Here is a 63122-nt window from a genome sequence, read left to right on the forward strand (position 1 = left end):
CGATTGAGCATGCATTTCACTTGCTGAAGACAAAACTGAAGGGAAAATGCCCCAAGAACAAGCAGGAACTGAAGACAGTTGCAGTAGAGGCCTGGCAGACTAGACTTCAGGCTGTAATTGACTGCAAAGGATTTGCAACCAAGTATTAAAAAGTGAAAGTTTGATGGATGATTGTTAATCTGTCCCACTTTTGGTCCCTTAAAAAGTGGGAGGCAATTATACAAACTGTTGTAATTCCTTAACCTCATTTGGATGTACATACCCTCAAATTAAAGCTCCAAGTCTGCAGTTATAGCACATCTTGTTTCATTTCAAATCCATAGTGGTGGTGTATAGAGCCAAAAAGATTAGAATTGTGTCGATGTCCCAATATTTATGGACCTGACTGTATACTATGGCTGTCCACAGATAGGTGCAACAATCGCAAGCTTTGAGAAATTTGTACACAATCAAGAACAGAAATACTCTTCCCCAAGCACAAAGACGTACACAATGATTTTATCCCTAGGCTGGCATCTTTATCAAGAACTAGGATGCCGAGTCAAGATTCTACCAGTGCAAAGAAGGTACAAGCCTGAAGAAAGCTGAAGACAAAGCGGGAGGGGTAATACTTTGCTACAAGGCACAAAGCGAGGTGAGGTGACCCATTTCAGTAAAACTGTCAAAGGCATGTTTTCCACTCACTTTGAGGAAATTCCCTCCCACTACCTGTTGTATCCTTTGGACAGGAAGTGAGGCGAAAACTCCCAAATGGTGGCACAGGCAGCCATAAAAAGCCAGAATAACCCAACAATATGGACCGGTCTGTTTACAGCATTCCTTATAGTACTGTGTGAAGGAACTGTTTTGGGGATTTTTTTACAGGATACCCGATATTTAAAATGCCCAAGGCACACAAAGTCATTCAGTTTTTCTAAATCTATACAAAAACTATAAAGTTCACGTCTGAGTGCTTGCTCTGAGTTGCAAATGGTTTTACTGTGAACCTCGATGAGGCACCTCATCTAACTTTAACCACCTCAATACAGTGCACTTACACCCCCTTCCTGACCAGACCAATTTTCAGCTTTCAGCGCTCTCACAGTTTGAATGACAATTACTCAGTGATGCAACACTGTACCCATATGAAACTTGCCTCCTTTTTTCCACACAAATAGAGCTTTCTTTTAGTGGTATTTAATCACTAGTGGGTTTCTTATTTTTTGTGCTATAAATAAAATAAAACGTAAATTTTGTGAAAAAAATGCCTTTTTCTTTGTTTCTGTCATAAATTTTTGCTAATTAGTAATTTTTCTTCATACATTTTGGCCAAAATTTATACTGCTACATATCTTTGGTAAAAATAACCCACATTAGTGTATATTATTTGGTCTTTGTGAAAGTTATAGAGTCTACAAGCTGTGCTGCCAATCACTGAAAATTGATCACATCTGATCAGGCATTCAGTACATCAGGTATATCTAATTTCTTGAGACACTAACAAGTCAGGAAAGTACAAATACCCCCCAAATGACCCCTTTTTACAAAGTAGACATTCCAAGGTATTAAGTAGCATGGTGAGTTTTTTTAAGTTGTCATTTTTTCCCATAATTCTTTGCAAAATGAAGATTTTTTTTATTATTATTTTTTTTTTTTACAAAATTGTCATATTATCAGGTTATTTCTCACACACAGCATATGCATACAACAAATTACTTCCCAAAATACATTCTGCTACTCTTCCCGAGTACGGCGATACAACATGTGTGAGACTTTTACACAGCCTGGCCACATACAGAGCACCAACATTGATGTAGTACCTTCAGACGTTCTACGAGCAAAAATGACGCATCTCATTTCTCAACCACCTATTACACTTTTGAAGGCCCTGGAGTACCAGGGCAATGGAATTTCCCATAAAATTACACCATTTTGGAAAGCAAACACCCCAACGTATAATCTGTGAGGCATAATGAGTCTTTTGAACGGTTAATTTTTTTTCCAGAAGTTTTTGGAATATGTGGAAAAAAATTAAAACACATTTTTTTACACAAAGTTGTCAATTTATAAGATATTTCTAAACACATAGCATGTATACAGGTCCTTCTCAAAAAATTAGCATATTGTGATAAAGTTCATTATTTTCTGTAATGTACTGATAAACATTAGACTTTCATATATTTTAGATTCATTACACACAACTGAAGTAGTTCAAGCCTTTTCTTGTTTTAATATTGATGATTTTGGCATACAGCTCCTGAAAACCCAAAAATCCTATCTCAAAAAATTAGCATATTTCATCCGACCAATAAAAGAAAAGTGTTTTTAATACGAAAAAAGTCAACCTTCAAATAATTATGTTCAGATATGCACTCAATACTTGGTCGGGAATCCTTTTGCAGAAATGACTGCTTCAATGCGGCGTGGCATGGAGGCAACCAGCCTGTGGCACTGCTGAGGTGTTATGGAGGCCCAGGATGCTTCGATAGCGGCCTTAAGCTCATCCAGAGTGTTGGGCCTTGCGTCTCTCAACTTTCTCTTCCCAATATCCCACAGATTCTCTATGGGGTTCAGGTCAGGAGAGTTGGCAGGCCAATTGAGCACAGTAATACCATGGTCAGTAAACCATTTACCAGTGGTTTTGGCACTGTGAGCAGGTGCCAGGTCGTGCTGAAAAATGAAATCTTCATCTCCATAAAGCTTTTCAGCAGATGAAAGCATGAAGTGCTCCAAAATCTCCTGATAGCTAGCTGCATTGACCCTGCCCTTGATAAAACACAGAGGACCAACACCAGCAGCTGACATGGCACCCCAGACCATCACTGACTGTGGGTACTTGACACTGGACCTCAGGCATTTTGGCATTTCCCTCTCCCCAGTCTTCCTCCAGACTCTGGCACCTTGATTTCCGAATGACATGCAAAATTTGCTTTCATCCGAAAAAAGTACTTTGGACCACTGAGCAACAGTCCAGTGCTGCTTCTCTGTAGCCCAGGTCAGGCGCTTCTGCTGCTGTTTCTGGTTCAAAAGTGGCTTGACCTGGGGAATGCGGCACCTGTAGCCCATTTTCTGCACACGCCTGTTCACGGTGGCTCTGGATGTTTCTACTCCAGACTCAGTCCACTGCTTCCGCAGGTCCTCCAAGGTCTGGAATCGGTCCTTCTCCACAATCTTCTTTAGGGTCCAGTCACCTCTTCTCGTTGTGCAGCGTTTTCTGCCACACTTTTTCCTTCCCACAGGCTTCCCACTGAGGTGCCTTGATACAGCACTCTGGGAACAGCCTATTCGTTCAGAAATTTCTTTCTGTGTCTTACCCTCTTGCTTGAGGGTGTCAATGATGGCCTTCTGGACAGCAGTCAGGTCGGCAGTCTTACCCATGATTGCGGTTTTGAGTAATGAACCAGGCTGGGAGTTTTTAAAAGCCTCAGGAATCTTTTGCAGGTGTTTAGAGTTAATTAGTTGATTCAGATGATTAGGTTAATAGCTTGTTTAGAGAACCTTTTCATTATATGCTAATTTTTTGAGATAGGAATTTTGGGTTTTCATGAGCTGTATGCCAAAATCATCAATATTAAAACAAGAAAAGGCTTGAACTACTTCAGTTGTGTGTAATGAATCTAAAATATATGAAAGTCTAATGTTTATCAGTACATTACAGAAAATAATGAACTTTATCACAATATGCTAATTTTTTGAGAAGGACCTGTATAGCAAAAATTACACCCCAAAACACATTCTGCTACTCCTCCCGAGTATGGCGATACCACATGTGTAGGACTTTTACACAGCCTGGCCACATAGAGAGGCCGAACATTGAAGTAGTACCTTCAGGCGTTCTAGGAGCATAAATGACACATCTCATTTCATTCCTACCCATCACACTTTTGAAGGTCCTGGAGCACCAGGACAGTGGAATTACCCACAAAATGACCCCATTTTGGAAAGCAAACACCCCAACGTATATTCTATGAGACATGGGCTGCAGATAGGTACTCGGGTACTCTGATGGCCTGGTGACAGGTACTCGGGTACTCTGATGGCCTGGTGACAGGTACTCAGGTACTCTGATGGCCTGGTGACAGGTACTCTGATGGCTTGGTGACTGGTATTTGGGTACTCTGAAGGGCAGTGACAGGTACTCATATGGACTGTGACAGGTACTAGGGTACTAAGATGAACTGTGACAGGTACTCAGATGAACTGTGACAGGTACTCAGATGAACCCTAACGGGTACTCAGATGGACTGGGACAGGTACTCAGATGGACTGGGACAGGTACTCGGGTACTCAGATGGGCTGTGACAGGTACTCGAGTACTCTGATAGACTGTGACAGGTACCCGGGTACTCGGATGAACCGCGACAGGTACTCGTGTACTTTGATGGGCTGTGACAGCTACTCAGATGAACCCTGACAGGTACTCGGGTACTTTGATAGGCTGTGACAGGTACTCGGGTACTCTGATGGAACGTGACAGATACTCGGGTACCATGATGGACCGTGAGCTCCTTGGGTACTCTGATGGACCGTGACAGGTACTCGGGTACTCTGATGTGCCGTGACAGGTACTTGGGTACTCTGATGGACTGTGACAGGTACTCGGGTCTTCTGATGGACCGTGACAGGTACTCGGGTACTCTGATGGACCGTGACAGGTACTCGGGTACTCTGATGGGCCGTGACAAGTACTCGGGTACTCTGATGTGCCGTGACAGGTACTCGGTTACTCTGATGGGCTGGGACAGGTACTCAGATGAACTGTGACAGGTACTTGGGTACTCAGATGGACTGGGACAGGTACTCAGATGGGCTTTGACAGGTACTCAAATACTCTGATGGACTGTGACAGGTACTCTGATGGACTGTGATTGACAGGTACTATGAGGGGTGGTGACAGGTCCTCTTTATTGGGGGGGGCAATCAGTGTGATTGGTGTACACTGTGGGCGATAACGAGATGTTACCGCAATCTCCTCCTTACACACGATCGGTGCGTGAGGAGGAGAACTCGGTAACATCTCGTTACCGCGGTTTGTTTACATTTTAGTGAGTGGGTAAACACCACCGACGCGCTCGCGCGCATGCGCCGTGCACAGTGGGGGTGTGACCATCTGTGATCGGCCGTGACTTCATCACGGCCGATCATGTGGTAAACAGCCATAACCAATGGCTGTTCGCCCGCTTCGGTGGCGAGCGGTGTCTCCGTGACACGCCGCCACCGAAGAAACAGGGATGCGCGCGCACGATCGCATGCATTCCCTGTTTAAACGGGAGGCCGTCATATGACGGCCTCCCGCCACAATAGATGCGCCGGCCATCATTTGACTGCCGGTGGTCAGCAAGTAGTTAAAGAAGACGTTCTTTCATAAGCCAGAATGGTGAAAACAGTGTTATTACCTGTTAACTACTTTTTCCAGGAATCTTCCAGGATGGCTTACAGAGACATAGGCTCCTCCCACCTAGCACAAGAAATACTTGATCCACACCATAAAAGCAGTGCACATGTATTAGCCCCTCAGTATTAACAAATAACCGAAGGCTTCAGAATAAGCAATCCTTAACCTTCATTAGCGTAGCGTTATCTTTACTCTATGTTTTACATTGCTAGTCACCAACAAAGAAGGGAGGGAACGGACGCCATCCTGGAAGATTCCTGGAAAAAGTAGTTAACAGGTAACAACACTGTTTTTCCAAGTTATCTCCCAGGATGGCTTACAGAGAGGACAAAATAGGACTACCTGATCAGGGCGGGGCCACAGCCTGCAGCACTTTCCTGCCAAAAGACTGGTCCTGGCTGGCAAGCAGATACAGTCTGTAATGCTTTCCGAACATCCTAAACCTGGACCAGGTTGCGGCCTTGCAAATCTGGAGGGGAGATGCTCCTGCCCTTTCAGCCCAAGAAGTAGAAACCACTCTTGTGTAATGAGCATTTATTCCTAACCGAGGTGACTGGGATGCTGCTTTGTATGCCTCCGTGATGGCCGACGCCATCCACCTTGCAATGGTATTTTTAGATGCCCTTTTACCCCTGTTTGAACCTGCAAACAACACAAACAGGCTGGTGGAATCATATAGCCTTTAATAGTTCCTCTGCAAGAAAAAGGGATCTTTGTAATTTGCTGAGTCTTTCCTCATTACAGTCCCCCTCCTCAGGTTCTTAGGCTGACTCTGAGCTCTCCTCCAATACTCCTTGCTGGTGGGCTGCCCCTGCCTGGGTCAGGATCATTGGCCTAACACTAGTACTGGTGCCGGAAGTACAGGGGATAGTTTCAGCAAGAGCCTCCTGCTCTCTGGGTGTAAAGTTTGTTTCATCCCTTTCTTCACTGAGTCCATAAAACCTTTGAGGATAGGGCCCGTTTCTCCTTTGCTGAGCTTATCTACACAGTCCTGAGATACACTTTTCTTCCACACATAAGGCATTTTCTTGGTGCACATCAGGCACCTTTTTCTGGGTGTCTCTGTTTTGCTATCTATGGGCTTGTGGGCTTTGTCCTGAAATGAGTCAAATGACAACCGCCAGCACATTACTTCCACTGAAGACCAGTTACAAAAACACCCTGTGGATAACAAAAATTCTAATCTAAGAACCTTTTTAAAAGTACCCAGCACCAGAGCCTATGCTGGTATGTGCGACACCTGCCCACACTAAGCATAACAATAAATAGGCTCTGGAAGAAAACACAACGCCTCCTGTGCCCCCCCCCCCCCCCCCCCAAAGTAGGATAAGAAAAGGGAAGGAGCAATCTGCCCCATATTTTCTTACCTTAGGGCCTGAATCAACGTATGGCGCCTTCCTTCTTCCTTCCTGCTTCTGGAAGATTTCGGCGCCAGCTTGCTATTCAGGCCCATATAGGAGGTGTGGAGAATCTGGGGCGGTGCTGTGGATCAGACGCCACCCTCCGGCACAGCCCTGTTATCCCCAGTTAGGCTTCACCTGGATGTACCAAGATGGCCGCCACTGTACTTCTTGCCTTGTCACTTCCTGTCACCAGCCCTGGAAGTTACCTCATCACTCTCCGCCGCCAGCACAATCCGCATGCTGGGGATAGAGAAGCCCTGCACAAGGAGACCTCTGTAAACAGCAGTGAGGAGAAAAAAAAAAATTTGAAAAAAAAGATTAAAGAAAAGGTACCCGGACCATGCGGCAGCCTGCGCTTCCACTAGGAGAACACCCTGCTGTGCCATTTCGGATGGACCCATTGGATCAACGCTTCCACTCCTCACAGTTACCAATGCAATCGGGAGAGGGGGTCCCTTACTTTCACCCCAGACCGCTCTATCAGGTCTCTGGGTGGCCCAAAATTGACTCATACCCCAGGAGTACTACCCCTGTTTGCCCTGGGTATGGAAGTCGGGAGGCCACTGCCACCTAGCACGAAGGCCGGAAAAATAACAAACATCTGTTTGGCGTTCCTGACTGGCCAGAGGAAACGCAACTACTGAGGGGCTAATACATGTGTGCTGCTTTTATGATGTAGATAATGCGTTTCCAGTGCTAGTTGGGAGGAGCCTATCTTTCTGTAAGCCGTGCTGGAAGATGACTTGGAAAAATGCATTGAATACTGTAATAAGACAAACACCAGCTTTGCACATCTAGTAACATTTTTACCCACTCTTCCTTGAAAAATAGCTCAAGCTCTATCAGATTGGATGAAGAGCATCTCTGAACAGCAATTTTCAAGTATTACCACAGATTCTCAATTGGGTTTAGGTCTAGATTTTGACTGGGACATTCTAACACATGAATATGATTTTAACTAAACCATTCCATTGTAGCTCTGTATGTTTAGGGTCTTTGTCCTGCTGGAAGGTGAACCTCCGCCCCAGTTTCAAGACAGGTTTTCTTCTAAGATTGCCCTGTATTTGGCCCCATCCATCTTCCTTTCAACTCTGACCAGCTTCCCTGTCCCTGCTGAAGAAAAGCATTCCCATAACATGATGCTGCCACCACCATTTTTCACAGTGGGTATGTGCAGGGTGATGTGCAGTGTTCCTTTTCCGCCACCCATAACATTTTGCTTTTGGGCCAAAAAGTTAAATTTTGGTTTCATCTGACCAGAGCACCTTCTACCCCATTTGCTGTGTCTCCCACATGGCTTCTCACAAACTGAAAACAGGCCAGCTCATGGCTTTCTTTCAACAATGGCTTTCTTCTTGCTACTCTTCCATAAAAGGCACTAATAGTTGTCCTGTAGACAGATTCTCCCACCTGAGCTGTGAATCTCTGCAGCTCCTCCAGAGTTACCATCGGCCTCTGGACTGCTTCTCTGTTTAATGCTCTCCTTGCCTGGCCTCTCAGTTTAGGTGGACGGCCATGTCTTGATAGGTTTGCAGTTGTGCCATACTATTTACATTTTCAGTTGATGGATTGAATAGTACTTTGAGATGTTCAAAGCTTGGGATATTTTTTTAGAACTTTATCCCTGACCTGTCTGGTGTGTTCCTTGGCCTTCATGATGCTGTTTGCTCACTAAGGTTCTCAAACAAACATCTGAGGGCTTCACAGAACAGCTGTATTTACACTGAGAGTAAATGACACATAGGTGGACTCCATTTACTAATTAGGTGACTTCTGAAGGCAACTGGTTCCACTAGATTTTAGTAAGACCCCTTTCACACTGGAGGAGTTTTTCAAGCGTTAAAAATAGCGCCTGTAAAGCGCCTGAAAAAAAGCCTCATCTGCAATCCCAGTGTGAAAACCCGAGTGTTTTCACACTGGCGCGCTGCGCTAGCAGGGCGTCCAAAAAAGGTCCTGCAAGCAGCTTTGAGGCGCTTCAGGATCGGTGTAACACCACTCATAGTCCCTGCCCAATTAAATAAATGGGCAGTGCTGCCGAAGTGCCTCAGCAGTGGCGCTTTTAACTCTTTATTCAGCTGCTAAAAGCACCCAAAAAGTGCTGCAAAGACAACGGTAATGCGCCGCTAGTTTACTGCCCATGACCGGGTACTGATAGTGTGAAAGGGCTCTTAGGAGTAGCAGAAAAAAGGGGGGCTGAATACAAATGCATGCCACACTTTTCACATATTTGTAAAAAAAAAATTGAAAATCATTTATTATTTTTCTTCCATTTCACAATTATGTGCCATTTTGTGTTGGTCTATAACAAAATCCCAATTAAATACATTTACGTTTTTGGTTGTAACATGACAAAATGTGTAAAATTTCAAGGGGTATGAATACTTTTTTAAAAGGCACTGTATAAAGATACAAAATAACACTGACTTTGGTATCTATTTTGTTTTATTCATTTGCGGATCAAAGGAATGAACTTCAATCTGCAGATGATATCAGTTAATCACTTAAGCCCCAAACCATTTTCCAGCTAAATGACCAAGCCCTTTTTTGCGATTCAGCACTGCGTCATTTTAACTGACAATTGCACGGTAGAGGGATGTGGCTCCCAAACAAAATTGGCGTCCTTTTTTTCCCACAAATAGAGCTTTCTTATGGTGGTATTTGATTACCTCTGCGTTTATTTTTTGCGCTACAAACAAAAATAGAGCGACAATTTTGAAAAAAAAATCAATATTTTTTACTTTTGCTATAATAAATATCCCCCATTTCCTCAGTTTAAGCCGATACATATTCTTCTACATATTTTGGGTAAAAAAAAAAAAAAAAACGCAATAAGCGTTTATTGATTGGTTTGCGCAAACGTTATAGCGTCTACAAAATAGGGGATAGTTTTATGGCAATTTTTATTATTTTTTTTTACTAGTAATGGCGGCAATCAGAGATTTTTATTGTGATTGCGACATTATGGTGGACACGTCGGACCATTTTGACACATTTTTGGGACCATTGGCATTAATACAGCACTCACTGTAAAAATGTGAAGGGGTTAACCACTAGGGGCAGTGTAGGGGTTAAGTGTGTGTGTATTTTTTTTAACTAAGGGGGCGTGGCTTGGCATCTGACATCACCGATTGTCTTTCCCTATAACAGGGAACAGACGATCAGTGACAGCCTCAGTAGGAAGCATGAGGAGAGGTTTGTTTACACTTACCTCTCCTCGTTCTTCAGCTCCGATCGCGGGACACCGGCGGTGATCGGGTCCGCGGGTCCCACGGCCACAAAGCTCAGGACCGGGTCGCAAGTACGGCGTACGCGTGACCCACGGCTGGGCACTTAAATGGATCATACAGGTACACGATTGCGCCCAGCTGTGCCATTCTACCGATGTATATCGTGTGAGGCGGTCCTTAGGTGGTTAAAGCAACCTGACAAGATTTTTTTTTTTTTTTTATAAAAAATAATCCTCTGTTTAACCTCAACACCTAATTATCCCTTTTAACTATTTTCCGCCAGATTATTTTTTTTTGTTTTCATTTTTACTTTATTAACCATTAATATATTTTTAAAAAATTGTTTTGTTTTGTCTATTTACATTTTTATACATTTATCATAAATGTACACATTCCACATTTAAAAAAGTGCAAAACTGGAGGAAAAAAAAAAGGACATTTCGTGATTGTAGAAGTGACTTAATGCCCAATGAGGTTTGCCACTTCTGTGTTAGAGCAGTGGTCTATCGCAGTCCAACAAGCCCCCCAAGTTGGGCTTTTAAATTCTGTTTATAACCAATTTATGACAAAGAGAGGAGATTACTATTTACTCTCCATTACACATGGCTGCTGCCTATCCTATTCATAAAAATTGGGCTGTAAGGTGTAGCCAGTAAATCCCACAGACTCCCCTCTGCTAAACAGATTTGTTTCAGTTGATCAGTTAGAGTTGGTTCACACAGGGGTGACTCAGATGCGACTTCAGGTCGCCCCTAGTCGCGCTACATGTAAAAATCAATGTAAGTGAATGAGAGCCGTCTTAATGCACACTACTGAAGTAACTCCGACTTCAGAAAAGGTTCCTGTACTACTTCAATCCGACTTGTAGGCGACTGGTACCCATTGATTTCACTGGAGGTCGCCTCCAAGTCGGATCTCCGTATATACGGAGGCGACTCTCACAGAATTATCAGCGCTCAAGAGGGAACTCCACGCCAAATTTATAAAAAAAAATTGGCGTGGGTTCCCCCTCCGAGAGCATACCAGGCCCTTAGGTCTGGTATGGCTTTTAATGGGAACCCCCCTACGCTGAAAAAATGGCGTGGGTCCCCCCCAGATCCATAGCAGACCCTTATCCGAGCATGCTACCCGGGTGGCCAGGAAAGGGGGGGGGGGGCACCCAAGCCGTACCACCTCAAAGCACCTTGTCCCCATGTTGATGAGGACAAGGGCCTCTTCCCGACAACCCTGGCCGTTGGTTGTCTGGGTCTGTGGGCGAGGGGCTTATCAGAATCTGGGAGCCCCTGGATCCCGCCCCCCCCTATGTGAATGAGTATGGGGTACAATGTACCCCTACCCATTCCCCCATGGAAAAAAAATGTAAAAAAAAACACAACACACAAGGGTTAAAATAGTTTATTGCACAGCTCCGGGGGTCTTCTCGCCAGACTCCTCCGATATCTTCTGCTAGCTCTTTTACTAGAGGAGCCCGGCTTTCTTCTTTGCCACTGCCCTCTTCTTCCGATTTCGGGGGTGTTGTCTCCCCTCTTCGGTTCTTCTTGCTGGGCCACCGCGCCTTCTTCTGACTCTTTTTTTTTTTTTTTTTTTCCAAACAAATTTTATTGAAAATATAATAGTGCAAAATTACAAATATTCGTTTCCATCATACAAACATTCAAAAATCATGGAACAGTCAGTACATACCAGTATATCAAAGGTTAGGGATTGACAAACGTCGCAAGTGTAAAGGGAACAGTGCGCACATGGTGTCTCGTTGCTCCATCAGGTGGAGAAGAGAATAAAACCTGAACTTTGAAGTGTCCGTTTATGAAGCTCAATGTTGATAAGTATGCTCCTGATCTGGCTCGTGGAGCTGCTGTTGAAAAGGGAGTCCCAGGTGGTAGGTAAATGTTGTGGTATGTTTGCATGGGAAATCAGTAATTACGCGGTCAGATGATACTGACTGTGCCCTCTTTTATGAGGGCTCCAGCAGTAACCGGTTTGCAGGCGGGTCCTTAATAGGTACTGAAAAAAAAGGAAAAAAAAAAAAGGGAGGGTGAGGTGGGGGGTTATACAGGGGTGGAAGAAGGGGGGATTGAGGGGGTGAGTATGAGTTGAGTCGGGGGAAGATGTTTATCTCCTCAGTCTCCGCTGAGAGTCATGTGAGTGTGGGGTGGGAATGCGTTAGGGTGGGTCGGATTAGGTGCGGGCGGCGTTGAATGTCCGGGAGAGACGCAGCTATATCAATGACATGTGGTCTCCCAATCACTGCCCCTGGTCAGGGTTGGGAGATCCATGTCCTTAGAGGTGGGGGGGAGGGAAAAAGAAAGAGCAGCGGGGGGGGGGGGGGGGGGGGACGTTTGGGAAGAAAATGTGGTGTAGATCGCTTGAAATCAGCGTGAGTGTAGAAGTCAGGAAGGGGTCATCAGCGTGAGATACCTATCAGTTGTACGGAAGTGCGTCCAACATGCCCATGTTTTCGAGAATTTGGCGGGAGAGTCCCGGGAGATGTGGATAAGTTCCTCCATTTCAGCTATTTTGTTAATTTGCCTGAACCATTCTGGGATGGTTGGTTCTTCTGACTCTTTTACAAGTGGTGGCCCAGTCTTCTATCGCCGTCTTCTGTTCTTCTCTTCAGGACCTGTTGCCTCGTCGCTGTCTCTGCTCACAATGACAGGGACGCAGCGACTTATATAGGGACATCACCGGGTGATGTCCCAGCCCATTATGATGTCACAGTCCCAGCATCCTCTGGGACTGACCTAATGGGCTGGGACATCATCCGGTGATGTCCCTTTATAAGTCGCCGCGTCCCTGTCATTGTGAGCAGAGACAGCGACGAGGCAACAGCTCCTGAAGAGCAGAACAGAAGACGGCGGCAGCGGCGACAGAAGACCGGGCCACTGCTTGTAAAAGAGCTATAAGGCGGCGCGGTGGCCCGGCAAGAAGAACCAAAGAGGGGGGGACAAGACCCCGAATTCGTAAGAAGAGGGCGGCGAAGAAGAAAGCCGGGCTCCTCTGCTAATAAAAGAGCTAGTAGAAGATAGCGGAGGAGTCCGACGAGAAGACCCCCGGAGCTGTGCAATAAACTATTTTAACCCTTGTGTGTTGTGTTTTTTTTTACTTTTTTTTTCCACAGGTGAATGGGTAGGGGTACATTGTACCCCATACTCATTCACATAGGGTGGAGGGGCCGGGGTCCCGGTTATTAAAGGGGGCTCACGAATTCTGATAAGCCCCCCGCCCGCAGACCCCGACAACCAACGGCCAGGGTTGTCGGGAAGAGCCCCTTGTCCTCATCAACATGGGGACAAGGTGCTTTGGGGGTGGGGGGGGCGCGGCCCCCCCTTCCCCAAGGCATCTCCCATGTTGAGGGCACGCGGCCTGGTACGGCTCAGGAGGGGGGGGGGGGCGCTCGCACGTCCCCACCCCCCTTTCCTGGCAGCCGCGTAGCATGCTCGGATAAGGGCCTGGTATGGATCTGGGGGGGACCCCCACACCATTTTTTCGGCATAGGGGGATCCCCTTAAAGTCCATACCAAATCTAAGGGATTGGTATGCTCTCGGAGGGGGGACCCATGCAGTTTTTTTTTTATTTGGCGTGGAGTTCCCCCTTGAGAGCTCATTCTCTGATTGGCCACGGCAAAAGCCGCCTGGCCTGGGGCAGCTTAAAGTCGTGTCCAAGTTGCCTCCAAAAGTCGTGTTGAAAGTCGTGTTGCCCCTGTGTGAACCGACCCTTAGAATGCCAGCGCCTCAGAGAGGAGGGGGGAGAGGAGTGAGGCTTCCTGCGCCGCATCGCTAGACAGTGGGACAGATGAGTGTCCAATTATTAAAAGTCAGCAGCTACACTTTTTGTAGCTGCTGACTTTTAAATGGGTGAAACTCCGCTTTAAACATTTATGTCTATTGTGCTCCTCAGGATTCAGAATAATGTAAACAGCAGTTGCTGCCCTCAACAGCCAACCAAATATCAGTCAATTTTCAAAAGCAGAAGACATTATTGGTTGCCATGGGTAGTACCTTCCAATGTTTCCTTTCTTTCAGGCATTTAACAAACTATGTTGTTCAATCTCAAAGTGATTGTAAAAGGTCACCTTGTAAAACAACCCAGTTTAAAATAGAAATGAAAGGCAAAACGTTTGTGTATAGATTAAAAAATACTTTGTGTATAGATACTTTTTTTTTTCTTTTTTTTTTTTTATATATATCTATACACAAAGTATTTTTTAATCTATACACAAACGTTTTGCCTTTCATTTCCATTTTAAACTGGGTTGTTTTACAAGGTGACCTTTTACAATCACTTTAAGTTGAGATTGAATAAAACAAATAGATACCAAAGTCAATGTTATTTTGTATCTTTTATACAGTGCCTTGAAAAAGTATTCCTACCCCTTGAAATTTTCCACATTTTGTCATGTTACAACCAAAAACGTAAATGTATTTAATTGGGAATTTGTTATACAACAACACAAAATGGCACATAATTGTGTAGTGGAAGAAAAATAATAAAAGGGTTTAAATTTTGCAGCTGAGAACTGTGGGAAGATGATCCACTTAAATAACAAATACTAAAAAAAAAAGAAAAGAAAAAAAGTGGATCATCTTCCCACAGTTCTCAGCTGCAAAATTGAAACCCTTTTATTATTTTTCTTCCACTACACAATTATGTGCCATTTTGTGTTCTATAACAAAATCCCAATAAAATACATTTACGTTTTTGGTTGTAGCATGACAAAATGTGGAAAATTTCAAGGGGTAGGAATACTTTTTAAAGGCACTGTATAAAAGATACAAAATAACATTGACTTTGGTATCTATTTGTTTTATTCAATCTCAACTTAAAGTCAATGTTATTTTGTATCTTTTATACAGTGCCTTTAAAAAGTATTCCTACCCCTTGAAATTTTCCACATTTTGTCATGTTACAACCAAAAACGTAAATGTATTTTATTGGGATTTTGTTATAGAACACAAAATGGCACATAATTGTGTAGTGGAAGAAAAATAATAAAAGGGTTTCAATTTTGCAGCTGAGAACTGTGGGAAGATGATCCACTTTTTTTCTTTTCTTTTTTTTTAGTATTTGTTATTTAAGTGGATCATCTTCCCACAGTTCTCAGCTGCAAAATTTAAACCCTTTTATTATTTTTCTTCCACTACACAATTATGTGCCATTTTGTGTTGTTGTATAACAAATTCCCAATTAAATACATTTACGTTTTTGGTTGTAACATGACAAAATGTGGAAAATTTCAAGGGGTAGGAATACTTTTTTCAAGGCACTGTATAAAAGATACAAAATAACATTGACTTTGGTATCTATTTTGTTTTATTCAATCTCAACTTAAAGCGATTGTAAAAGGTCACCTTGTAAAACAACCCAGTTTAAAATAGAAATGAAAGGCAAAATGTTTGTGTATAGATAAAAAAATACTTTTTTTTTTTTTTAAATAAGTGGATCATCTTCCCACAGTTCTCAGCTGCATAAGAGCTGGGAGGAAAAGCAGCAGCACACTGAGCTTCCCAGTGAAAAACAGAGTAGCGTGGGTGTGTTAGGACAAGTCTGATCATTGAAAGAGAGCACATCGCATTCCCAGCACAGGTAGAGAACTGACCACAATGTGTTCTGCTTAGTGTAGTCAGTTTTTAATAGGAAAACACAAGAACTAGTGATTTCGCACAAAGGAAGCAATACAAAGAACTGGATACTTTTTCATGCAAATACATGCTACAACAGGAACATGTCAGGAATATGAAGTGTTCGGGTAACAAATACTTTAAGCTTATTAACAACTTTTACAAAAAAAAAAAACAAAAAAAAAACAACAACAACAACAACAACACAACTCTCAAAAATTAGACAAACAGTTTGGAGGCAGCAAAATATTATATTTAAGAAACTTTCTTTACAGGTTATACCGTATTACATCAAAGTTTGCTCAGTTCATAATAAAAAGTGGCCCTTTCACAGGGATTAAAGCGCTGAATTTTGCAAAGACTCATTATGCTGGTTACATTACATATTATACAAAATAAGTTCCCACCATGGGCATTACGTCAAGAAAGGCCCATATGGGCCATAGACTTTTTTTACATTTAAAATACACTGTTACTAGCGCAAAGCTCAGCTACTTCATCAGTCGTTTCCTTTTCTTCAGAAGAGCATCACGCAGAGCGATCTGTACAACAGTAAGCAAAGAAAGTACAAGTAGTTAAATTCAAACTACAGTTATACATGAAACTTCACTATAAAAAGGAAAAGTTCCTTGTTCAGGCACTTCCTGTTAGGTAAAGCCAATAATAAAGTTGTCCGTTTTTTCTTTTTAATATATGTAAAAACAAATCAACTTAAAGTAAATAAAATAGCACATTTAATAACCTTGTTCATATGTCTGTAGTTCTATATGAACAAGGGGGGCAGCCAAACATGCTTATTACAAACAGAAAATGTTTCGGTCTAATAAAAGCGGTCGTTTCAAATCAGAGAGAAAAGGAGTATCAAACCAAACAGATACTGCAGTGCCCTCACAAAAAATAAAATACATTTAATGTTAGGATTCATTTAAGGGTTTGGGGTGAGCAGGCAGGGATCACTTTTCTTCAACTTATCTTTTTCAGTGCCAACATCCCTACACCAATCTCTTGCCACCTATATCTAACGCGCCTTGCTCTGCCTTTAGGTTTGATAGTTACATTTACCTGCTTATCTCTGAAAGATCGTTTGTTTTTAGATCGGATATTTTGGCTGTATCTCATCATCATAAAGCTTTTATTCTTCTTCTTCTCCTTGTTAGTGGTGCTGGCATGGGGATTCATTTTTGTCCTTTTCCTCACAAATTCTTTTCTGTCTGTTCTTCCGGCCTATCAAAGGTAAGTAGCAAAAGAAAGAAAAAAAATCTTAAACAGAGATGTCTTTACAGGATTAAACAACAATTTAAAACCGAGTCTATTTAGCTAGTAGACATATTCAGTTTTAAAGAAATCGTATGAATACATTTTTAAAGCAGCATATCCATGTAAAATCTCTCCCTGTAGATATAAAGTGTTTGTGCCATGGTTTAAAATACACCTTAAAGCGGTTGTATACCCAATATGATGACATTTCTTCCTGTGAACAAGTGCAGGTTTTAAAATTATTTGCTTTAGAAGAAAATCTCTTCACCTGCTTGCCTTGTGAGTTACAGGTATATTTGTGGCTAATGACATAGCCCACGCATGCGCCGTATGTCCAGATTTTCCGGCAAGCAGAGACCCTGCTGGAAAAATGCAGTGTCTATGCCGGGGGCTGCGGCATTTCCAATTGTCGACGTCAGCCGACATCCCGCGATGCTTCTAAGTAAGCCAGCAACAGGATAGACTGACTCGCTCGAGATTCGTTGCCATAGTAACCGGAAACGAAGCAGAGGCTTGGATACGGCTTTTTGTGTGCATGCGCAGGATTACGGAGAGGAAAATTTAGTGCGGGCGGAAGACCACAGTTGATATGGCAATGGCTATTACAGAGCAGCAGCATTTGGAATATAACGTGTTTTTACAGTAAGAATGATTTTTGGGCTTATTCTTAGTGCCCATTCTATTCTAAATAAATATTTAGATGGCTAAATTGTATTTCTTTTGGCGAGTTTACTACCGCTTTAAACCCCCACTTTTTAAACTGGGAAATCCAGATTTCTGTTACAATGGCCAAACAACCCCAATCTGTTTTAAATATTTACTGTTTCAGATAGTAAAACATTGATTGTATTCAACACCAACTATTAGGGCCCACTCACACCAAGCCATTTCCAAAATACATCAATGAAACACACCACACAAGTATTGCAGGCCATTCAATTTAATTTGGATCCTCAAAAGTGCAACAACCTGCGATGTAAAATGTGCTCTCTGGTGGAGCAAGCCTTATTTTTTTTTATTACTGCATTTAGAATTTTTTATTTATTTTTTTTAAACAACATCTAATGCAGTTTACCACAACATGCTTTAAAGTGGATGTAAACCCCAATTTTTTTTTTTTTTTGTCTGGCACAATATAGAGTATGGGATTTCAGATCATCTGTGCCCAGTCTTGCCACAAAGAGTAAATCCAGCTCTGAGCAATCCACATATCTTTTTTCAGTAAAATAAAACAGACAAACTTGGAAAACTTTGTCCGTTCTTCCCCCTTGCTGTGAGTGACAGGTGATTTACATATCTCGTGCACTAGCCTAAGACATGCATTATTTTTTAATTCCCTCCCACTCCTTTCTTCTGCTGCTCTGCAAGGATTGGCTCAGGGACTGTGTGGGCATGATACTAGAGTTGGATCAGGGACTGTGTGGGCATGATATTGGAGTTGTCAAAAAGAAGTACAGGCAATTGGTGATTTACAGACAGAATAACAGCAATTGTGAACAAGATACAAAAAAAAAAAAAAAAAAAAAAAAAGGGAAATAGAGCCTCACCATTTTCTCGCTTCTTCTCTCAGTACAACCCTCTTGCTTCGTGTTCTGTACATGAGCAGGAGTGACATGAGTGCGCTCTGCTTCTTCACAGAACATTCTCTGTCACTCCTGCTCATGCACGCCAGTCTTACCAGGTGCGAGGCTCGTCCTCGCAACGCTGGCTGGCCGCGGGAGTGTAGTGGTGGGCGGAGGAGTCCTCTGACGTCATGACTCCGCCCACCGAGCACCGGAAAAAATAAAAAAGATGCCCACAGATTCGGGGATATTGCAGGGCCCCTGGCAGGTGAGGGGGTGACTTTTAGAATATAAGGATACATGCAGGAGGCATGTATAGCATTATAGATTTTAACTGTGTTAATGTTTTAAATTTGATGACAGTGAGTTTACATCCACTTTAAAGCACAAAAACACATGCACTGCGGCACAGGGTGTTAGACTGGATTCACACCTAGGCAATTTTAGTGCTTTTTGCAGATTTGCACTACAGTCCATTTAACACGGTTTCCTATGGAACACATTCTGTAGTGCAAATCTGCAAAATGCAAAAAGCAAATGTTACAATGGCCAAACAACCCCAATCTGTTTTAAATATTTACCGTTTCAGATAGTAAAACATTGATTGTATTCAACACCAACTACATAAGATAACAGGAGCTAAAATTTGTTAGGGAGAGAGATACGTTCCTTCATTCCTCTGCCTACGTGGAAGGGTGGCGAGTCCCTTTCCTCCAGTCGGCTCTCACACCTTGTCTCAGAGCTGTAACAGCAGTTCTCCACTTCCTTCTATGTACTACTCACAGATGCATAAGGCTTTTATCACGTTGAAGGATTGTAGACAAGAGAAGACTGCAGTTAAACAAGTAAAACCTAGTATTTGTTTAATCTCTGTATTATCTAAGGGTATTCACTACACTGGGTATATGTGAGGGCTTACATCCACTTTAAAAGGGGGCACAGTAAGCAATATAATAACTGTTCTAATCGCGCTTTCTCCTCACTCTATCTAAAGCTAAAACAAAAAAAAAAAAAAAAAATGCTAGGACACTGAGCCCTAATTATTATATAGTACTGTAATACAGGCTGCAAAGTAATGAATGACATAGTTAAATGCTGAGAAAGTAAATTATAGTATTTAAACTCACCAGAACCGTGGCTAGCCTGCTCTCTTTGTCAGACTTGGGCTTCTTATGCAGACGTTCAATATCTCTAAGTGAAAGTAACTCCCCTCTAGAAGAAACAAGAATATCATTAGCTACTGTTCACACTTAAAATGGTTCTAAAGCCTGGACATTTTTTTTTTTTTTACTTTAATGCAGTCTCTGCATTAAGGTAAAAAATGTCCAAGTGCTTGTATTACCCCGTTACACCTACTCTCCCTGCTCAGGGGCAGCAGCCATTGGCGCCTAGTACTGTCAATCAAATCCCCTGAGAAGAGAGCAGTGGCAGGGGAAGTGCTGTGTGTGTTAAAAGATGAGTACAGCCCAGCTCAGGGTCAAGCCCACAGGTGTACCCCTATAGACTCTGCCCTGTCCTTTCAGCCCCCAATTCAATCACAGTCAAAAGCTTGTAGACTTCCCCTCTCTAAAATGTGCCCCTTTTTAACTAATGAAACCACCAAGCTACACATTCATTGCCTTGTTATCTCTCTCCTTGACAATCATAACTGACTTCTATTTGGCCTACCTCTACACAAGCTAATCCCCCCTTCAGTCCATCATGAATTCTCTTGCCAGACTCATCTACCTTACCAACCACTCAGCATCTGCCCCCCCCCCCCCCTCTGTCAATCCCTCCACTGGCAAATTCAACTCAAGATGCTAAAAACATCATACAAAGCCACTCAACTCTTCTTCAAGCTACATCACCGATCTTGTCTCACATAACACCCAAACCATCCTCTGCACTCCTCCCAAGACCTCCTGCTCTCGAGCTCCCCTGTCTCCTCCTCCAATGCACATATCCTGGACTCCTCCAGAGCATTTCCCATCCTCTGGAACTCTCTACATCAACCTGTTCAGCTAGCTCATACTTCGTCCACTTTTAGTTAATCCCTGAAAATGCATCTCTTCCAGAAAGCCTATCCCATCTCCACTTAACTGAACTTGTAATGCTTTCATCAGCTCATCCCTCACAGTTATTACCTTTTTACCACTTGCCCCTCCCTAGTAGATTGTAAGCATTTATGAGTAGAGCCCTCTTAACCCTCTTGTATATTATTGTCTCCCTTTATATTGTAAACTGCTGCGCAAACTGTTGTCACTATATAAATCCTGTATAATAATAATAATAATAATAATCTTGAACATAGTAAAGGGTTTCAGTCATTTCTAATCAATAATGTGAATCAAAACAGACATAGGCTAACATCAGTATCATACTGACTAAACAGATTTAAGATGTGCATTTACTTTTCAGAAAAACGAAAAAGTGAACACCATACAAACCCCCAGTGCCCAGGCAGCCCGTGTAACAGTCTGGGGATTTAAAATCTCTCTTCACGTAGCGAATCAAGAGAAGGAGCAGAGCGATTCTGTTTGGTCAACGCCAGAACAGAGCATTGCTCTGATCCATCCTGGAAGCATTGAACAGAGACGGGGGGGGAGAATAGTAATGATTCCAAATCCCTGTACCGCTGCATGGGTGCTGACAACTCACCACCAACAGAGCTAGCAAGTACAGCGGCGACCGCGTGAGGAGTGTGTATAGTTTCGTTCATCTTTTCTAGCGAACGTTAAATTTACTAAATTGAATACACGTAGAAAGGGCTTTTGCGCCAGAATAAAAACCATGCAAACCTGCTCTCCTCTTCATCGCTGTCTATTTCCACATTCTTCCTCTTCTCAGATTTTCCTGGAGCAGCATTGATCTCTTTGGATACCTGTGCAATGCGGATTTTCTTGAACTCCTCTTGAGTGAGAAGCCTGCTGCCACTGACTGCTGCAGCCTTGGACTTTCGCTCACCTTCTGGCATCGCCTGGAGCTTTTCTGCCTAAAAATATTGCAGAAATGATAAAATTTCTTACAAAGAAGCTGTGGTCAAGGTAATTTATTTATTTCAGTTACTTATATAGCACCAACAATTTACGCAGTGCTTTACATATACATTCACATCAGTTCCTACCCTGAAGGAGCTTACACTCCAAGGTCCCTAACTCACATTCATACTTGCTAGGGACAATTTAGACAGCATCCAATTAACCTACCAGCATGTCTGTGGAGTGTGGGAGGAAACCGGAGTACCCGGAGGAAACCCACGCAGGCACAGGGAGAACATGCAAACTCCAGGCAGGTAGTGTCGTGGTTGGGATTCGAACCAGCGACCCTTCTTACTGCTAGCCGAGAGTGCTTTTTTCTCGTTTATAAATTATTGGCAAGCAGATTTATGAACAAAGCTCAAGGATAGCTAATCAACTTAATGGTAAACTCTGAATATATGTAAGATATTGGCTTCTAACATCTTAATTTTTACTAAAGGGAGGTTATATTAGACTATGTTACCAGTTTAAACCTTACCAGGGCAAATGATGTATACCCATAGCGATCAATTTCAGAACTATGAGCAAAACCATTTCTTTTGAAGTCTTTTTATTAAATAAAATGAAGGTTGCTCTGCATGGAGAAACCATTCTTCTGCTTTGGTAAGGTCATTAAGTTGGCATATTATATGATTTAGTACAAGTACAACCTTGCTTTTACAAATCATAAAATGTCACTGGATGTATTGTTAATAATGAAATATATTTTATAGCCTTGTTTGAAATACTCATTTATAAAAGCGGTTCAAACATTTTGGTGGCAAAGTTAATAGAAGACAGCATGCAAATTTGGCACCATAAAAAAGAAGAAAACATGAATGTGGCCTATCAAATTAGTGTAGAAACTTGAGACAAACACTGATTGGGCCAAATGGATCGAAAAAAACATTGCCCTTTGCTTTTAGTATTAAGCGAAGTTCTTTAAAAGGAGTCTTTGCATTGTCCTATTACCTGATATATAGGAGACCTCTGCTATTATAAATATTAAGGAGCCACTTTTGCCTTTCCCCCCTGAAAATACAAAATGCATGGCTGCCTCTGGCTTCAATATGAACCACTGACCCATAAGATGCATGCAGTCATTAAAAGTTGTAACTCATCTCAATAAGTACAAAAGCCTTAAAAAAAAAATAATAATAGAGACAGCCAACAGCTTTCCTTAGTATAGGTAAAAGAAAAGCCAAATTCAGCACATGTGTGCATTCCTACACACTGGTATCAACAACAATTACCAGCATTGCAAGAATAGTTGTCTAGACTTAACAGGGTAGTGGAAATACATACATATATATATACCCTATGGACTAAGACCGGGAAGCCATTAAAGTTCATATGCGTGTAAAGGTAAGTGCCACAATACTTTTGGTAATATAGTGCATCTCAAGATAGACTTGTAAAATAATGTAAAACCCAAACATGCTGGTGCTTTTCCAATATAAAAACAATCATGCGGAATATGAGTTGAGTAACAGAGAGAGCACACAATGGATGTCTGGGTCTTTCTTACAAACAGGACAACTGAAAAAGCTATGGATTTGCCGTGGGTCCCCTGGTTGAGCGCTACCTGTACTTGGATCAAAGCCAGTGCTAGACCATTTTGCGCCCTAGACTAGCTACTTGGGAAAAAAAAAACTGCAACATTTTTAAAGACAGTAGAAAATATTAAAACAAAGCATGAAACTGCTAAATTTCTCCAGCTTACTTCATTCAATCCTGCAGTGCGCAGCAGAATGGCAAGGTGTGTGGGGAACATCGGTGGCCGGGAGATCAACTTGGAGAAGCAGGACCTGGATGGGAGGGGTGGCATATAGAGAAACTGATCCCCTGCTGCTGAATGCCTGAGGGAGGGAGCGGAAAAGCTTGCATTCAGCAGCTGCAGGGGATAAGTTCCTCCACATGCCACCATCTTGGACATGCTGTGGCTGCACCTTAGACTGCTGCCTAGTTCACCTAGAGTTAGTGCCGGCCCTGACTTGGATTGGACAAACCCCTTCTTTAGTTCAATCACTCCTACAAAGTAGCAACCCTCTCGTTCCACTCTACTTCTTCTTCCATTCCTGAATACACTGCCCCGATTCCTTCCTGCGCCATGCCTTCCCCCAGTTACACTTATTATTATTGTTGTTGTTTTCATCACTTACAACTTCCTTCTGCTCTTCATCAGAGGAGTGGTAAACGTCAATCCATTCTCCATCTTCTTCATCATCACTAAGACTAGCACTTTCCCAGCCATCTGAAGAGACATGTGGATATATTAATACTTGCAAGTAGATAAAAGTCTAGGCAAAAAGTGAAAACAGCACAAAATCTCACCACTTACCATCATCCTCCCCTTCTTTTGGTTCTTTTTCGACTTCTAGCACCTCTGCACCAGGAATGTAATCTTTAGCAACCAATTCTCCATAAGCATGAATTTTTGCCTCTGTGGATGCCTCTGTGGGTTTGCCCTGTTAAAAATGAATAAGTTATAATGTAGATTTAGCTTTAGATACAGTTATTTTTGACAATCCAATATAATCCTACTTGAAAATTTTCCTTTCAAGTTGTAAGTTCTGCCTGTCTGCTGGCCATCTCTTTCCACAGCTTCCTGTATTCCCTGCATGCTTTGCAGCTTCTGCTCTTTACTTTACATTTTTAGGACTACATCTCCCATGGAACCTTTCTGCCTACAAGCAGCGATTCCAGTACTGACCTCACCTCTCAGAACCTCTGTAGTTCAGAAGCCAGGCTCAGAATTGTGTGGCACAGGCATAATGGATATGTGCCTTAGAATTCAAGTAAACATGTGGGGATTCGTCACAAAGGAGTATACAAACTTAAAAATCACTCTGAATTATAAGAGCAGGCTACATATAATTCAAACTCAATTTGTAAAATAATATTTGATTGTAAAATTCTTATGATATATACACTTTAAACATTATAAAGACAAATTACCTGATTTCTGGGGGACTATGGGATTTTAAACCTGTCCTGGGGCTAAAGCTAACTACACACTTTATAGATTTTTTTTTTTGTTTAACCAGCGGGTTATACAAAACAACTGACAGATCCCTGCATCAACACAACACATGTTGATGCAGTAAGCACTCTCTCAAAACCATTGTATCCTCCAGTGTTTTTCTGTGTCCTTAATTTATTGAACTGAAATGGAAACAAAAGCTGACATTTTGAGCTGTCACTGGGTCAATAATCTCCCAGAGGGGACACTTTTCCAGTGACAATTGTCGCAAAGGATTACCTATATGTTTGAGAAATCTTTTGCATATACTTTAGGAATGCTCATAAATGGCTTAATTATAGCAAGTTATGCTCCCAATTTCAACTATTGCTAGACACATTCGGGCCATTTCTGTATTTTCAAGGTGCAACGAGGATCTCTAGTGGATCAAAGAGCTCATTTTGCTGTCCTAAAATGGTTTGTGCAGCTTGTAAGTAGATCCAGCTGCATTCTATTCCTGGTCATTTTTAAGGGATACCATTAATCGGAGAGCTCAGAAGACTGCAAATGCAAGTTTTTCAAAAAAAATTCTGGTTTTGGCACAAATGAGTTAAATTCTTCCTAATAAAAATAAAATCTAGGGAATTACCTAAGCTTCCTGCAGCATTATAATGGCACAGGAAGCTGTCAGAAGCAGCATGCGCCACATTAACAGAGCAGATAGACCCGTTTTCATCTATCTGTGCCAAAAGAGTGAAAAACTAGTGCAGCAGATTCCTGCCATGTGTGACCTTGTCATAGGGGATGTGAGCTGCCAGAAGAAAGCTCACATACTTTTTTTCCCCATGCAGTAATTACACAGCATGAGCAGAAACTGCAAAGTGTTGACACCCTCCTCCCTCCACTCTGAGCTGAGGTTGTGGGGTGAGTGGGGATAACAGATTAGAGATTGCAGCTCAATCTCTCATTTTCTCTGTGCTGTACCAGTCATAGCCAGAACAGAGAACTGATTGCTCCTTGCGCCCCTTTTGTTAATTAGGAGCAGCCTCTGCTCCATAGTCTAAATTAAAGGAGTTGTGAAAGCTTGCGTGACTCTTCAATTCCCCCTCAATGTGATAAAAAGAAAAAAAAAAAAATCATGACTTACCCGAAATTTTTTCTGCAACATCTTGGGGTCTAATGTGCGGAATAGCTGTATCAAAGCTCTAGCTGACATGCAGACATCTAAAAGAAAATAAAACATGTTTCGCACCTTATAAAGAATGCTTAAAATGCAATGATCCTTTATCTCAGGATAATGCACGCTACAATAAGTGAGCATGGATCCAAATAATTTATCATGCAGTACTATGTCCAGAGACAAAACTTCTCTGCTCATATGTTTCTGGCCAGGAATGTAAAAGCGTAACAAAATGTCAAACAATGAGAACACAACTTTCAAACAGTTGCAATATATGTTAACATATCTAAATATGTCAAGAATTTCTGATGTAAAAAGCCCGAGATGACCTTCTGAAGCTTCACGATTGTTTATTCTGTAACCTATATAATCGAGTACTGCATACAGGTTAGTCTCACAAATTATAGGTCAATTGGCTTTACAAGACATAATTATAGGTCAATTGGATTTTTTCATCCTATCAGTTCTATGTTTAAATGGCGACTCACTTTTATCCTTGTGTGTTTTGTATTGTGCAAGATCCTGTAAAAGTTCTTCCGTCATTGCCAATGGACATCGAGAAGTTAATTCCTTGATTGCATTTATTCTGCAAAATCAAACAAATAAATGATGAACACACACCAATGGAGGAAGACAGGCCTACGCAGAGCAATATATTTCATTTTACTTTTAAATCGTAATAGCAGCTTTAAAGGCTGCATAGCAAAAGGCCAGTCTTGTTACAGAACCAAACTGACTGGATTTTGAAAATCTAATTGATAAAAAAGACTATGTAGCATCCAAAAAATGTTTTCTTACAGTAGGGATTGGTTAAATCACCTTTCTTACTTTGTCATAGTGGAGAGAATTCCCTTCACTTTGTCCCAAGGACATAACAGAATGAGATGACATCTCTCCCAAGTCTTCCCTTTTAGGCTGTTGTCATTGGGACAGGTATAGGAGTCACTAGAGGAAAATTTCCCCTCCACCCACTCTGGTGACAACTGTAAAATTTACATTTACCATCACTTTCAGTCTTGGTGGCAGTACTCGCAAGGACAAGTAAAGAGGTTAACTCTCCAAAGTGAGGACACTGACCGCAAGAAAAACCAAGCTGGTCAGGCTTTCATTGTCTTTTTCATAGATTAGTCTTCCACTGTTCTTAGAACTAGGTTATACTCTATGTTTTACAGATGGGGTTTGTTTTCCATCTATTCTTTCATGTGTGCATGGTGATTGTCCCATTATTAGTCAGATTTATATATTCATCTGTATTCTGGAGCCAAACTCAGTCCATGCACAGGCACATGTTTCAGAGTAAAAACAAACATTTTTGGAGTTTACTATAATGTTACAATGCTCCAAAGAGGCACAGGGAATTTTACGTAACATCAATGGCATTTCATTCAACTAGGATTATTTTTTTATTTTACAGATGACATTCCTAGGAGAAATAAATGCACTATATTTATATTCACCGAAGAAAACACATAAAAATAGGGCATGTGGTTGACACAAAAAATCTCTTCTAAACATCGCTAGCCCAATAGGGTCAGGGACACTCTGGTCAAATATATAGCATATCTATCAAAAAAAAAAAGAGCCTGGTATGTTCCCGTCAAAGCTGGCAGGAACCAGAAAACCAAATGAGTGTCCCAACATGCAATGTGAAGATAAATAATGACATTTTATTATAAATTTACAAAAAAATACAAAAAACACTCCACATATATTTTTATTGCATCATCTTTAGCTTAAGGGTCTTTTTAGTCCTGGGTCACACTAATTTGATGCCATTTAGAGGCAATTTCAGGTGAAATTATGTAGCGAGAGTTGTTTTCGATTTTCAATGCGAGTTGTGGGCATTTTTGACACGTATTTGAGGTGATATTCGACTACTACTAGCAGTGTAAAGTTAACTAAAACAAACATTGCTTGCCACATTACATCAAAATTGCATCTACAAGCATTTTTGATGCGCCTCCATACAAAAGTTTATGGGCAAGAAAATCATGCTGCATTGCTCAAAGTAGCACAGGACCCATTTCCAAAATCACACCCTGATGTGCTGCATTGATGTTAACGGGCACCATTGAAAACAATGAGATTACCATAGTCATGTGATTCTCTGGGGCTCAAGTAAACTCAGAAAATTGCACTAATGTAAACCAGGTCTAAGTGTGTTTTTTTTTTTTCTTTAAACGGGCGCACTGACACTGCAAAAGTACATGCATAGACATGAATGTGCCCCTAAAATCCCTTCTCTCCTGACCCTGAACCAAAATAAGATGCCCTACATCTTTACACAACAAACTAAAGCTGAGCGCTCTATTGCACTGCCCATAGGTAAAGCCCACAGCAGCAGAGAATATCTTATTTTTTTGTTCCTATGGCAAAGATCTGCCGTGATCACCAACATTTGAAAAAAAATTAGTTTACTTGAGCTGGTTCTCCGGCAGCAAGATTAAATAAAATATCACATAAAAAAAATTAAAAACAAATATCCAACAACAAAAAGAGAACTACAAAGTCAAGGCTACACGTTGTACTTACCCAACAGTCATTACTTCTCCCGAGTTTCTCTCTGTAACAAAGTTATTGGCGACGGTCATCAACAGTGACTGAGCAATCTGGAAGTGTTTAAAAGTCAGGTAGTAAGTTAGCCATAGCATTACATTGTTAATTCTGTCTAGTTTTCTGGATAATTATAAATGGCAAAATATGTAGGAATTAAAATAGAATTGATAATATATACAAGATATGCACTGCTTTAACATAAAGAGGAAGTAAACCCTAATGGGTTTACTTCCTCTTTCATTCCCTGCAAAGGTAAAGCATAATGGACTACTAGTCATCACATAGTAGCCCATTATGTGTCACTTACCTGACACAGGAGCATGCGCCGTAGACAGCGGTGCCCGTTTTCGGGCAAATATCTCTTAAACCATATAGGTTTAGGAGATATTGCTTGGACCTACAGGTAAGCCTTAATCCAGACTTACCTGTAGGTCAAAGTGGTTTGTAAGGGTTTACAACCACTATAATACATATATAGAACTACTGTATATAGGGCTGAAACAACTAATCGATTATGAAATCAATTACTATTTTCATAATCGATTAATCAGCCAGTAACATAATGGGGTTAAAAATTAGCCCTTTATAGTACAAAAAGGAGAAAATAATCGCTACTGTAAATATTACTTTCAAAGTTCTACAGTAAAAAAAAAAAAAAAAAAAAAAAAAATATGAACTCCTTACAATAGTGATCATCTGCTTTTTTTTGTACTATAAAGGGCTAATTTTAGTTTTTTTAACCCCATGTTACTAAATGTCTTAAACCTGGTTCACATCTATGTGTTTTTTGCAGAAAAGGACTACAGTTCATTTACATGATTTCCCATGGGACACGTTCACGCAAAATGGTGCTTTTTGGTTCAATATACTTCAATGGAGAAGCTGCAGAGAAGCATGTAATGCGCTTTTGCAGCAATGTTTGCAGTGTTTTTTATTCTGCCCAACAACAAATTGGGCAAATAAAAAAATAAAAAAATGCAAAATCGCAGCAAAATCACGTGTGCAAAAATCAAAACGCACAGCAAAAACAGATCAAACGGCATAGGTGTGCACCGAGCCTTATTCTGGGCACATCGACCAATTTTCAGACGAGAATATTCAGGCGAAAAATCTTTGTAGTCACTGAATGAAAGAATGTTTGAAAATTCTCACTTGTTTTTAAAACTAATGTAATTTCTGAATGAAAACCACATACACTGTCTGAATTTCTTTGACCAAGCAGTTTTCTATTTCCATATTTTTCCGTCACTGTAGTGGAAAATGAACGTCAATTTGACCCCGTTAACGATTAGAAAATAGAACGAACGTTCTTAAGATGACTTTTTTTTTTTGAAGGAAGACTTTGTTTTTAATAAAAATAAATAAATAAATCTCGGAGTCTGACGATATTTACCAGATTCACCCTCTAATAGTATATACAGTATATATCTCCTCTAATAGTATATACCTCTTCTGTCTGTTATTCTCAGAATAGATTCGACATTTTACTCCCTAACCATATAGTTGATTATTTATATTTACCGCTGCATAGAGATATTTAAGAATAAAATGCCTTTTTTTTTAAACTTGACATAGTAACTAAATTATACACCACACTTTTTTTTAAGGTTATTAACTGATTAAACGATTAATAGTAACAATAATCGTTAGTTGCAGCCATCACTGTATATTTTTCCCACATTGTAAAATGTTACACCAATAGGTGCATAGAGATTATTTTCAGAGTATGAATTACACATTTTAGGTGTCTACATATATATTTATACTGCAACATAAAAGAAAAACATTTTAGAAAAAACATCCCGATTGTAGGGGATACATATAAAAGGTGTATTTCCTCTGGAAATGATCTGCATTCACATATTGGGGTAACAGGCTCAATACATGTAGAGGCATTTCACCAACAAGTATTGGAAACAATATCAGCTTACCTCAGGAGGAACCAAGTGATGAGTAGATTGTGCCGCAAACAGTAGAATCTTGGTTACCTCTGAATGAGATGAAATTGACAATTAGTGTAAGATACATCCTAACCCAGTCAGCATTGAATTCAAAGAAAACTACCTATAAAACCTGTAATGAACTTAAAAGGCTAAGTTTGCTTGTTAAAATAATAAATGTTTATGCAGGTAAAAATTTGCATTTATTATTATTTTTTTAACACAGGAGCATGCAAAGTACTGCCCTTGCAATCAGTGGATCATGGTTGCAATGTCACTTCTGATAGCTCTCTGCCTGTACCTCTCTATGGACTGTTAGTAACTGAGCTGCAGAAAGTGTCAATGGACTACAAGTGCATTGATCAACAGCTTCTCAGTACATTGAGAACTAAAAGTCTGTCTGCATCTGTGGAAGATGGGACTTGTAGTGTATTCATTCACAGAGTGTTGTGAATGAAAGACGTGGGTATGCAGTCTGAGATCCACACAGCTGTGCCCATTTTAAAATGCGACAGTGGCTGCGGGGGACAGGAACCCCCCCCCCCCCCTGCAGTCGGGGAGGGGGGGTGGGGGCGCTCAGGGAGTGAGGGGGGCTAGTGCATAAGTTGCTAAAAGGTGAACCTATGCATTGAATGCCAACATTTCTGAAGATGGCACCTATAATTTTTTGCAAATTTATACCTAGGCAGATGCATGGGTTTGATACTGCATCTGTCCCTTGGTGCGCCTCTGCACTGAGAATCGATCGTTCAAACATCACAGAGGTTTTCTGAGCTCCGTGAGCAGAGAGCTGTAGACTGTCAGTGACAGCTCTCTGCTGTTTTCCCTCCTCGCTCACTGGAGTGCTGAGCTGTAGAGGGTATCTAAGGCTCTCAGCAGCCAGACATTGGATGAACATTGGTGATGTCAGCCAGCTCTCTGCTGAAAACGGGTCACAGAAGTGCAAAATGAATGTGATCCATAGGAGAAGTACAGCCAAACAAGCTTTGGCTATACTTCTCCTTTAAGACTCGCTATCACCACTAAATTTAAATTACAGTCCTTTACAATAAATCTACCACTAAATAAGGACTTGTTATCTGCTAATAAAGCTTAACAGATAAAACATCTGAGCTTTGAATCAGTCAGCATCCTGTTGTGCTTTAATTTTACGATAAAAGCAGTGCATTTTGGGGGGCCTTTTTTAGATCTTTAATTCTGAAAAGGCATTGCACATTGTTTGCTCAAATAAAAATAAAAAAAATAGTAAATGGCTCTAATAATCAAAGTGGCTTAAAAAAAAGGTACAAGTTATTTTTTTACCTTAATGCTTTCTCTGCATTAAAGGTAAAAAAAACCTTCTGCATGCAGCTTTTTTGTGTCATTCCTCTATTTTTACTCAAAATCTTAGAAAAGTGGGCTTCATTACCCTTGTACACATTTGCTGGCTTGCATGCAACTGTACTGTATTGAAGCGGATGACATTTGGGATCAAATGTCACACGCATTGTAAATTTAGTTTTTGACCTCAGGACAATAAAGGTTCTGAGGGTTAATTATAGGTAGGCCTAACCCCAGTCCGGCCACGCTGTGTTTAGAAGTTCTGCCTGGTCATGTGAGCGGTGAGGTGCACATGACAGGCTAGAACCAAGTCTGGTTGGATGTTTAGGTATCGGCCTTCTCTGAGCCAATCAGCGGGAGTGCCAGGGCCCGCTGAGGAGTCTGAGAGGGGGTACTTAAGCAGGTGTGGATCACGTGTTCGGGGTTCCGGAGTTGTTAGCGAGACCCAGGTGGTCTGTTCTGGTTCCAGGATTGGGGTAGCCCCATGAGGGGTACGGGTCACGGGGTGTTCGACATCCCGCAACATATAATTATAATATATTTAACATTCCTGTCAGTGGCCCCCGATAGAACCCTCTGGTCTGGGGTAGGGATCTGTCTGTTCCTGAGTCTCGGAACCGGCTGGTCCGAGGCGCTGTAACCGAGGGAGTATTCAAAGTGTGCGGGTGTGCTCTCGGCGTGGAGAGGCACCACAGCTCGTGGAAGTGACCGGGGAGGACTCTTCGGAGGAGGGCCGGCAAGTGGCATCCCGAGAAGTGCCTGGTTAATGAGTTGGAAAGGACATCTATACTGGAACAGCACATTATTTTACTATTGATTACATTTTATTTGGTACATTTCAAAAAGTTTTAATACAAACATGAAATCCAAATAAGAAAACTACATGTGGCCGAAACAAAAACACACATGCCTGCAACGCAATTAAATTTCTTTCATAATGTATGAATATTCAACTTGGTTTCCATCTTAAAGCACAAGTCCCCGGTGCATGGTACATTTTGTTGTTATTTAGAGGCTTTTTAAAATTCATAAAAACTCTTTAAAAGTAAAAAAGAGAAAACTCACCTCTTTGATGTGGCTGTATAAACCTTTGTATAAAAGGATAGTAGTTGAAAAGAAAGAGCTGTTAAAAAAAACAAACAAAAAGCAGATGTATTAGAAGATGTAGGCCTCATACGCCATTTTTTTTTTTTTTTTTTTTTTTTTAACTTCAATGATTTTTATTGAGATTTTCACAAATACAAAAAGATAAGTTAAGGGGCCAAGGTAGCATAGCCTACTACATTCTAGAACAAAAATTAAGATACAGTTGAGTAAAAACGTTAACATAGCATAAATCACATTTGGGCTTAAGTGTTACATATATTGTTGGCGATAGGCGAGGGGTGAAGGCGTCGTCCCCACACCCAATCACTCCATCTAGGAGTTGTGTTGTGGGATGGGAGGCGAGACCCCCCCCTCCCCCGCTCAGCACCAACCTACCCCTTCCTTCTCTTTCCCACCTCTTGCCCTACTTTAATTGATATACTTTTTAAAGGTTTTCCATACATAAATAACAATATTGTGCTGTATAGAAAAGGAGAAGAAGAGACAAATTACGTATCGAGCAAGTTAGTGCACTGAAGCTGCTATGCACCGCCTACTCATCAATGCCTCCCCTTGATGCACTTTCCCCCCACCCTACCCCCCCCAAACCTCCCTCCCACCCACCCAGCCCGCCTCGAGCACGCAGCGCCGGCAACAACCGTCTCAGTCGTAGCCAGATAGCTATATCCGTATAAGCAAAAAGAGAAAGAGAAAAGGAAATTTTTGAAAAAGGGGAGAGTAGAGGAAAGGAGAGTCCTCTCCAAAGTCCACCCCTAAAAAAAAAAGATCCACGTAAGGGGGAAGGGAAACTCCTCCCTACCACCCACCCAGCGGATTCTAAACCATTCATATATTGACCTCACTCCAAAGGGAACCCCATATCACTCAGCCAAGGATACCATAATATCTCGAATTTTCTTAAATTATTTAGCTTTATAAGCATTGCTCTCTCACACCATATTAAAGAGTTAATTGCATTAACCCATTGTCCAGTATCCGGGGGATCCTTAGCTTGCCAATTAATTGCTATCAATCGCCTAGCTTGATATAAGCACTTCAGGACGGATGGCTTAATTGGCAGAGGAATATTTACCCCTTCAAATATCCCCAGTAAACAGGCCCTGGCCTCGGGTTTCAGGGTGGTCTTAAAAGCTCTATTTATTTTAATGACTATTTCTAACCAGTAGCTATACAGTTTTGGGCATTTCCATACCATGTGGAAGAGATCACCCGGTGCCCCACATCTAGGACATTCATCCCTAGGTTTCCTACCCATTCTCCATAGCTTCTGGGGGGTGTAGTATGCCCGGTATATAAGGAACAAATGGGACACTCGCTGAGATGGAGATATAGAGGCCAAATGCCCCTGTTCAAGCGTTTTAGCCCATTGTTTCCGAGATATCGGGCCAACATCCCCCACCCAACCCTGCCTACTCTTGGCTGGGCCTTCACCTTTCAAGAAACTGCCTCTAAGCTTTGTATATAGCCGCGAAATCTGGCCTTTTACATGCCTACGATCTATAAGGGCCTGGAGCTGGGGGATTTCAGTTCGCTCAATAGCGAGTGACCCGTATTGGGCTTGAATTGCATGTCTCAACTGCAAATATTTGTAGAACGACCTATTAGGGACATTAAATTCCTGTCTGATAGTTTCGAAGGGTTTCATTACGTTCCCCTCATAGAGGTGCACTATTCTATTAATCCCCTGACTATCCCATTCCGGAGCTTTATCTACCTTGTTTAATTCGGGCAGGTGGCGATTACACCATAGAGGGGTATAAGTAGTTATTCCCGCGTATCCTAACTTTTGCTTTGCTTGCTGCCATACCTTCCTCATTAGAGTATTAGTAGGGCATCTGTAGGAAAAGGCGTTAGCCTCCAGGGCTTCGGGTACCAGTTTATGAGGTGCTCCCAGCATCATCAACTTATGGTTTATAGGCCCCCCCTCTTGGAGCCCTGCCCCTGCTAAGTGCTGGAGTTGGGCAGCCAGGAAGTATGCACCCATATGGGGTATGGCCAACCCTCCCTCCGCGACGGGGAGCTGCAGCGTATGCAACCCTATCCGAGCATGCCCCTTTTTCCAAATTAATTCCCGAATAAGCGAATCCATGGTTTGGAACCATTTCTGGTTAATCCAAATTGGAGAGTTGTGTAAAATGTAAAGTACTTGGGGTTGCCAGAGCATTTTTACTAGGCTGCAGCGTCCCGCCACCGAGAGAGGGAGGCCACACCATCTATTAAGTTTCGTCTTCATTTTCAACAGTAGTGGTGCCAAGTTCTCATTGGCATATTGACTTACGTCCCCAGATATCCAGATGCCCAAATACTTCAGCTTAGTCACCGTCTCCAGGCCTACTATCGTTGAGGGCACCCCCTGTTCCCCATACCTGAACAGTGGTAGAAGAGCTGATTTGCCCCAGTTGATCTCTAAGCCTGATTGTTGACCAAACTCGCCCATCAGATGGATCACTCTATTCAGGGTAAAGTCCACATCGCCAATAAAAAATAGGAGGTCATCCGCGAATAAGGCAATTTTTTCCTCGTCGCTACCCCGTCGAAATCCCTGTATATCCGGACAAGATCTTACCAGAGCCGCAAGGGGCTCCATGGCCAATACAAATAGGAGGGGGGACAACGGGCACCCCTGCCTTGTACCTCTCTCCAGTTGGAATGATTCAGAGACTTCAGTACCCATCTTAATTTTGGCCCTAGGTTTATTGTACATTAATTTTATCCACTGGATAAATACGGGGCCAAATCCAAACCTCTCTAGGACCCTCCACAGATGGCCCCATTCCAAGCTATCAAAGGCCTTAGTAGCATCGAGTGCTAAGATAGCCCCCACCCCCTCATTATCTCTGGGTAATTGGACATTAAGAAAGACTCTAATATTGGTGCTGGTTGCCCTACCCGGGATAAAGCCCGACTGATCTGGATGTATGAGTTTATGGATGTGTGTATTTAACCGAGTTGCAAGTGCTTTGGCTAGTATTTTGATATCCGAACATAGCAGGGATATCGGTCGGTATGATGGAACTTCCTGGCAGTCCTTGCCCTCCTTCAAGATTAAAATAATATTGGCCTCCCGCATCGAGGCGGGGAGCTCCCCCGTCTCCAATGCGTGATTCAATGTCACGAGGAGTTCCGGTAGTAGGGCATCCCCATAACGTTTGTAGATTTCTACTGGGAGGCCATCTGGCCCTGGGGATTTATCGTTGGGCATTGCGGCTACTGCATTTTTTAATTCTCATACGCCATTTTAAACCAATGACAATGTGTACTATGAAAACCCCAGAAAATCTAGTATCATAATGAGCAAAATAGAGTTGCAGTAGAAACAACCACATACAGATCATAATCTTGCATATAGGTCTATTAGCACTTAGGACATGTATTTGAAGAAAACGTAATACATTTTATCAATGGTCCTATCCGCATTCTAAACATGACAGGCAGTAATAAACATTGACGCTACTTGAATACCATTATTATTTTAATACAGTTATGGAAATAAACAAACAATTTTCAAACTAACTGGAACTCAATGTTCAATGACCCTGTAAAATTAAATACGATTAGCTGTCAAGGTCACTGAATTTCGCACATCATTTACTAAGTTCGATTATACACACATCTGAATCAAAGAAAAAAAAAAAAATAAAAAAATAAAAAAAAAAAAAAAAATTATATATATATATATATAAATTAACACTAGTCTAGACTCTAGAGCAGGGGTGGGACACATGTGGCCCGTGGCACCTCATATGTGGCCCACTACCTCCTGCTCCAGGATGGCGCGTCGGCCTTCCTGACCCTCCATCCCCAAACATCATTGTGAAGAACAGAGTCGGCAGTAGAGCAAACAGAGCCAATGCTTCCTGTAAAACCCCGGCTCCTGTCACAGGCCGAGTGATACCAAATTCATAGGCTCTCAGGAAGCATATGCTTGGCTCTCTACTGCAGCCGCATGCTTCCTTTAGCGTCGGCTCTTGTCACACTGACTCTTGCGGATGGCGATTCAGAAACCTGCAATCTGGGACACCAGCCACCAGGGATATCTGCCAGCAGCTGCCGCCAGCCAAACCTGCCCTAGGGACAGCAGCAGCCGACAGCCATAGCCACCTGGGAGACAGCAGCAGCTGCCAGCCATACCCGCCTGGGGAACAGCAGCAGCCAGCAATACCTGCAGGAATCCTGAGGAAGAAGTGAAGATTGAGGTCAGTTGAGGTGCAAGCAAACCACAGTGTGAAAAGCAGCCTTAGGTCCCTTTCCCATGATCAGTCCAATCGGATCCGCCTGCCCGTTTTTCATGCAGACAAAAACAGACTCTCTATTCACCTCTATAGTGTTGCAGATGTAAAAACTGGCTTGTGTCCTTTTACAACTGCCTGTCTCCAATCCCGTCCCCTTAAAAAAGGCCAATAGAATAGGCTGGGCTGTGTCCGTGTCTGCTCTGCATATGCAGAGTGGACACAGACCTGTCATCTGCCCACTCTGCTCATTATGGCCCACGCTTGTCAAATGGTTGGGCACCCCTGCTCTTTTTTTTTTTTTTTTTTTTTAAATCATCGAATCTTCATCAGCAAGGTATGCTGGAGTTAAGGTGGGAAAAAAAAAGAAAAAGAAAAAAAGGTGGAAAAAGAAAAGACCAAGTTCTATTCTATGCAGAGGGCCTTGACATTTGTCTGAGTTGCTTAGTGCCACATCAGGGAGAAACAGAGGCCCTATGTATAAAGTGCTCAGAAATTCATTGTTATTTTATATATATATTAAGGAAAAGGCATTTCCAGGCACCATACTTTGAAATATTTCATTTGGACACACTGATGTCCCTGATTATTTATTTTTATTAAATTTAACTTAAGGGGAGCAGTGCATCTTGCCAAAATACTTTATTTTCCCTTTTAGTCATACTTTACCTCATGAATCCCAACAAGTCTGGAAATGAGATCCATTAGCATCATCTTAACTTCAAATCTTTCTTTTGAGTTTTCCAACTCCTTCAGCAGTTTCTCTGCAAACTCTGAAAGAAAATTCAAAGACTAAATATGTAATACGCATGCTGCTGGATAAGCATTAGGCAAGTCATAGATTAAATTGATTTTCTTTCCTTCTACCATGGGTGGAAGGAAAGAAATTGCTTGATTCCCCCCCCCCATCAACACAGTCAGAGTTGGCAGGGGGAATGCTTCCCACAGCGATATTGTATTCTGCCGGGGGGAGGGGGGTTGATCACTGCTAGCGGCTGTAATTTCATGTAGGTAAAAATCCAATAGTCTGGCTGTACTAAAAGTCCATCGATGGATTGACTTAGGAACAATTAGCCTGTCAATAAATGTATCAAAACTCAGCCAATTCCTCGTGAACCATCCAAATTTCAATGCATGCATGACCAGCTTTAGGATATCTAACTACATCAATGGTGTGTACAGAAGTTAAAAATCACAGTTTTAGCATGTCAAACACAAGCTGTATTAATAAAGATGAATTTGCCCATCAGCATGCAGTTTCATGCTTGCCAACATGAAACTTACATATTTTACAAGAAATTTTACTGAAACTAAGCATGTACCTTTTTAACCACATAGCATCTTTATTTCTAAGCCTAAGGCTTTCCTATAAAATTATGTAAGGGGTTTTAGATACCTTTTTATAACCAGCACACTCCAAGATACTCAGTTTTTCTATTCACCAATTTAGTTTTATTTTCAACCCTGCAAAGTTGGGGTTGTGAATCTATTGTTTTTTTATAATGCCACCTGTTGACATCTGCATAACGAAACACATAGGGGCAGGGACTTTCAGTAAAGTCAGATCTGCTGGCTGGCTCTAGGGGACATGGATCAGCAGCGGCCATCTTTCTTGTGATGAATGAGTTATACTATGTTGTTCCCTCTCCTCATCTCCCATTTGAGATGGAGATCCACTCCAGATGCTTGCCAATGCTATAGCAAACAATAAAGCCTGACTGACCCCCCTGAGTGTAGGCTCAAAGGTGGGTCTACAGCAGCGGGTGTGGTGTGGACACAAGCGGTGAATGTGTGGAAGCACTGAGTACTTTTGTTGAAGATTATATGAAGCAAGTCACTAGACACTATAGCACCAGTCACACATGGGCTTTTGAATTTGATAGACTTTTCATCTTATTTATGTGTTTTTTGCAAACCAAGCCTGTGGATCTTTTCAAGTCAGAAATTGCCATATTCTCCTTACACACTAGGTTTTAGGAGGAATGTCTTTTACATAAAGTTACATCTGAGTCAGAACACCAAGTTCATTTTGGGTGAAAGTAAGAAAACGAGACAAGTTTTCAATTACATCTTTTCAATGACTTTTAAAAAGCTAAAAAAAAAAAGATGACCTGTGTTCTCAGACTCTACAAACCAACTTGAAAAATATAAAAAGTGCATACATCAGAAACTGCTCTTCGTTATTATATCAGAAGATTTATTGTACAAAAAATACCCAATAAAAACTATGGTACGGTACCATCAAATAATCACCACACAATTTTCCAAAATGCAGCCTATAAAATTTCCATATAAATATATAATATTGTAACGAAAGCAATGAATGTAATGGCTTTATCAGCTGTGAGATCAACACGACACGATGGGACGATTTGTTGTTACATCCTAAACAGAGCTGCACATTTACCCTTCAGTAGACATTGTATCACTTACATATAAATGTTGCACATTTACTAGAACTTTGCTGTGGAGAAATTCTTTGATTACTGCGTCCTATGAGGAAAAACACTGCCTGCAGAATAAGACTGCTGATTGTTTTAGTATTTATTTCATTTATATGGAGGATGTTTGCTCATCTCTGTGCTATTGGCTGTTTGTGCACACTGGTCTATGAATTTATAAATTTTTTACATAAGCATGGAGGGTGTGTCTGAATATAGATACATCGGAACAGGTACTAGTACAGTATGTATGCCATATCCAGTCTTTACTACAGTTATAGTGTATTTGACAGTGCTATGCTTTTCAGAGTAGTGGATGTTACCCTCATAGCCTTTTGAGGAACAGATCTTTATTTCTTGACTACCTCTACTTAAGAGAATTATAAGCCCTATATAGGGCCCATTTATTATATCTATGTCATTTTGGGGCCATTATATTCTAAATTGTGCACAAATCATACATGCTTAATGTCGCATTCATTATTTCAATTTTTTGTAATGTTTAAAACGTTGAGTATTAGTGAGAAGTGGGTACCAGGGACTCCAAACATCACGGGATCTAGTGGTCAAAATATTTGTGTGTATAGGAGATCTTTTATTTATACAGTATGTTGAACAAATTACATAAAACTGTAAAATGTAAATAGCATCAACATGTCAATAAGCATTCCATTCATCAACACTGGTCAGCAAGGGTTAATACTTAATTGCCACACAATATCATTACCTTGAGGGTCATGTATCAAATGAATAGCAGAGAAGTTGTATACTTCAGGTCTTTTCTTCTTTTTATGTTTCTTTAATAAAAGAAAAAAAAAAAAAAAACACAAGATTATATTAATGTTGAGGGACTTAAAATTCCCAGCTTTGTACTAAAATCACCTGAGTGTCTCTAGTGCAGTGTTGTAACATTGACACATCTATTGCCCCTGATGTAAGCGATACGTCTTGTTCACAGCGCCATACTATAATTGGAGCTACATGTCTTCCAATCATTATGTGTGCTGCCACAGTTTAGAGAATGGGTAATCCTTAATCTAAGTGCTTAAGACTTTTAATTATAAACTACACGTATGCTGAAACACAAGCATATATTCCAAAACAGAGAAAATATATATATTTTTTTTTATAAAATATGATTTTCTTTCCTACCATATATCAGTGCATCAAAGACTGAAAATTAAATTAAATCAGTTGCAAAGGCAGGAGGTTTTTTTTATCCATGAATTAAGATAAAAAAAACATTGTGTGTGTAGCAGCCGCCCCAGCCCCCCCCAATTACATACATGAGCCCAAACTCTCTCCAGCGATGTCCACGAGTATCTAAGCCATCCAGGACACTCCTCCCAATTGGCTGAGACACAGCAGCTTTGCCATTAGCTCCCCGCAGCTGTCAGTCAGCCAATCAAGAGTAAGGGGGCAGGGCTCTGTATCTGAATGGACACATGGAGCTCCGACTCGGCTCTAGAGCCCCCATAGGAAGCTGCTGGCTATAGGGGCATTCAATAGGAGGGAGGAGAGAGGAGCAGCAAAGAGGGACCCGAGAAGAGAAGGATCCAGGCTGCTCTGTGCAGTTGGTTTTGCACAGAGTAGGTTTTTTTTTTGGCTTTTTTTGGGGCCATTAGGCTGTAGCACGACTATGCCATTAAAAGGCATAGTCCAGCATTTGCAAAAATGTATCAAAATGTACCCACTTTAATAAAACAAAACTGCATTTGTTACATTTTTGCATTCAGACAAGCAGAAACTGACACTTTGGCCAGTGAGTCATGGGTACTCCTGCTATGGCTTCCCCCAGTCTCAGGTTTGGGGACGCAGACTTGGCTGAAAGAGGTGCTGCTGAACTGCAACAGTTCAGCAGAACTGCAGAGAAGCAACCTGGGATTTGCTAAACATGTCAGGTGGAGAGTTGCTATACTATACTTAATTCTATGCTACATTCCATATTAAAATAAAAAATATTTGTAGTAAAACTGCACTGACTATTATTAAAGTGGTTCTTCACCCTAAAGGGGAAGTTCTGCTAATCTGATCCCTCCCCCCCCTCCGGTGCCACAATCGGCACCTTTCAGGGGGGAGGGGGGTGCAGTTAACTGGATAATCCAGGTAACTGCACCCACTTCCGGCCAGACCGCTACAGACCCCCGCAGACGCTCCCCCCCCCGTTGTGTTCTGGGAAACACACAGTTCCCAGAGACACAGCGGGGGACCATAAGAGACGTGCAGCGCGACTCGCGCATGCACAGTAGGGAACCGGGCAGTGAAGCCGTCATGCTTCACTTCCTGATTCCCTGACAGAGGATGGCGGCGGTGGCAGCAGCGAGACGAGCGATGGCTCGTCATCTGCTGCCGACATCGCTGGAACCTGGGACAGGTAAGTGTGATTTTATTAAAAGTCAGCAGCTGCAATATTAGTAGCTGCTGGCTTTTAATATTCTTTTTTTTTTTTTTTTTTTTTTTTTTTTTTTTTTAGGTGCAGCTCCTCTTTAACCTCCCTTTGTAGAGGTCAAACTATGGAAATTCTGTAATGCTAAAAAAAAGCTATTACGTATACAACACCGACGCCACAACAAGCTACTGCAGATATACCTTCAAGACTTTCATGGCTTTGTCAAGCTTCTTCTTGCTCTTAGTATTCTTTTTACTAGTGGCATATCGCACCATCAGATCTCTAGCAGTGGGTCCATCATCCTAAAATGAAAAAAGAAACCCTTAAATAACTGATCAAAACACTTATTTTTGCTGCTAAATTATTCCTTACATATAAATGCAGCAGATTCACATGAACATAAGACTCACCTCTGACTCAGAATCACTGTCTTTCTTTTCCTCATCCCTTCCTAGGAAGAACTGCAATGCAGCAACTAATATCTAGTAAAAAAGAAAAATCAATGAATACATTTGTATACTAAGCAAACCTAATCGTACATACAAAATACATAGCGAAAAACAGCAATATTAAATTTGTCATTTGGACAGCAACATATAATGTACGTCTGGGCAAAAAAAAATATATCAGTTATCTGAAATACAGCACATACACACAATTTAAGACCAGGCCTTTTCGGGCACCTTTTGTTTACATGTAACAATCAGTATTTTTTTTGCTAGAAAATTTCTAAGAACTACAAACATTATATTATTTTTTTTAAAGTAGAGCCCCTAGTGAATAAATTGGTAGGTGTTTTGCGATTTTTTATGTCACATGGTATTTGCACAGCATTTTTTTTTAAACACTTTTTTTTGGAATAAACTTTAAATTTTATTGCACAAAAACACAATACATAACCCAATTTTTGGTAAATCGTCACGCTTTAAAATTGCGCACACCAGTGCAATGGCAACAGTGGTCTGGTGCTAGAATTACTGGCCATGATCTGATGTTTGTGATGATACTTCACATTTGTGGCAAGATCATAGTTTGCCTGCATGCAGGGCAGTGCATTTAAAAGCATTTGATCTCCCCAGGATCAGTAAGACCCAATGCTAGTGCCGGCTGGTCGATCAGGTGGGACGGGACAGCTTGATACTGCCACAGAAGGAGGTGTCCCCCCTCCCACTACTTGTAAAATTCAGCAGCTAGGTAGCTGCTAGGATTGCTTTTACAAGAGAGCAGACTATCGGCTCTAAAACATGGTACTGGTATGATCCCGTTATAACCACTTGAAGTCTAGTGACATACTGGTAGGTTGCTGGTAGTCAAGTGGTTAAAACCCACAAAAAAATTGTAGAAAAACTTCTGTTGGTCCTGCCAGAGACCCAGTGAGCTCCTAACTTCTTGTAGTGAGCTTACAATGCTGTTTTTGCTGTACTGAAATCCTAAACAGTGTTGTCTGCCTACCCGAGTTCTCCATGCTGGATTACAGACCACTCCCCCTTTTTTATGTTGATCAGGAGGGATGGAAGGTTATAATTCAGCAGGGCAGTACTCAGACAGGGCTAGCAACACCAACACTAGGTTATTACTCGTTTGTCTACAACTGCCTTGAAAATAAAGGCAGTTTAAACTGCAACTTTCACAAATACTTTGTGTAACGTATTTAGCTAAGGCAGAAAGCACACCTTGTAACCATAGTCCAATTGCTCTAGTGGGATACTTTTAAACTAAACCTATAGTTGAGCTTTTAGAAAGCAAGACATTGTATTGCAAAGCTCACAGGGTATAGTGAATACTTATTGTTTTCATGTCCATGCTGATATTGAAAGCATGGGGCCTTGGGATCCTCTGTATTAACATACATTACTGAAGGGAAAATGTAGAACTGCTACAAGTAAAGTTTAAGGTATAGTGCCTATTATACATGCTTAGTTGTAGTTTAAGTACCCATTTACACCTGTTACAGGTGTGGGCCTGTTATATTTTCCCTATAGATGTGAACCAGACACATAGAAATGAATGATATTTCTACCTGAAATGCATTTTCAGGCATAATAACTTGTGTGGATATTTACCTACCTTGGTGACTTTAGAAAAGCATGCGGTAGTAATCACATTGACAGTTTTGGCATCATTCCTATGAAAAATGACAAGTACACAATTTAACAAACTGAAAATGTCCATGTCAATCTCTTATATAAACTCACAAATGTAAAATTCCAGCTATAGCAGCCCACAAAACAGCTGTAGGTCCCTCAGTAATCCAAAGCAAAATCTGACAAATAAGAACAGATAATAAGGTTGTGCATAAAGTTTACATTGCTATCAAAGCAATTATTATATTGAAATTAACAATTTAAAAAAAAATAAAAAAAGTTCTAGTTACCTAGCCCTCATTTTGACCCTCTTTCAATACTTCCCGTGACAATGACCTAAACAAGCATGTAGATCAGTAGTTTTGACTTCATCAGATAGATCCATATCAATAACTGACACCCGATCCATTTCTACCAGGACTGATGAGCTTGAGACTCCATTTACACCTGAGTGTAATGATTTACTGGCTTTTTTTAAAGCTAAGTGTATTACAAGCGTTTTACAGCTTCAGGCCTTTTTGTTTAGCCAATAGAAAGCACTAAGGGGGAGGGGAGGAGAGGGAGAGGAAATGAGGGGTGGAGAGCTGCTATTTGAACATTTTAAGAGATCAAGTCAGGCGTTTTTATTGAAGTCTATGGGGCCAAAAACACTTGTAATCTGCCAAAAAGAAGCTCATGTACTTTGAGCTTCAGGCATTTTACTTTAGGTGACCGAATACTCATATGTTGACAGGGACCATTGGAATTAGTGGGATTTGGCTTGTTGAGCGTTTTAAAGCTACAAGCAGAAAATCACTCAGGTGTGAACAGGGCCTTAAGGCAGGCCACACCCTCCCTGCACTCATTATATAATGAGTCAATATAAAAATGTTTTTTTACAGTTATATGTATCAATTGCAATGTGCCTGGCCACCGCACCATCATTTTCAAAATATATGTCATCGGCAGCTGTCATCTTCTTCCTACTTTCTTTTCTGTCCCACCAATGACATCATGCCAGATTTGGTGCGTTGTTGAGATCATGCGGTGAATGAGATCTGTCACACGAGCTGGGGTTAATCTGGAGCAGCTTTTGAAAAATAAGCTGTATGAGGTTACTTAAAGGGCATTCTGCAGTCTGTTCCTCTTTAAAAAGGAGGAGGCCCACAAAAAAAAAAAAAAAAAAGTATAATAAATGTATATATATATATATATATATATATATATATATATATATATATATATATCTCGTGTTTCCCCGAAAGTAAGACAGTGTCTTACTTTCTTTTTATCCCCAAAAGCCCCACTATGTCTTACTTTCGGGGTATGTCTTATATTGGAAAAAAATTGTCTAATTTTTTGTTTTAACCATAAAATTAACATTTATTAACAACCTGAACAGTATTGTATTCACCACAAAACAGTTTTATAAAAGGAAGTGCCAAGAATGTCTTGTTACAACATTGCATAACATGTAAAACAATGAAAAATGGTAAGAACGAACAGTGGAATACTGGAAGATAAAACAGATTTATGTGTGATACAGTACCACCTGCTGTATTTAATCCAGTGTGACACCTGCTGATACCCACTGGGTTACATACAGCAGATGATACCCCAGTATGCCAGTGTGTATGTTTTACTGATGTATGATTAATACTGTGTGCATTACCGTATTTTAAGCAGGAGGCGGCAGTGACAAGTGCAGGGGACGGCGCGGTGACGTATGGAGAGGGGGACGGCTCAGGCGTGGGTAGGAGGCGGCGCTCATTAAGATCAGAGGGAAATGGCAGACGCGGCGACGTATGGAGAGGGGGACGGTGCGGACGTGGGCAGGAGGCGGCGCGCAGCTAGATGAGAGGGAGGCGGCAATACCCCCGTGTTTCCCCGAAAGTAAGACATATGTCTTACTTTCGGGGTACGGCTTATATTGGCCGACCCCTCTGAAACTCCCGATACATCTTACAATCGGGGGTGTCTTACTATCGGGGAAACAGGATATATATATATATATATATATATATATATATATATATATATATATATATATATATATATATATATATATATATATATATATATATATATATATATATATATATATATATTTATTTATATTAAAAGCCAGCAGCTACAAATACTGCAGCTGCTAACTTAATAAATGGACACTTACTTGTTCCAGGGTCCAGTGATGTCGGCAGCCGAAGCGGATCAATCGATTGGCTCTCGACAGCTGCCGCTGCCATCCTCGGTGAGGGAATCAGAAAGTGAAGCGTTGCGGCTTCACTTCCCGGGTCCCTACTGCGCATGCCCACGTCGCGCTGCACATCCTAACTGGTCCCCGCTATATCCTTGGACACGTGTGTTTCCCAGGAGACGGGGGGGGGGGGGGGGGGGGGGAGAATGGTGTCTTGAAGGGGCGTGACTCCCATGGGAGTTTATTCTCGGAAGAGGGTGTAAATACCTGTATTATACAGGTATCTGCACCCCATCCCCCCAAACGGAGCCAAAAGTGACACCGAAGGAGGGGGGGGGGGGGGTGTTCCAAAAGTTAAATTTTTGTGTGAAACTCCCCTTTAAGAACAGGCCGCCCCAGATCTTGTATAGTGCATGTACGAGATTAGGCAAGAATTCCCTGAGACACTAGTGACAAGGCATTCCCAGGAGGCACCTGTGAGGTGCCTCAAGCAAACCAAGAAAAAAAAAAAATGAGAATAAATTTATATTTATTATATATATATATATATATATATATATATATATATATATATATATATATATATATATATATTATTGATTTTCCAAATAACTTCTGAAACGCTTCTAGATGGACATGTAGTGCAGTTACATTTTGTGTTTGGAGGGTAAAGGCCTGCTTTTAGATGAATACTGAAGAAAGTGAGCCCTGTAATGATTTTCTAGTGTACTAACATTTAAAGTTATGTCCTGTAAATATATAAATTATTTCAGGTACTTATATAGTGCTATCAATTTACGCAGAGCTTTACACATACATTGTACATTCACATCAGTCCCTGCCCTCAAGGAGCTTACAACCTAAAAAAGGTCCCCAACTAAAAAACATTGTTTTTAACAATGTACAGAACAGTAGTTTAAGAAATTTTACTTGCCAGATATTTCTCCTGTATAACTCAATCATGACGTCCAATGACATTTTGGCCGCTATGGCATTGTTGTCTCTGAGCATTGTGTACATGAAGTTCTGTAGAGTCTAAATAATAAAATAAATGGGGTTATCTTACTGCTCACAACAGCAGCACATGCTAGCCTTTTGCACAAAAGTACTTACGCTGTTCACTTTGTTGTTTTTGTGTTTTGCATTTATATTCTTGATGTCAGTCACAATGTGAGTATATAATGTCTAAAAAAAACAAAAAACATATGTATCATCGAGTAATAGATTTGATACAGTTTATTAAATAAATCATTACTCATTTTTGTTATGCTACACATACTGCATTGATGTGGCGATATGGTATGCAATTAATAACCAATTAGGTAAAATAACAACTTTGCGCCGGGTGGATGTCCTGGGACGTCCTTGACTTTCCGGGGATATATCTGAATGATGTCAGTAGCTACAGACATCATTCAGAGATTGTCTTTTTCAGCCGGCGACTCCCTGCACCATAAGAATGATCATAGCGGCTATTCCGTTCTTACGGACAGTGGGAAGAGACGTCCCCCCCTCCGATGCTTCTACCGGCTCACCGCTTCCATCGGTGAGTCGGTCACAGGATCTGCCGGCCCCAGAATGTTCATCATAGAGATTTCTGGTGGACCAGATGGTCGCCGGAGTCTCTATGATCGTTCGGAGGCCGGGCGCGATGTTATGATGTCACGACCGGCCTCTGGATTCAAAAACCGGTGCTGCCTTGGCTGGGAAGCCGTGATAGTTTTTTTTTTTATTTTAGGCTTCCCAGCCTAGAGGTGAGATGCAGGGTCTTATTGACCCCATATCTCACTGTAAATAGGTCCAATCATGCCATATTCATATTACAAGGGATGTTTACATTCCTTGTAATAGGAATAAAAGTAATCAAATGTATTTTATATTTATTTTAGTGTCAAACTAAAAAAAAAATAAAAGTAAAACAATAAAATGTTTTTTTTTTTTAACGCCCCTGTCCCCGTGAGCTCATACGCAGAAGCGAACGCATACGTAAGTCCCGCCCACATATGAAAACTGTGTTCAAACTACACATGTGAGATATCGCCTCTGTAACGGTGGAGCAGGAGCAATAATTCTAGCCCTAGATCTCCTCTGTAACTAAAAACGTGTAACCAGTAAAAAAAAATTAAAGCTTCGCCTATGGGGGATTTTTAAATACCAACGTTTGGCGCCATTCCACAAGCGCGTGCATTTTGAAGCGTGACATGTTGGGTATCTATTTACTCGGCGTATCTTCATCTTTCACATTATGCAAAGAAGTTGGGCTAACTTTACTGTTTTTTGTTTTTTTTTAAAGCATGAAACTTTCTGAAAAAAAACGTATTCAAAAAGTTGCTGTGCAAATACCGTGCGAGATAAAAAGTTGCGACGACTGTCATTGTATTCTCTAGTCTTTGCTAAAAAAAAAAAAACACATATGATGTTTGGGGGTTCTATGTAATTTTCTAACAAAAAAACTGAGAAATGTCACAATTGGCCTGGGTGCGAAGTGCTATCATACAATTATGCCAACACATACATTACAGCTATCGATCACGAAATAATTTATTAAGGAATCCGTAGCTCTAATTTCTTTATATTTTGAAGGCTCCAGCAGTAAGATGCAAACCCATAATTTATGTTTCTCAGTGCTGCTACAAAAAAAAAAAAAAAAAAAAAAAAACACCCCACACACCAAAACTAAAAAAAAGATAACAAAAAGGTTTCATCACTAGAGCTCTAAAATATCAAACAAATTGGTGGGCAAATCATCGTTGAAGCATCCACCTAAGGCTGGATTCACACCAGTCAGATGCATTCCCATAGAAGAATATGTGCCTGCAATTTGCACTGCACTGCCTAGAATACACACACGTTTTTTGGGCAATGTGGAGTGCGAATGCAACGCATACGTGAACCAGACTCATTAAAAACTAATAGATTTTAAAATGTTCTGCGTACACCGCATCCAATTCGCATAGGTGTGAACCCAGCCTAAAACTAAAATATCAGTTTTCAATTGACTCAGCATTTCCAATAAGGGCCCATTCTCGCCATCTGTGTTGGGAAAGGCTGCCCAGTGCACTCCTATTGCAAAGACAAGGCAGGATGTTTTTTTGCCAGTTGATGTCGGCTCACACCACTGCATTTCGTTGGTATGCACTAAAGAAAATAGCACAGCGGGATGTAATGCAAGCTAATGCATTGCAATGCTGCTGTGGTGCATTGAACTTAATAAAACATCAATTGCGATATTTTTATGAAAATACTAACAAAAATGGAATTAAAACAGTGTGATGGCTGGACCTGGCGCATCGGCGCAGATTTCTCCCAGAGCACACAAGCAACTGCTAGGATTAGCAAAGCTGCTGATGTAAACAAATCCCAAGTGTTTAACCTCACTGGCACACATTTTGGATGTCAGGAAAACAAAATGAAATCCCAAATTATAAATAGATTTACCTTCCTTAGAAGTTTATCGTGGCATCTGAAAAGCTCGAAGAAAAGCTCAAGAAGTACTGATGGGCTTATTAAATCTTTGTTTCTTAGCATTATCAAAGCTTTGCAAAGAGTCTAAAAAAGAAAAAAAAAAAAAGCAATACATTGAGTGAATAATGTGTATTAATGCAGAACTCCAGAATTATAATCATTTCCCAGACAAAAGGACCCTCTCCTTCAGTAGAAAAACTGCCACAGGCAATATTGGATCATTTTATATGGAGAGATATGTTTAAAGGGTTTCACAGTGCTTTTTTCCATATTCGTTACCTAAATATCAACATTCTGCTGTTATGTACTGAATATCAGAGGCAACCCACAGGTTTGACTGACAGATGGACCAGGGACAAATATTCCGTTAGCTAACCACCCATAAAAATGACCTGTTCTGGAGGAAGTGCTGGGTGAGGGGAAAATTCTGAGAGGGGAACCCCACTTAAAGGGTTCAAATTTAATGTAGACAGTAGGTGAAGATGATATGGGTAAATGGTGCTAGATCATGGTGAAGTACATTACTATACCAGACCTGGGAAAAAAATAAAAAAAAGTTACCATTCTGAGGTCTGAATCCATTAATGTATGCTGCGAAGACAGTATAGATTTTAGCTGCTGTGGAAAGTCCTCCAGATGTTGCGGATAGCAGTGAGCAGTCTAAAAATACACAAACATGATGATTATTTAGCATTATAGCTACAAGACCCAATGAAGAAAAAAAAAAAAAAAAAAAAAGTAAACATTTGGCATACAAAAGCTTGCCTATATTTGCTCTACTCTTATGTATACATACGATCGTAATTCTCGTCAGAAAAAGGTATGATGGTTTTTCCGACGGAATTTCGCTCAAACTTGGCTTGCATACACACGGTCACACAAGTTAGCTGAACTTTTGACCGTCAAGAACGCTGTGACATACAACATTACGAGCCAAGAAAATGAAGTTCAATGCTTCAGAGCATGCGTCAAATTGTTTCCGAGCATACGTAGGAATTACAACAGATGATCGGAATTTTCGATCGAAACTTTTTCCGTTGGAAAAATTGAGAACATGCTCTCAAACTTTTGCTGGTGGAAATTCGGCCAGCAAAATTCCGATGGAGCGCATTTTCTGTCGAAAAGTTCTAATTTTCTGAGATTGTGGATTTGGGGTTTTCATGAGCTGTAAGCCATAATCACCACAATTATGACAAATCACGGCTTGAACTATCTTGTTTTGCATGTAATGAGTCTATCTCATATATTAGCTTCACCTTTTAAATTGCATTAGTGAAATAAATGAACTTTTACACAATATTCAAATTTGAGTTTCACCTGTATATTAACATTTTCCTGTGTACTGTGTTAGATCTGGATTAAACATGTAGCCAGTTAATTGGTGGACTCAAAATACTATCATTCTTGGAATGCTGTTTAATGAATGCTCTGGAAAATTTAATTTTTTTACATTTTGAATTAAACCTTTTTCCAATAAAAAAAAAAAAAAACACTGGCTGAATACCCTTTGAAGATTGTTGGAGGGATTTTGGGAGAAAATAAAAAAAAAACGGTAATGAAGCCTGAGTGCAGCTTACAAGAATTTTGGAATGCTTGGTGAAGGACATTTTGAGTGGTAGATTACGAAGGTTAACAATTAACAACATACAGTGCCTTGCAAAAGTATTCACCCCCTTGGATTTTTACTTATTTTGTTACATTACAGTATTTAGTTCATTGTTTTTTTTTTAATCTGAATTATATGTGATGGATCAGAACACAATAGTCTAAGTTGGTAAAGTAAAATTAGAAAAAATGTATGTATATAACGATTTTTCAGAAATTAAAAACTGAAAATTGGTATGTGCGTATGTATTCACCCCCTTTGTTATGAAGACCATAAAAAGCTCTGGTGCAACCAATTACCTTCAGAAGTCACATAATTAGTGAAATGATGTCCACCTGTGTGCAATCTAAGTGTCACATGATCTGTCATTACATATACACACCTTTTTGAAAGGCCCCAGAGGCTGCAACACCTAAGCAAGAGGCACCATTAACCAAACACTGCCATGACAACCAAGGAACTCTCCAAACGGACAATGTTGAGAAGTATAAGTCAGGGTTAGGTTGTAAAAAAATATCCAAATCTTTGATGATCGCTAGGAGCACCATCAAATCTATCATAACCAAATGGAAAGAACATAGCACAACAGTAAACCTGCCAAGAGACGGCCACACGCCAAAACTCACGGACCAGGCAAGGAGGGCATTAATCAGAGAGGCAGCACAGAGTCCTAAGGTAACCATGGAGGAGCTGCAGAGCTCCACAGCAGAGACTGGAGTATATAGGACGACAATAAGCCATACGCACCATAGAGTTGGGCTTTATGGCAGAGCGGCCAGAAGAAAGCCATTACTTTCAGCAACAAACAAAATGGCACGTTTTGGAGCTAAAAGGCATGTGGGAGACTCCCAAAATTAATGGAGGAAGGTGCTCTGGTCTGATGAGACTAAAATTGAACTTTTTGGCCATCAAATAAAACGCTATGTCTGGCGCAAACCCGACACATCACCCAAAGAATACCAGGCTTAGCTGTAGGTAAAAAAATAAAAATAAATTATCAATCTCCTAAACCTGTACAGGTTGATATTCCCTGTGCAATGAGCCGCTGACTGCAGCGGCGCATGCGCACAGGGGATTCTCAGCTAAAAGCCCGGCAGATGCCGGACCTTGCCGGAAAGAAGTCTCCCACGCGCATGCACGGGAGAGATGACATAACGGCTCCAGCTACTCACAGTGCTGGAGCCGCGATACCTGGAAGACATGCCGAGGCAACATGCCATCTCCCTTGGCATGGACCAGGCGAGTTAACAATGCCTCGTTCTAAGGTAAGTTTTTCATAATGAGCTAGTATGCGGTGCATACTAGCTCATTATGCCTTTTGCCTTACAGGAGTATTAAAAAAATAAATAAAAAAAAATAAAGTGTCAGAGGGTATACAACCGCTTTAATGGTCAGCTGAACTAGCAAAGCAATTAGAAGTGATTGGTAAAATGTAAAACTCTAAAGACAAAATTCACACAGACACAAAAAACGAGAGTCAGAGTCCCACTGTACACTTCACGTCTACATGCATATAGTGTGCAGCACAAATGTATTTTATTGGCCACTTGCTTCTTACTGGCAGTGAAGAATGATTAGCAACAGGAAGTAGAAGGCAGGCGGCTCAAGTCACCCAACGTTCTTTTGTTGCTAGGGGCAGGAGGCTTTATTGCCTGTGGTGACATGTAAATAAACACTGTGCAATCAGTGTGCACTGCCACCAATGGTTACGCACAATTGATATTTACATGTCAGCCCTGAACTAATAAGAAATTCATTGGACAATGAATAACCCATTCATTTAGGGTCAACAGGTAAATAAATATAGGGGAGCAGAGGCCAACGTGGATGGATGTTGCAGGTTACCCATCAGTTCCACTGATAGCTGGTGGGAGGAGCTAAATAAACACAGGCAGAAACAGCCGTAACAACTGGCCACCAGAAATAACCTGATGGAGAAATGATTTCTACTGAAATGGCCTGAGCACCAGTTCCGCCCATAGTTGTTCGAACTACCTAGCCTCCTATGGTAGGGTGCAGGCAGTTTAAGTCACCTAGAATCCTACCATCCAATAGTGGACATCTGCACTGTACACCTGTAAACATTATGCCGCGTACACACGATCGAATTGTCCGGCGTACTTAGTCCGCCGAAACGCTTTTCACCGGTCAATTTTAAAAGTAGTTTTGCAGTCCAATCTTTCTGCACTTGGGTTTCAGCGGACAATACGTTCGTGAGTATGCTAGTCTGGCGGACTAAGAATGACGCTTGCTCAGAAGCAAGTACGAGAAGGAAGCTATTGACTACTGGCTATTGAACTTCCTTTTTCTAGTCCCGTCGTACGTGCTGTACGTCATTACGCTTTCTAACGCTGGACTTTCTGTGTGTCCAAGTCCGTTCGTTAGAAAGTCCGCCGGGACTATCCGCCGGATTGTTTGCCGGACAATTCGATCGTGTGTACGTGGCATTACAGAAACATTAGGGGTCCATATGAAAATATACAATAAAAGACTTGCAGAGCACTTACCTGTGCCATAAACATGACCAATTGTTGCTAACTCTTTGTTTGGTTTGTCTGGTTGAAGCTTGAATACCTCAACAATGGACTGGTAGTGCTTGTACTGCTGAAGAAACTGTATACACAAGAAAGGCATGAGGAATTACTTTGAAAATTATTATATTTCAGCTCTTCTAAAAATGTTAAAACTGGCATATCTTTTATGGAAAAACCTGACTTTGCAACCTTATTACCTTAAAACTCTTCCATGTGACCATAAAACCAATTTTTCCTGATACATTATTGGATGCTCTGTCGACAGGCCCAAGTCACTCCTTTTTTTTATACTTAATTGTGGTTATTATTGCTCAATAACAAATGTACACCTGTAAATTATTCTCAATATTTTTCACGTAGGGCACTAATGGGCTTTATCATACATTTCCATGTTGCTAATTGTGTTTTTTTTGTTCTTAAGTCAATTTCTATACATCTCAAATGATATATCTATATATATATATATATATATATATATATATATATATATATATATATATATATATATATATATATATATATATATATATATCTATATATATATATATATATATATCTGGCAAATCACTCTCATCTGGGTGTAACAAAGAGAGCCCAATTCTATTTATCACACAGGAGCCCCACAAAATGTTTAGAGGGAATACTATGTCAGCCTTTGTATACCACCCTTCTGGCCTTCCCAATTCATTATAAAGCTGGCCATAGGTAGCTACTTTATTTTTTTTTCTTTTCCGTGGATGAAGGAATCCCCCAGACAGGACATTGTATTGTGACAGCAGGGACCCAGAGCTGTCACATTACACTGATCAGCGGCTGCAGTCACCGATTGACAAAAGTGAAACTGACCCAAGCAGAACTGGACATAAAACATGCTTTACAAAAAGTGGAATGGTTGGAGCTTGCACTGTTAAGCTCTCAGGAATGGAGGAAGAAATCATTTAGCTTGCTTAATCATCAACATAAAAATACGTTAATACATGGCAGGTCAGCTACAGTAGGGGGTAATATGTAAAACTGTATCCTTTGGTATGTTAAAGTCCAACTCCAACCAAAACCTTTAGGGCTCATGTACACAATTTACTCACAGATATGCTGGATCCTGCTCTCAGAAAAAGCATAAAAAAAAAAAAAAAAAAACACACACAATAGTGTGTAAAATCCTGCATTTACAGGTCTATAGCATTTACAAACATAAGAATGGATGTATGCACACATGTTTATGTGTATATGCATAAAAATACATGAATGAGCTTGTCTTTGAATGTAGGATTCAAACATATGGGTAAGTTCACCTTATGTGCATTTATTGTTTTTTGCACACTTTTTGCAGGTAAACAAATAAATAAAAATGTGCATTTATTATTTTTTGTAGTTGGAGCCTGTAAAGCATTGCACCAGCGATCATGTGATTGCTAATGCCATGCAGGTCTCCTCCACATTTTCAGCGTATCGCTTGATACTCGCCGACAGGAAGACTCAATGAACTGCCACAGTGCCATGGTAGTTCATTGAGAACAGCCGCTAAGGATGTTGGGGCTTGTAGTTCATTCACACACAAAGTTGTGTGTATGAATGTTTTCAAAAAGTGACAGCTAGTACGGGAAACTGCTGCCACGGGGAGGGGGGCAGCATTGGGAACATGTTACCTGTTCCACCCTTAAGTCAGGAAGAACATGCAACATGTTCCCAAAGGTGAACTTTAAGCTAAAGTCCTCCATGTACATGAACATATTGGTGTTCATTTACTAAGAATGGAGAGTGCTAAATTTGGTGTAGCTGTGCATGGTAGCCAGTTCATTTATACAGTAAATCGGTGCATTTTTATAGCACTGATCAGTGCATAAATGTCACTGGTCCCCAAAAAAAGTGTCTGATCTGTCTGGCACAATCCTGCTGAAAATCGCTGATCACTGCAATTACTAGTAAAAAAAACACAAAATAATAAAAATGTCAAATCTAGCCCCCTATTTTGTAGACACTATAATTTTTGTGCAAACCAAACACATTTTGGGCTGTCACCAGAATAGCAATAGAGGGGAAATCTTCCAATGGAGATAATAGTTCTGCACTGCAAGTAATATATACTTGTTTACATCTAGGGGGCCAGAAAAAAGTAGTTGACCTGATCCCTCACCCTGAAGGCCTGGTCACTGCAGCGGTCCTTCTCCCCTGACCTCTGCTGTTCAAATTGCTTATGACATCAGGACTGACACAGGGCCACTGAATGTGAGGATGCTGAGGAACAGCCCACCATCAGAACATAGGGAAGTGCCTTCTGCTGGAGGAACAGAGGATCCGGCAAATGAAAATTTCCCAGAGCCGTGCTTTAAAGAAGAACTCCAGGAATTACAGCAATTTTAAAAATGTGTTAAGGAAGTGGAGGATCAGATAAGCAAAAGTACTTTTCCTGCCCCTTAGATCTAAGTGATTTAAAGTGGACGTCCATGCTAAAACTAAAATCCCTGCATCTATAGCCACCAACATTCTAACACTAACCTCTCCAGCCCTGTAAAGATAATATGAGTATACATACCTTTTCTAAAGCCGACCCTATCTCCAGCAGAGGACACGGCTGTGAAATTAATGGAAAGTGACGTCACCCATAGAGTTACTATGGGGCTTCTGTTGACGGGCGTGTCCTCTGCACCCGCCTACACAGCGAAGCCGCAGCTAACAGCTCAGCGTGAAATCAGAGCTTCTGTCGCTGGAGATCGGGTCTGAATGGCTTCCAAAAAGGTGTGTATACTGATTTTTTTTTTTTTTTTTTTTCAGGGCCAGAGAGGTTAGTATTAGAATGTTGGTAGTTATAGAAGCAGCGATTTCCACTTTAAAGTGGTTGTAAAGGAATAAGGTTTTTTTTACCTTCTACAAGAAGGTAAAAAAAAAAAAACCTGTGTACTGCTGCAGGCCCCCCGAATACTTACCTGAGCCCCCTCTCGATCCATTGATGTCTAGGAGAGCCTTAACTCTCTGGGGACTCACACTCCTGATTGGCTTTTGGCAGCAACAGGAGCTATCAGTTCCTACTGCTGTCAATCACAGCCAGTGAGCCAATCCGGAGATGGAACTGATCTTGTGGCTCTGTGTGTGAATGAACACACATGGCTCGGGAGAACACCTGCTTGGGTGTCCCTACAGCAAGCTGCTTGCTGTGAGGGCACCTGGCAGGAGGGCTGGCAAAGGACCTAAGAGTAGGATCTGGGCTGCTCTGTGCAAAACCATAACACAGAGCAGGACATCAATAGATGGCCTCCAAGAACTAGATGACCACGCTGTAGCTGTATTCTGGCCATAGCATGGTCAGCAAGATGGCATCAGGATGAAATTTCTAGTCACCATGATGACCCTGGATTTGTAGAGGCCTGTTGTAAACTGCCCCCCCCCCCCCTTTTAAGGAAGCAGGTACCTAGTTTTTGAATTGCCTAGGAAAGGTCGCACATCACAAGTCCCAGGTAGAGTTACCACCTCATCCTTTTAAACCAAAACACCTTTAAATTACACAGGCTCCGAGGCAAATTAAATGCAGCTAAAGCACCAAATTTAATTACGACCTTAATCAGCCACAGAACCTGTGTAGTGTGTTTGGTTTTAAAGGGATGAGGTGGCAACTAAGGATGAGCTCTGGCTTGCTCGGACAGCCCATGTGCAGAGCCCGCCAGGAAGTCGGTGCTGCGCTGATCACAAGCAATGAGATATTTCCCGATCTCTGCAGCCGTGCATCGGGAAAAAGTCTCACTGCCTCTGCCCGTGGGGTGTGCAAACACGCCGGAGCTCATCCTTAGTGACAACCTTAGGATTGTCACTTTTTCTTCAAGCCAAACCTGGGCACTTTAGTGGCGCACAGCAAAAAAATTATTATTTTTAGTATGCACTATAGGCCACCTTTAGGAACACCAAAGAGAATAGTAATGCGGCACACGTAGTGCCCTCTCTCCCCACCTGTCAGGCACTGTTCCGAGCTACATTCCTGTCTGAATGTTTCCGGGGGACTAAAACCTGGACCGTGCTAGGTGAATCCTGAACAGGCGGCAGCTCTAGTCCCAGGAGGCTGCAGAACCGTTCAGACAGCGCAGTGGGGAGCCGGTGTCCTATCATATAAGGTCCCCTATCCGATAGTGTCCGCTGTGTACTGCGCATGCACAGTACACAGCAACACAGATTCCGAAAATAGCCGAGGATGAACGGCACCTGCGCTGTGAGTCCAGGTTCTATCCCCACCATCCAAGTGGACACAGATTAGGAATATAAAAAAGAGCCGAGCGCAGCGTGGTCGAGCCCGAAGCGCGGCGAGCAAAGCTCGCCCGCGAGGGGCCCTCTAATATTCACAACCCTATATCCGCTTGGATGGTGGGGCTACCACCTCCACTCACGGCACAGGCGCCGTTCAGCTTCGGAGATTTTCCGAAGCTTCGTCTGCTCCGTACTGCGCATGCGCATTACGGGGCGGACACTATATGATGGCAGGATACTATCTGCCAGAACACCGGATGTGAAGCTACAAAAGACAGAACCAGCTTCCCACAGCATGGCAGTGCTGGGAACCTGAAGACCAGATAAGAACTGGCCCGGGGGAGGACAGCGCTGGACCCCTGGACAGGTAAGTGGCCTTATTAAAAGTCAGCAGCTGCAGTACTTGTAGCTGCTGACTTTTGAACCTGACTGTAACTCCTCTTTGATTTTTCATCAGCATATTCAATACTTGACAAACATCTGGCTGGAGCTGGGCTTTAAATGCTGATCCATTAACCATCAGTGAATTCCTGTTAGTTCCTATGGGCAGCTGCTTTTTTCCCAGCTGTCTCTCTGAATTCATCTTTTTCCAAGATGTCAGGGATCCTCTGTATGTGTGTGTGTGTACAATGTGAGCCCCTCTTACCTCCTCGGCATAACAGGCTGGATCCCTCTTGATCAGATTCTGTAGCTGAGGAAGATTGGTGGGCAGCTTGTTGTTGTTCCTTCCAGACATGGCTGCGGCGGTGAAGGCGCCTCTCACACTGACACAGCGATTAACACTTTCCCTATACCGATTATACCAACCCGATGTTTTACAGACTAGCACACGTGTTTACAGCACTGGAAGCCGCCATGTTGGACGTCACCTACGTCACCACAGGAAGTTGTAGATAACAAACATGAGTGGCCAAAAACCGGTACAGGCGCCATCTAGTGGCTCTAATACAAATGACATTGTGAAGAATGGAAGGTTAGGCGGCTCTAATAGACTGGCTGACTGTATCTGATTGCCATTGTACTGTGCAAGGTCAGCACGTCACTGCTTTTAAGGAAAGCCATACATTATGCAATTTGTAAGTTGAAGAATGAAAATTCTCCATTCCCCATCAGCACAAATGGGATGGGGGAATCTCTCCCACAGAATTATTGTATTCTGACAGCTGGGAGACTTCCCTGAAGCAGAATACAATGATCGGAGGCAGCCCGTGCTTAATATTTTGGGTGGTGGAGTCAAACTAACACCAAAACACCCCCCCCCCCAGATGAACATGAATGCAGTGCTCAAACCACACTGCCCTCGCCACCCGTAGGAGACAGGAATGTAGCGATCGACCAACCACTCCCACAGGAGATGGACGGGACAGCAGCGATCAGAACATTTAGGGGGAATCAAGAGCCGGACCGTTGATTCTCCTCCTGGGCGAACAGAAAGTGTGTCCAGAAACACAATTGGGAGTCCTAAGATTCCCTGGCCAATTGGGTCACAGGAACTGCTTCCTGATTGGCCGGGAGAAGAATCAGGAAGACAATAGCGAATATTAATTCGCTATTGTCACACAAGTGGGTGGGCTTGGGGGGCAGTGCTCATGTGCTTAAACAAAAAACCCCCATTGAATCCCATGCATCTGGTGCCCCGCATGTAGATTAGGGGACCGGACACATAGATGGAGGGCGACGGCTTCCACTGACAGTGATCACTGCTGGTGGCTATAGCCGCCAGCAGTGAATAGGTGAAAAAGAATAGACAAGCTGATGGTACTGAAGTCAATTGAAAGAGTGCCTCCTGACATCAGGTGTCCCCAGCCAGCGGAGTCCCTCCTTACATTAGGTGTCCCCAGCCAGCGGAGTCCCTCCTTACATCAGGTGTCCCCAGGCAGCGGAGTCCCTCCTTACATCAGGTGTCCCCAGGCAGCGGAGTCCCTCCTTACATCAGGTGTCTGCAGGCAGCGGAGTCCCTCCTTACATCAGGTGTCCGCAGGCAGCGGAGTCCCTCCTTACATCAGGTGTCCGCAGGCAGCGGAGTCCCTCCTTACATCAGGTGTCCCCAGGCAGCGGAGTCCCTCCTTACATCAGGTGCCCCCAGCCAGCGGAGTCCCTCCTTACATCAGGTGCCCCCAGCCAGCGGAGTCCCTCCTTACATCAGGTGCCCCCAGCCAGCGGAGTCCCTCCTTACATCAGGTGTCCCCAGGCAGCTGAGTCCCTCCTTACATCAGGTGTCCCCAGACAGCGGAGTGCCTCCTTACATCAGGTGTCCGCAGGCAGCGGAGTCCCTCCTTACATCAGGTGTCCGCAGGCAGCGGAGTCCCTCCTTACATCAGGTGTCCGCAGGCAGCGGAGTCCCTCCTTACATCAGGTGTCCCCAGGCAGCGGAGTCCCTCGTTAGATATGGTGTCCCCAAGCAGCGTAGTCCCTCCTTACATCAGGTGTCCCCAGGCAGCGGAGTTCCTCGTTACATCAGATGTCCCCAGGGAGCGGAGTCTCTTATTACATCAGGGGTCCCCAGGCAGCGGAGTCTCTCATTACATCAGGTGTCCCCAGGCAGCGGAGTCCCTCGTTACATCGCGTATCCCCAGGCAGCGGAGTCCCTCGTTACATCAGGTGTCCCCAGGCAGCGGAGTCCCTCGTTACATCAGATGTCGCCAGGCAGCGGAGTCCCTCGTTACATAAGGTGTCCCCAGGCAGCGGAGTCCCTCGTTAAATCAGGTGTCCCCAGGGAGTGGAGTCCCTCGTTGCATCATGTGTCCCCAGGCAGCGGAGTCCCTCGTTGCATCATGTGTCCCCAGGCAGCGGAGTCCCTCATTACAACAGGTGTCCCCAGCCAACGGAGTCCCTCATTACATCAGGTGTCCCCAGGCAGAGGAGTCCTTTGTTACATCAGGTGTCCCCACACAGCGGAGTCCCTCCTTCCATCAGGGGTCCCTAGCCAGTGAAGTCCCCCCTTACATCAGGTGTCCCCAGCCAATGGAATCCCTCCTTACATCAAGTGATTTGGCCTCTGTACCATTACAGAAGACCAGCTTGTGGAGGCCAAAGGGAAGTACCAAGAGGCGGAGCCTGGGTTCTACCTCTTCTTTCTTCCTTGCTATAGCGGGTCTTCAGTAAAATGGCGATCGGCAGAGACATCTCACCAGTGTCGGCCATGGCCTCTAGCGGTGGAGGTGAAAAAAACAGGAAATCGTTGATTTACTGGGACATTTCCTGGGAAACGGTAAGACTGGGACAAAGGTCTAAATTCCAGGAATATCCCGGGAAATTCAGGACAGTTGGCAAGTATGAACTGTAGCGATGCAGGTACCAACACGATTCCAGTTTCGGTTCCCGCATTGCACCTCATCTTTCCCCCAGGCAGTTCACATTGCCCTCTGCGAACTGCTGCCGGTGTCAATACAATGTTAATGACACCCCCAGATCGGTTCATAAATCACAGCGCGAATTGTGGATTCAGACAGGAATTGGATCGCATGGGTGAGAACACCCATGTGATCCGATTCCAGTGCGGGGCAAAAAAGTCCCTGCACTTTTTTTTCATGCGAATCCAGTGAGAGTTTAACCATACAACTGTATGGCTGAACTCGCACTGCACAGACATCGCGTGCTCTCCTCTCCCTCTCTCTTTTCCCCCTTGCTGTCCTCTCCCCCTCCTCTCTCTCTCCCTCTCCCCCTCTCTCTCTTCCCTCTCTCTCCACCTCTCCTCTCTCAAATTCAAATCCAAATTCAAATAAGCTTTATTGGCAGGACCACATACATGTTAGCATTGCCAAAGCAGTTGAGTTTCTATAATAAAAAGGGGGGCGGGGATAATGGATAATAATACTCCATCTCTCCTCTCTCCCTCTCGCTCTCCCCCCCTCTCTCTCCTCCCTTTCTCCCCCTCTCTCCCCCTCCCTCTCTCCCTCTGTCTCTCTCTCTCCCCTCCTCCTCTCACCCTCCTCGCTCTCTCTCCCCTATCTCTACCCCTCTCTCTCCTCCTTCTCTCTCTCCCCCCTCTCTCTCTCTATTGCTCCTCTACCCCTCCCTCTTCTCTCTCCCCTCTCCCCCCTCCTTCTCCTCTCTCTCTCCCCCCTCCTTCTCTCTCCCTATCTCCTCTCTCTCTCTCCCTCCCTCCTCTCTCTCTCTCTCTCTCTCTCCACTCCCTCTCTCCTCTCTCTCTCCCCTCCCTCCTCTCTCTATCTCCTTCCCTCCCCCTCCTCTCTATCTCTCTCCTCCCTCTCTCTCCCCGTCGCTCTCCTCTCCCCCTCTCTCTCCTATCCCCCTTCCTCTCTCCCCTCTCTCTCCTCTCTCCCCCATCCCTCTCCTCTCCTTCTCCCTCTCTCTCCCTCTCCCCCTCTCTCAAATTCAAATAAGCTTTATTGGCAAGACCACATACATGTTAGCATTGCCAAAGCAGTTGAGTATCTATAAGAAAAAGGAAGGGGTAATAGGTAATATACCCATTGCTCCCTCTCTCCCCCTCCCTCTACCCCCTCTCTCTCTCTCTATCTCCCTCTCCCTCTATCATCTCTCTCTCCCCCTCCTCTCTTCCCTCGCCCTCTCTCCTCTCTCCCCCCTCCCCTCTCTCTCTCCCCCCTCCCTCTTTCTCCTCCCTCTCTTCCCATCTCTCCCACCTCTCCCTCTCTCCTCTCTCTCTCTCTCCCCTCTCTCCCTCCCTTTCTCTCCCTCCCTCTCTCTCACCCCCTCTCATCCCCCTCTCTTCTCTCTCCCCTCTCTCTCCCCCTCTCTCCCTCTCACTCCTACCCCTCTCTCCCGCCCTCTCCTCCCCTCACCTCCTCCCTCTCTCCCCTCCCCTCTCACTCCTACCCCTCCCCCCCTCTCTCCTCTCCCTCTCTCTCCTTCCTCCCTGTCTCCTCCCCCTCTCTCTCCTCCCTCCCTCTCTCCCCCCTCTCTCTCCCCTATCTCTCTATCTCTCTCGCTCGCTTTCCTCTCTCTCCACTCCTCACCCATCCCTCTCTTTGTCTCTCACCCCCTATTTTGCTCCCCTTTCTCTCTTTCACCCCACCTCCCTGACACCCCCCCCTTTCCCCACACACTCACATATTTTCCTACTTACCTCTTTCTCTCCTCTCTATTCTTCCCTTTCACCCTCCTCATTCACTCTTTTGCTCATTTTTATTGCTTAAATTATTTTTTCCATTATTGGCGTGAGTGGGGCCTCATGTCTAAGTTTTGCCTCACAAAGCCTAGAGCCTCCTCTGATAAAGATATCATCATCAATATAGCGCATCCAGCACAATATATCGTTTGTAAAGGAGGATAGTGCATCATTGGAGAACAAATCGCTGTCCCACCCCCCCAGGTACAGATTGGCATAGGCCCATAGCAACGCCCTGTACCAGGAGGTAGTGGGAATCCTTGAAACTGAACCAGTTATGGGTCAGAATGTATTGAAGAAGATCTAGTACAAACTCAGTATATTTCCACTGGTGATGGTCTTCCTCCTGAAGAAAGGTGTGAATTGTCTC

The 63122-nt window shown here is 42.3% G+C and overlaps 1 protein-coding gene across 1 annotated transcript; it reads right to left on the reverse strand.

The window, feature by feature from the left end:
• Nucleotides 1-15854: 15854 nt before the first annotated feature.
• SDAD1 (SDA1 domain containing 1) lies at nucleotides 15855-58543 on the reverse strand. Its single transcript, XM_077476516.1, is given in 23 exon segments — nucleotides 15855-16165; nucleotides 16686-16847; nucleotides 19570-19654; nucleotides 21223-21416; nucleotides 23604-23695; nucleotides 23783-23909; nucleotides 25551-25627; nucleotides 26072-26169; nucleotides 28116-28192; nucleotides 30071-30129; nucleotides 32465-32522; nucleotides 37405-37508; nucleotides 39904-39973; nucleotides 41766-41867; nucleotides 41976-42047; nucleotides 43633-43690; nucleotides 46760-46860; nucleotides 46939-47010; nucleotides 49264-49374; nucleotides 49852-49950; nucleotides 53404-53424; nucleotides 53426-53509; nucleotides 58307-58543. Coding segments are annotated over 23 exon segments (2064 nt in total). The 5' UTR covers nucleotides 58397-58543; the 3' UTR covers nucleotides 15855-16114.
• Nucleotides 58544-63122: the final 4579 nt, after the last annotated feature.

Source organism: Lithobates pipiens, unplaced genomic scaffold, assembly GCF_037356315.1.
Source record: "Lithobates pipiens isolate NorthernLeopardFrog02 unplaced genomic scaffold, aLitPip1_a1.2 Scaffold_13, whole genome shotgun sequence".
In the NCBI taxonomy this organism is placed as follows: Eukaryota; Metazoa; Chordata; class Amphibia; order Anura; family Ranidae; genus Lithobates; species Lithobates pipiens.